This window comes from Moschus berezovskii, chromosome 10 (assembly GCF_049115385.1).
Source record: "Moschus berezovskii isolate FMDL1 chromosome 10, NW_MosBer_1.0, whole genome shotgun sequence".
In the NCBI taxonomy this organism is placed as follows: Eukaryota; Metazoa; Chordata; class Mammalia; order Artiodactyla; family Moschidae; genus Moschus; species Moschus berezovskii.
In genome coordinates, this window is record NC_142469.1 from 97,835,543 (window position 1) to 97,896,490 (window position 60,948).

The 60,948-nt window shown below is 39.7% G+C and overlaps 1 protein-coding gene across 3 annotated transcripts; it reads left to right on the forward strand.

Moving 5' to 3' along the window:
- The first annotated feature begins 2,883 nt into the window (after positions 1-2,883).
- OPRM1 (opioid receptor mu 1) lies at positions 2,884-46,818 on the forward strand. Of its 3 annotated transcripts, XM_055432846.2 has the most exons (4): positions 2,884-3,351; positions 41,195-41,547; positions 42,423-42,943; positions 46,774-46,818. In XM_055432846.2, the coding sequence occupies exons 1-4, from the start codon at positions 3,059-3,061 to the stop codon at positions 46,816-46,818; spliced, it is 1,212 nt and encodes a 403-aa protein (XP_055288821.2). In that variant the 5' UTR covers positions 2,884-3,058. The 3 variants fall into 3 exon arrangements, with proteins under 3 accessions (XP_055288821.2, XP_088696961.1, XP_088696962.1); XM_088840835.1 differs by lacking the exons at positions 2,884-3,351; positions 46,774-46,818 and adding an exon at positions 41,046-41,116 and having other exon boundaries at positions 41,192-41,547; positions 42,423-42,958; XM_088840836.1 differs by lacking the exons at positions 2,884-3,351; positions 46,774-46,818 and adding an exon at positions 41,082-41,104 and having other exon boundaries at positions 42,423-42,958.
- The last annotated feature ends 14,130 nt before the right edge of the window (positions 46,819-60,948 follow it).

Here is a 60,948-nt window from a genome sequence, read left to right on the forward strand (position 1 = left end):
AACACAGGGATCGAACTCAGTTCTCCCACATTGCAAATGGATTCTTTACCAGATGAGCCACAATAGAAGCCTAAGAATACTGGAGTAGGTAGCTTATTCCTTCTCCAGGGGATCTTCCAGACCCAGGGAAAAAAACAGAGTCTCCTGCATTGCAGGCGGATTCTTTACCAACAGAGCTGTCAGGGAAGCCAATGAATAACTAAAACTAATACATATTTGAAATTCAAAGAAGAAGGGAAACATTTAATATTTGCCTATGATCTAACCTAGCTATTACTGAATGTGTTGCTTCGAAGCAAATATTTTTATGAAAAAATGTATGATATTAATTTTATAGCAATGGTGAATCTTGACTGATATGATACATTTTTCTTTCTTTAAATAGAAAATGTAGGCTAAGAAGAAATATTAACAAAATGATAAATATTCCTCATATACAAAAAACATGTGTGTACATATATATATATATATGTATGTATGTATGTATGTATGTCTTTTGCACACAGACAAAGCAAAAGAGAGACATTCTACTATGCAGTGATTGAGTGTGTCTTGAGGAACCTATATATAGCTGGGAGAGTAAATAAGGTATACAAAATAGGAAGCATGCATAAAAAAGATGATAGAATCATCACTTTAAAGGATCTTGCTGGATTTGAATTATGAACTAGCTCTAATTAAATGTAATTTTAAAATAAAACAATTTACAGTGTTGTACTTTGATCCTTCTAGAACTTATACAACAGGAAAAACATGATTTACCAAGGATAAGAGGTAAGCTTCTGTGGTCAAAAATAATCATATCTATCTTTTTAAATTCTAACACCTGGTCCAAAGTAGATCATTAAATATTTGTTGAACTAACTTGGATCATGTTTAAGAAATTTTGCCTCTACTAGACATAGAAGGAGATGAGAGTAATGTAACTTCAAAAATAAAAAGCGAGTGGAGCTCCAAAACCTGTGACGGTAGAAAAAGGAAGTTTATAATATTGTTCAGTGTTTATTGGTGAGGCTATCCTTAGAACACTGTTTTAAGAGCAGATCTACAAACTATAACATGACTAGAAAAGAGGCCAATTTCCTGAATGAACTCAAAGCTACGTCTTTTAAGACCCAGTCTAAGGAAGCTAAAGTTTAATTTGCAGAAGAGACTACTCAGTTATTTTCAAATATACGAAGTATAATCACAATGACTTATTTATTAAATCACTCAATTGCATTTTGTATTCCATTTAATCCTGGTAAAAGTCATATGAGGTATTATCCATTTTTTTCCACTGATGAAAATGCTGTCACTCAGGTAAAGTAACGTATCCAAATTCCTACAGCTAAAAAGTTTAAGTTACAAATCTAAGGTTCACAAAATGATCTGGGTTTAAGGCAAGGGCTTATTATACTGTGCTTATTTGTCTTTCACATAAGTAAGTTTAGACTGGTTCTGTGTGTCCTCAAGAGACTGAATAATGGCAGACAGATTTCAGCTGAATATGGGTGAATTAATATCCTAGTTCATAGAAGAATATATGGTGAAACATTTTTACTATTCTGTAGGAGATCTCTATAACATTTTATTGCTGAAATTATATTCTTCAACATAAAAAAATAAAAATAATACTGAACATTGACAAAATCATCTATAATTAGTGGAGTTTACCAGTGTTATGTTTTCAAGACAAATGATAAAAATAATATTGGAATTAAATGTTCTTTCCAAGCTCCTTACCTCACCCTGATCCCTGTTCACCAAGGATATAGCTTTATACAACCAACTGGGGATCTTTAATGATAGTAGTTAAAAGATACATATGCAGACAAATATACCCATGAATAGAAATGATAATTACTTCAGAATGTGTGTTAACATTACCAAAACACAAAACAAACAAAGCAAAATTTATTAATAAAGCAGAAGCATTTGTGGATTTAAAAGTGAATTATCAAATTTTAAAGCATATCAATAATCCTCAACCTTGTATGAGCCATTCCAGTTCCAGATGTCTATGTAATTTTTCCTGGAATGTCTACACTAGAATACACTGAAATAATGCAAATATTTTATTTTCACAATCTTCTACTGAGAAGTACATGTAGGAAGGCTGGAGATAAAACCAATAATTAATAACTCCAAACCTATGAGATTTATATATGGAATGTCACCCTTGTCTTTCTTTGACTTTTCTGGATGCCACAACTCCCTGTGCCTCTTTGTCAGCAAGCTAGAAATTAGATGCAAATAAAGCTTCTGCTCCAGGAGAAATAAGGGAATATGAAGTAAAGGGAATAGAGATCCTCTCTAAAAGTTTGTTTCTCAGCTCTTTTTCAGAGAAGGAATCACTGTTGTTTCAGGCAGGGTTGAAGGGTTGGAAATTCTCCTTTAGTAATGAGACACATGGTGACTTTTTCTGCAGACAGAAAAAGTCTGAGGCAAGGAGGGCTACAGAAGAGGATTCTCTGTACCCTGCACCAAATTATTGCTTAGGCAGCAGGGATCGAAGAACGCTGGGGTCTGGGATGTCAGTGTGGCGTCAGACCAGTGTCTTTTCTGTCATGGTACACTGAGAAAACGGTGCTGGAAAATGTGAGGTCAGCCCCCTTCCTTGACGCTTTACATCCGCCAAAAATTCTCCGTTTGTCTCACTCTCAACCCCTTCCCTCCAACTCCCTTCCTGGCTCTGCCTGTCCTTAAAGGTGTTTGCACAGAGGAGTGCCGAGTGGGGAAACCGAGTCGTTGGATCGCTTTGCGCAAAATCCACTTCTCTCTCCTCCCTCCGCTCCAGCCTCCGGATCCCGCACGGCCCTCCCGTCCTTCCCCGCCGGCGGTGTGGGGCTGGAGCCCTGTCTGTATACTTCTAAGGTGGGAGGGGGCTACAAGCAGAGGATAATGTCAGATGCTTAGCTCTCTCCTGCCTGACGCTCCTCTCTGGCTCCGCCGGGGTTGGTCGCTGTAAGAAATAACAGGAGCTGTGGCAGCGGCGAGACGAAGCGGCTCGCGCGTGGAACCCGAAAAGTCAGGGTGCTCGCTTACTCCCAACGTGGTCCCAGCCGGCGACAGCACCATGGACAGCGGCGCCGTCCCCAGGAACGCCAGCAACTGCACTGACCCCTTCACACACCCTTCAAGTTGCTCCCCAGCACCTAGTCCCAGCTCCTGGGTCAACTTCTCCCACTTAGAAGGCAACCTGTCCGACCCATGCGGTCCGAACCGCACTGAGCTGGGCGGGAGCGACAGCCTGTGCCCTTCGGCCGGCAGCCCTTCCATGATCACGGCCATCATCATCATGGCCCTCTACTCCATCGTGTGCGTGGTGGGGCTCTTCGGAAACTTCCTGGTCATGTATGTGATTGTCAGGTAAGGAAGGCCACGGGGCTCCGGATTTAGAGGCAAAAAGGGTGTTGGGGGTGGGGGGGATGGGGAAAAAGGAGGTAAAACGGGAGAGTTTAGAGGCGAAAGTAGACAGAGTGGTTGCTGCTTGAGTACAAAAGCCTACTTTTCTATTCTTCCCTCCGTTAATAAAGAAAGAATCCAAAAATTCAGAAACAGGGAAGTTGCTTTGGTAAAAGCTATAAAGCTATGGCAAAAACAAACAAACAAAAACAAAAACAAACCCTCTGTCTTACAGCTTGCTTATACTGAGCCAAAAGGGCTCTGGGCTCTTAACCACAGTGCCCCATAGTCCCTTCCAAAGGAACTGTGGAAACAATAATTTATGGGAAATAGAAGAGAAAGTCTAGTTATTTTATCCTTAATTGGAGGGAGAAGGGGCAGATTTCCTTCTCTAGTCTTTTCAGAGATGAACCTTGGCAACTTTCCTGCTCCTGCTGATTCCAGTGTATTTGCTGCACCACTTCTGCACCCTCCTCTTCTTCACTCATAGAGGAAGTTTTTCTGGTGTCTTTCCACAGTAAATGCTGCTGTTTTGCTGTAACGTGACAGCTGTGTTACCTAGACCAGTTTGCAGTTGGCAGCTACAGATCTGCTAGAGGAGTCACAAACTAAATCAGGAATAGGTTAGGTGGTTCGGAACTGCAGGACTGTTTCTCAATACCCCCAAAAGTTGAAACAAGTTAGAAGTGACCAAAAGCAGCATAATTCTGGATGATAAACTATTACATAGGAAGTTGTAATGGTTGCTCTAGAGAAATTAAAAAGTGTCTCCATCCAATGAAATTATTTTCAGAAGAGTTTGTGGCCCAGTTTCTATTTGTCCAGATGTTCCAGGTTTATTTGGCAAAAAGTATACAAGTTCAATATTAGCTGAGATTGATGTAGAGTGTGTTAGTGTTGATGTGCCTATTCAAATCTTCCATGCTAATATGGAATGCTATATTTTAACTTTTGAGAAGTGTGTAATTATTTCAACACTTTAAAATGGCTCCTGATTTAGGATTTTCTTCCTACTAGGGGTTCTGTGGCACTTCCTTGTTTAGCTGCAATATTGGCTTCATCTATTCAGCAAGTTTTGCAGGTTTCACTGGAGCTCTTAAATCATTTAACAATCATTTTCTCCATTATGCTTTATCAAGGTGGTGCAAGTTATTTGTAATTGATTTTTTTCTGCTTTTTATGTCCGATTTCTTTACTTCATGATTGTTAAAGGGTAAAACTAATTTTCTTGTCTTCTGATGAAGGATCATATGAGTAGTCTCTCTGAGTAAAGAGCACCATCTATTGCAACAAAAGCAAACAACAGAAGGAAAGACGCAGGAAGAGAATCAACGGGAGGATTTAGGTTTAAAACATTTACTTTATGCAATTCAATACAAAGCTTCCTCTCAAATGTGAAAGCTGTCTTAGTTTGCATTTATGATAATAAAAATAGCAACTAAATTGCTGCCCATGAAGGGAAAATTTATCCTTTCTCCTAAGAAAATTCATTGACTCATAAGCTTATAGGGACAGAAGGGAACCTAGAGGTTTTCTAGGCTAGGTGAGTAAAATGTGGCACAGAAAATATAAATTATTTCTCCAAGGACAGATAAGTTCATTAGTTCAATACCATGGAATTACTCTTAGCCAATGTAATTTTCTGTTTATTAGAGTGGCTCATGATTTGAGTTAATTCAACTACAACATTGACAGAGTAGGTTAGATAATAATGTGGAAATAATAAATTAATCCAAATTTATGTCTGCAATCCTGGAGAATGAAGGATGAAAAGAAATTATAAAACTATCTTGAAATTCTGTCATGTAAAACATAATCATTTATGCTTTTATTGCTTCTCTTGGTATTTTCCTTCCTCATTTTTCTCCTCTCTGGTTTATGCTTTTCTATAAAGCAGAGAGCCAATAGAGCAACAACTGGCTGTGGAATAAACAGATTTGCTTTATTCTAGTGCTGAAGATATTACTAGTTGGGTGATTTTGTTTTAAAGGTACTACCTCTGAACTTCTGATGACTTGGAAAAGGATGGTGACCTTGTCTCTTAATGAGAATATGATATTATGCTTTATTTTTCTGTGCTTAAAGTTCCAACCAGAATACAGTACTGTTTGAAAAGTCACCTCAAACACCCACCTGTGCAAGTGAGGTGTTTAATTCCAAGGTCAGGTAATCCTCTGGGAATATGACTGTGAAACAGATAAATAGTTCAGTGAACAATGAAGTAATGAGAAAAGCCTCTGGGGAGTGAAGGAACTATATCTAGTTAGCTGAGAATATTTAACTAGACTATCTCCACGCTATGGTTGTTTCACTACAAAGTGATCAGTTCACAGATATTATTGCCTCTGTTAAAAAGATGAATATAATGCTGTATCTATTGAAGTACTGAGATAAAATGCTTACTTCCTGCTATTATTCAAGATTCAACAAATACTTTTGAACTCCAGTATTCTTACCTGGAGAATCCCATGGAGGGAGGAGCCTGGTAGGCTACAATCCATGGGGTCGCAAAGAGTTGGACACAACTGAGCTACTTCACATAACAAAACATTCACATAGGGTTTTCTAACCAGATCAACATAACATTTATTAGAATGTCTTAATACATTGGCTAAACCATGAGGCTCCAATGACAATGGCAGCAAAATAACAACAAAAATATCAGCAAAAATAACAACAAAGATACTATGGATGCCTTAATTATTTTCTATCCTGTGTCTTCACTTTATCATCATCATACTTGCACCAGCAACATTATTAAATAATATAACTTAACTATCATTCTTATAGTGTTGTTCTAAGAAACATGAGGGAGAAAAAGAGATACTGTCATATATCTAAAGTTTTAAAATCCAGATATTAGATGACAGAATGTTCTAACTGTTCATTATCTGAAAGGCTTTATGGTCTTAAAGAAAAAAATTACTTGTGGGATAACTATATTATAAAATTTACCACAAATATTCTGGGAAAGTTTGGTGATAAAATATTACAAAATATGGCAATCACTTTTTTCTTTTTTAAATAGAAAAGCATAGCTTTATTGTTTTGCCAGGCAAAGAGGGACAGAGTGGGCTTCTGCCTCAGAAACTATGTGGACCCACATAGGAGGATTTGATGAGAGTTTTATAGCAACAGTTCAAAGGTCGGATTGTTGATAAGATTAGGGTGTGTACAGGGCCTGTACTCCTTGAATGTGGTCTCGTGGTCTCCTGGTATTCATCTCTGGTTCCTTAAATCTGTGATCAGGAGATATTCTCTTGTGTGAAGAATGCTGACATTTTCCACTTGTTGGGGTTTTTTAATTTCTTTTTTTTAATTTAAGCTTTTTATTTTCTATTGGGTTATTGTTGATTTCCCCTTTCATACTTGTTAGCATTAGTCTTACATATTGTGGTGCTCCTATGTTGGGTGCATATATATTTATAATTGTTATATCTTCTTCTTGGATTGAGCCTTTGATCATTATGTAATGTCCTTCATTGTCTCTTTTCACAGCCTTTGTCTTAAAGTCTATTTTATCTGATATGAGTATTGCTACTCCTGCTTTCTTTGGATCTCTATTTGCGTGGAATATCTTTTTCCAGCCCTTCATTTTCAGTCTGTATGTGTCCCTCGTTTTGAGGTGGGTCTCTTGTAGACAACATATTTAGGGGTCTTGTTTTTGTATCCATTCAGCCAGCCTTTGTCTTTTGGTTGGGGCGTTCAACCCATTTACATTTAAGGTGATTATTGATAAGTATGATCCTGTTGCCATTTACTTTATTGTTTTGGGTTCGAGTTTATACACTCATTCTGTGTTTCCTGTCTAGAGAAGGTCTTTAGCATTTGTTGGAGAGCTGGTTTGGTGATGCTTAATTCTTTCAGCTTTTGCCTGTCTGCAAAGCTTTTGATTTCCCCTTCATATTTGAATGAGATCCTTGCTGGGTACAGTAATCTGGGCTGTAGGTTATTTTCTTTCATCACTTTAATTATGCCCTGCCATTCCCTCCTGGCCTGAGAGTTTCTATTGAAAGGTCAGCTGTTATCCTTATGGGGATCCCCTTGTGTGTTATTTGTTGCTTTTCTCTTGCTGCTTTTAATATTTGTTCTTTGTGTTTGATCTTTGTTAATTTGATTAATATGTGTCTTGGGGTATTTTGCCTTGGGTTTATCCTGTTTGGGACTCTCTTGGATTCTTGGACTTGGGTGATTATTTCCTTCCCCATTTTAGGGAAATTTTCAACTATTATCTCCTCAAGTATTTTCTCATGGTCTTTCTTCTTGTCTTCTTCTTCTGGGACTCCTGTGATTTGGATGTTGGGGCATTTAAAATTGTCCCAGAGGTTTCTGAGATTGTCCTCATTTCTTTTAATTTGTTTTTCTTTTTTCCTCTCTGCTTCATTTATTACTACCATTCTATCTTCTAACTCACTTATTCTATCTTCTGCCTCCGTTATTCTACTGTTGGTTTCCTCCAGAGTGTTTTTGATCTCATCTATTGCATTATTCATTTTCTATTCATTCATATTTTCTATTGGGATATAGCTGATTAATAATGTTGTGATAGGTGAACAGTGAAGGGATTCAGCCCATACAAATACATGTATCCTTTCTTCCCTAAATTCCTCTCAATTCCAGGCTGAATGTGGCCATCATTTAAAATGAAATCAGTTCAGTTCAGTCGCTCAGTCGTGTCCGACTCTTTGCGACCCCATGAATCGCAGCACGCCAGGCCTCCCTGTCCATCACCACTCCCGGAGTTCACTCAAATTCATGTCCATCGAGTTGGTGATGCCATCCAACCATCTCATTCTCTGTCGTCCCCTCTCCTCCTGCCCCCAATCCCTCCAGGCATCAGGGTCTTTGCCAATGAGTCAGCTCTTCGCATGAGGTGGCCAAAGTATTGGAGTTTCAGCTTTAGCATCAGTCCTTCCAATGAACACCCAAGACTGATCGCCTTTAGAATGGACTGGTTGGATCTCCTTGCAGTCCAAGGGACTCTCAAGAGTCTTCTCCAACACCACAACTCAAAAACATCAATTCTTCAATGCTCAGCTTTCTTCACAGTCCAACTCTCACATCCATATATGACCACTGAAAAAACCATAGCCTTGACTAGATAGACCTTTGTTGGCAAAGCAATATCTCTGCTTTTTAATATGCTGTCTAGGTTGGTCATAACTTTCCTTCCAAGGAGTAAGCCTCTTTTAATTTCACAGCTGCAGTCACCATCTGCAGTGATTTTGGAGCCCAAAAAATAAAATCTGACAATGTTTCCACTGTTTCTCCATCTATTTCCCATGAAGTGATGGGACCAGATGCCATGATCTGTTTCCTGAATGTTGATCTTCAAGCCAACTTTTTCACTCTCCTCTTTCACTTTCATCAAGAGGTTTTTTCGTTCCTCTTCACTTTCTGTCATAAGGGTGGTGTCATCTGCATATCTGAGGTTATTGATATTTCTCCCGGAAATCTTGATTACAGCTTGTGCTTCTTCCAGTCCAGAGTTTCTCATGAGGTACTCTGCATATAAGTTAAATAAGCAGGGTGACAATATACAGCCTTGACATACTCCTTTTCCTATCAGGAACCAGTCTCTTATTCCATGTCCAGTTCTAACTGTTGCTTCCTGACCTACATACAGGTTTCTCAAGAGGCAAGTCAGATGGTCTGGTATTCCCCTCTGTATCAGAATTTTCCACAGTTTGTTGTGATCCACACCGTCAAAGACTTCGGCATAGACAATGAAGCAGAAATAGATGTTTTTCTGGGATTCTCTTGCTTTTTCCATGATCTAGCGGATGTTGGTAGATTGACCTCTGGTTCCTCTCCCTTTCCTAAAGCCAGTTTGAACATCTGGAAGTTCAAGGTTCACATATTGCTGAAGCCTGGCTTGGAGAATTTTGAGCATAACTTTACTAGCATGTGAGATGAGTGCAATTGTGCGGTAGTTTGAGCATTCTTTGGCATTGCCTTTCTTTGGGATTGGAATGAAAACTGACCTTTTCCAGTAATGTGGCCACTGCAAATTTTCCAAATTTTCTGGCATATTGAGTGCAGCACTTTCACAGCATCATCCTTCAGGATTTGAGATAGCTCAACTGGAATTCATTCCATCACCTCCACTAGCTTTGTTCATAGTGATGCTCCCTAAGGCCCACTTGACTTCACATTCCAGGATGTCTGGCTCTAGGTCAGTGATCACACCATCTTGATTATCTGGGTCGTGAAGATCTTTTTTGTACAGTTCTTCTGTGTATTCTTGCCACCTCTTCTTAATATCTTCTGCTTCTGTTAGGTCCATCCCATTTCTGTCCTTTATTGAGCCCATCTTTGCATGAAATATTCCCTTGGTATCTTTGATTTTCTTGACGAGATCTCTAGTCTCTCCCATTCTATTGTTTTCCTCTATTTCTTTGCACGATCACTGAGGAAGGCTTTCTTATCTCTCCTTGCTATTCATTGAACTCTGCATTCAAATGGGTATATCTTTCTTTTTCTCCTTTGATTTTTGCTTCTCTTCTTTTCTCAGCTATTTGTAAGGCATCCCCAGACAGCCATTTTGCTTTTTTGCATTTCTTTTCCATGGGGATGGTCTTGATCCCTGTCTTCTGTACAATGTCACAAACCTCTTTCCTAGTTCATCAGGCACTCTATCTATCATATCTAGTCCCATAAATCTATTTCTCACTTCCACTGTATAATCATAAGGGATTTGATTTAGGTCATACTTGAATGGTCTAGTGGTTTTCCCTACTTTCTTCAATTTAAGTCTGAATTTGGCAATAAGGAGTTTGTGATCTGAGCCACAGTCAGCTAGCAGTCTTGTTTTTGCTGACTGTATAGAGCTTCTCCATCTTTGGTTGCAAAGAATATAATCAATCTGATTTCAGTGTTGACCATCTGGTGATGTCCATGTGTAGAGTCTTCTCTTGTATTATTGGAAGAGAGTGTTTGCTATGACCAGTGCATTCTCTTGGCAAAACTCTATTAGCCTTTGCCCTGCTTCATTCCGTGCTCCAAGGCCAAATTTGCCTGTTACTCCAGGTGTTTCTTGACTTCCTACTTTTGCATTCCAGTCCCCTATAATGAAAAGGACATCTTTTTTGGGTGTTAGTTCTAAAAGGTCTTGTAGATCTTCATAGAACTGTTGAACTTCAGCTTCTTCAGCATTACTGGTTGGGGCATAGGCTTGGATTATCATGATATTGAAAGGTTTGCCTTGGAAGCAAACAGAGATCATTCTGTCATTTTTGAGATTGCATCCAAGTACTGCATTTCGGACTCTTTTGTTGACCATGATGGCTACTCCATTTCTTCTAAGGGATTCCTGCCCACAGTAGTCGGAGAAGGCAATGGCAAGCCACTCCAGTACTATTGCCTAGAAAATCCCATGGATGGAGGAGCCTGGTTGGCTGTAGTCCGTGGGGTCTCTAAGGGTCGGACACGACTGAGCGACTTCACTTTCACTTTTCACTTTCACACATTGGAGAAGGAAATGGCAACCCACTCCAGTGTTCTTGCCTGGAGAATCCCAGGGACAGGGGAGCCTGGTGGGCTTCCGTCTATGGGGTCACACAGAGTCGGACACGACTGAAGTGACTTAGCAGCAGCAGCAGCAGCCCACAGTAGTAGATATAATGGTCATCTGAATTAAATTCATCCATTCCAGTCCATTATAGTTCACTGATTCCTAGAATGTTGACGTTCACTCTTGACATCTCCTGTTTGACCACCTCCAATTTGCCTTGATTCATGGACCTGACATTCCAGGTTCCTATGAGATATTTCTCTTTACAGCATCGGACCTTGCTTCTATCACCAGTCACATCCACAACTGGGTATTGTTTTTACTTTGGCTCCATCCCTTCATTCTTTCTGGATTTATTTCTCCACTGATCTCTAGTAGCATACTGGGCACCTACTGAACCGGGGAGTGCCTCTTTCAGTATCCTATCATTTTGCCTTTTCATACTGTTAATGAGGTTCTCAAGGCAAGAATACTGAAGTGGTTTGCCATTCCCTTCTCCAGTGGACCACATTAAAATGAGGTAGTAGTATATTTTTGTCAAGAATATTTTAAAGAAAAAAGTCAGTCAGAATAATGCACAGTTTTGTACAGATCACAAGGCACATTGGAAGATCTGGTCCACGTTGTGACCATTGCAAGCTTTGTGCTGGCTTTTCCTCCTTTTCTGTTTCATTTTTCTTCTTTCCCACCTTTGTTGTTCTTTGTTCAGTCACTAAGTCGTGTCTAATTCTTTGCAATCCCATGGACTTCATCATGCCAGGCTTTCCTGTCTTTCACTATCTCCTGGGGGTTATTCAAAGTCATGTCCATTGAATAGGTGATGCCATCCAACCTCTGTCACCCTCTTCCTCTTCTGCCCTCAATCCTTCCCAGCATCAGGGTCTATTCCAATGAGTTGGCTCTCCACATCAGGTGGCCAAAGTATTGGAGCTTCAGCATCAATCATTCCAATGAATATTCAGAGTTGATTTCCTTTAGGATTGACTGCTTTGATCTCCTTGTGGTCCAAGGGACTCTCAAGAGTCTTCTCCAGCACCACAGTTTGAAAGCATCAGCTCTTCAGTGCTCAGCCTTCCTCCCACCTAGGTTCCCTGAAATCCCTTTCCAAAATGGTTTACCTTCACCCAAGCTCTTGTTTCAGGCACTGCAAAGCTCATCATTTCTGTTATTTTATAACTGGCTACTATGTAAATTCAGATTAATAAATAGAGCTTTACAGGCTCATTGAGTGTAGGTTGTTGTTAACAATTAAAAATTCTTAAGAAAACTTCTGCATAGCCCCGGTCACAACTATCATGACTGTTTATCAACCAAGCTTTTCCTTTTGCCTTTTTTCTGCCTGGGGATTCAGGAAAGGTTTTAGCACATTTTTCTTAATGGATAGGGAGTAGGCAACAGCCATGGATAGTATGTGGTATACTTCTTGAGGTCAGGGCATTGGTAGCAGTAGGATCCCTGATATGTAAAGAAGGTGATGGCTCTCTGAAGAGACAAACTACCATCTCTTTCTGCACTGATCCCTTGTTGTGTAATAACTGTAAGACTACTCATAACAGGTAAGCTCAAGCAAATGTCAGGGTCCTTGAAAGTGAACTGAGACAACAGACAGAAGAAGCATCATATACAAGAAACATCATTTAATGAGCTTTTCACAGCAACTCCTTCCTTTACCCATCTATTCTTGCTTCAGGCCACCTTATTTCCTTCCCCACCAGTACCTCAGTCTAAGAGTCCTTGAACCAAGAAATAAATCCAGAGTGGAAGAGCAGCATAAAAGAAAAGTGCCAATAATGGTTCAACTTCAAACTCTTCGGTGCATAATAGTCCTATTCTGTAAAATGAGTACTTAGACTAACATCTAGTCTAGTTGGTAACTTGTAGTACTAACATTTTTTATGGTAACTTTAAGGACTGTTTCTCCATAGCTTTTCCACCTCTACTACCTAGAGATTAAAAAAAACTGGTAATCTACAACATAACAATTTCACATTCCATCTCACTTCCTTGGATTCTAAATGAGCTCAAATGGATTCTGTTAGAGAAAGAAAGTGCTGAGCTGCGAGCTGTTGTAGTGGTCAATTAAGACAATGAACAACACTGAAAGTCACCTTTCTTCACTACTGGGAGGGAATAAGCAAAAGGTTAAACAGGAAAGGTGCCATCCTCAGTATTCCATTTTCCCCACAGAAAGGCACCAGGTCGCGTGTATGAGCACAGATGTGGAGAAGGGGAAAAGCGGAGGTCATCATCTCACTGCACAAGGAGCCCCAAACCATAGGATACTTCCGTTTTATGGACCTAGGGGCCAGGCCTAACAAGAAAGGATGGGGTAAAAGTGGGAAAGCACAGAGTAAGAATTTCTTAAAAGACCCCTGATGTGAAGGTCTTCAGAGAGATGCCTGGGAAGAGTCTCACCAAAAGCACCAAGGGCTCCCCAACCTCAAGAATTATGCTGAATCTATCCATGGCTGTTGCCTACTCCCTATCCATTAAGCAAAGTGTCTTAAAGCCCTTTCTGGAGGTGTCCAAATGGAGGTTGTTGGGCTAAGGATGCATATACACCCAAGAGCATGGTCAGTAAAGGTGGGGGAGGGGCACAAGTCCTTGCCCACAACTCCCTGGAGACTGTATACTAAGTAGTGGTAGGAAGGATGTTTTCCCTCATGAAGCCTGCCAGGTAGAGCCTTTGTGAATGCCTGTTGTTGAGTCTCAAAGATCACACAGAAGATTCTGATCTGGACCCAGACTTCTCAGATTCAGCTTAAATTCTAATCTCTATCTCTTTTTCATTTTCTCTTTAATTCATTCAGAAGTTATTTTAATATTGCCTTCAGGAATTAATCACCTTCTGGATGTTGCATTGTAAAACTTATCAGAGATCCTACCAAGTCTAACCAAGTAAATCTTTGTAAGCCAATGGGGAGGGTAGGTAAGGCTTTTCATAGGATGAAACATGCAATGGAGTATATGAAATAAGAAAGAGATCATTCTATTCTGGACATCAGTTTCTGTCCAGGCAAGAATATTTCCAAGTGCAGTTTGCTTTTGCAATTAAATAATGTATTAATTTATCAGTTGGATGTAAGTAGGTGTCCTGAAGTGATTAAAATAGTAATCATTAAGATGTACTAACAAGTATTAGTATAATTTAATGTTGAATAAATTAAACCAAGCTGATCCACTGACTGTTTTCAAAATTGCTACATATTAATTTCTTTTATACCTTTTCTTTACTTTTTCTATTTTCCCTCATGACCTCAATACTTCTTTCTTCTATCAAAATTCTTCAAGTCCCATCTTAAATCCATTCCACTTTGAAGTCTCCTCAAAGTATTCTTACCACCAATTTCCCTGAAGTGTAATCCATAATAAATGCTACTATTGTGAAAAATCTGTGTATTTTCTCATAAGTTTATTAAAATAACTGTTGCTAATCCTTGAAAACTTGCTCTATAGTTGTAGATCTCTCTGTGTTAGCCAAAAAGTTCAACATTTCAGACTTTAATAACAAGACCATATATATTTAAAATACTCTGTAATCCAAAGTTTTCAGCAAGCAGATATACCTCAGATTATTCAAATGTAAAGCTTAATTCAGACAATTCCCTCAATTCATTGCCTTGTTCATGCATATTTAGCCTTTATGACTTGAGCTATGAAAACTTATCTGTACCAATGGATTGATATCAACAAATAATAAATTCAAAGAAACACATATATATCTACACACAAGCCTACAAACTTTGAATGGGAAATAGATTGTTAGTCTTATAATTTACCTACAGAAAGTAAAATTTTAAAGAGTGAAAAAATTAAAAGTTACTATAATCAATTCTCATTTTTCATGGTAGTTTTTTTTTTTTTCCTATGAATTCACTTTACCTACTGAATTAGAGAAGCCTGAAGCTTTGCTTCTACGGGAAACATAGGGGGAGGATCTTGTGAGTGAACAGTTACATTTTCATCAACTAATCAATACATAATGTTCTGTTATGTGTGTTCCTGTTAAATGGCATCTTATTTAATATGTATTGTTGACTCATGGGCTTTGAACTCATGACCAACACCTCTATAACATCTGCATGAAACTTATCTAAGATGTCTACTCTCTCTGTTAGGCACCTCACAGTCCTCTTGTGTTTAGGACACTACATAGCACTTCAACACTACATCTGGGGCCATTTTTTAAATTTTTTATTTTATATTCGAGTATAGTTGATTAACAATGATATGCTACGTTCATGTGTACAGCCAAGTGATTTAGTTATACATATACTTATACCTGGACTTCCCTGGTGCCTCAGATGGTAAAGAATCCACCTGCAACACAGGAGACCTGGATTCAATCCCTGGGTTGGGAGGATCCCCTGGAGGAAGGCATGGAAACCCACTCCAGTATTCTTGCCTGGAGAATCCCCATGGACAGAGGAGCCTGGCAGACTATAGTCCATAGGGATGCAAAGAGTTGGACACAACTGAGCAACCAAGTACAGCAAACACATACCTATATCTGGGGCTTCCCAGGTGGCTCTAGCAGTAAAGAACTAGCCTCCTGATGAAGGAGACATAGAGATGAGAGTTCGATCCTTAGGTTGGGAAGATCCCATGGAGTAAGGTATGATGATCCACTCCAGTATTCTTGCCTGGAGAATGCCATAGACAGAGGAGTCTGGTGGGCTATAGTCCATGGGGTCGCACAGAGCCAGACACAACTGAAGCAACTTACACAGCACACTTACCTATATCTATTCTTTTTTCAGTTTCTTTTCCATATAGGTAATCCGGAATATTGAGTTGAGTTCCCTATATTATACAGTAGGCCCTTGTTCCTTGTTTTCTATATAGTGTACTTGATATTTATATTCAACAAAGTTCGGAGAAATTTTTAAGCCACGAAATTCTTACCCCAGTTTTCAATAGAAAGCTAAACTGCCTATAATTTAATGGCTCCAGATGTGTGCACTAGCCTGGTGCCTCCACTCTGAGAAGGGTGAGAATGCACCAGTGAAGTAGGGAGACTCTGGAACTAAAATAATTTTATACCAAGCTGTTTTCATAAGCCAATGTGAAGTTTGGATTTAAATGATTCCAAGGTAAGAATTCACCTCATTTTACTACGTTTAGATGTACACACAACTGACACCCATCAGATGAAGAGGGATGACCTTGCAGTCTAGAGCAGGGGTTAAAAATGTTCACTGTAAAGGGCCAGAAAGTAAACATATTAGCCTTTGTTGCCACATGGTATCTGTCACAATTACTCCACTCTGCCACCGTAGCCCAAAAGTAGCCATAGACAAAATGACTGTGCTCCAATAAAACTGTATGTAGACACAGAAATGTGAATTTCCATGTAATTTTTACACGCCTCAAAATATTATTTTTCCCAACCACTTAAAAATATAAAACTATCTATAAACTTATTTTTGGTTTTTGTTATTCTAACTAAAACAGATGTAGAAGGAAGACATGGAAAAATGTGGCTTCTAAAATATTTTTCATTAATAACAAAAAAGAATTGATTTTCTAATAGCATATTTAATAATTTTACCTAATGTTTTATGAATATAATATTTTGAATTTTATGAAAATCCATACATTTGATTATCAGAAAATAATCGTACTATATGTTCTTTTGTTGACTCATTTTGCAAGAATGAAATGATTCTTCTTTTAGTACAAAATAATACAAACCTTTCTTTTGGTTTACTTGATTCTATAATGCAAATTATTCCATAATAAATGTTACCAAACTACTTCCTTATAGCATCCTCAGATTAGAAACAACCAAGCTAATTATTATACATATAAAAAATTAAAATACAAATTACAAATGCAAAACCATTCTGACAGAAAACCATTCTTAGCTGACAAATTTGTCCCACAGGCTGTCATTTGCCAAACTCTGGTACAGATGTACTGAGTAGAATTCACAGTTTTGCAGTGGTCATAAAAAAGAGCGTATCTTCTTCTTTGGCAATTTTGATTATACTTTGTTATTTACTAGATGGAAACAAAGCATTTTGTTAAAATATCTAGTACCAACTTGCAGTGTTTTTCAAGAAGAAGAAATATCAGTACAAAATGAGGTTTCATACACATCAGCTGAGCCACAAGGGAAGCCCAAGAACACTGGAGCAGGTAGTCTATCCCTTCTCCAGTGGATCTTCCCGACCCAGGAATCGAACCAGGGTCACCTGCATTGCAGGCGGATTCTTAACCAATTGAGCTATCAGGGAAGCCCCATACAAAACAGAAAAGCTCTCACAGCTTTTTTGGAAAGAGAATACCACTTTTTTATGACAGAGGATACTGTTTTTCTGAAACAGATGTTGAAGGTGGGTCAAAAATGTAATCACATAGGACCATCTCCATGTCACCTCAGTGGCCATCTTCAACTCCTACTCTTCATCTAACCCAGACAATCTACAATATTCACTACCACTCTTGGCCAGGGATTAGGGAGTAAGTACTCAGAAAATAGTGGTTCTGAAAAATTACCATCTATTAGATATGCTTTGTGGCTATCTTAAATCGGTGTGATTTTCTAGACCTTCTCACGGTATTTTCATCTTCGGTCATTTGAAGCTTTCAGGAAAAACTGGAACTGTCACCTGTAAATTAAAATTAGCTTCTTAGAAAATATGAAATCTGTCCTCAAAGACACCTGTACCTGCACGCACATCCACCCCCATGCACCCAGGTGGTGACTGGCAGCTTCATCTCCCTCCGCCTCTATTTAGGCATTTTGAAGCACAAAAGCTCATTACTTGGAATTTTTTTCCTGTTCTTTCTGACTTACATAACTTGATCATTTTTTAAAAATTTGTTTTTAGCGGTTTTCAAAAGTCGCTTTGAAAAGGTTTATTGACTGTGTTTTAAAACTTAGACTGTCCAGCCAGATCAACAGGACGAGGGGCAGCCTCGGTGTTCTGGGGTATTTGTAATCTTCTGGCTTCCTGCCCTTGGCTTTGCTCAGTCATTTCCTAAAATTCCCTGGAATATCTTCCTTGCCTGATTTCTCATCTTTAATTCAGTCCCCATTTGTATTCAAATGAATGCTTCTTCGATTACTTGTGCTCAGAGAAAACTTTCTGGAATGTACAGGAATTCTTTAGATCAGCCGGGTGGCCACTAGGTACAAGTCCACAAGGAAAGCCAAGTTCCAACTGGATGAGTAAGATAGTCTAGCTGAAGAATGCTACAGTTCCCAGAATTTCTTACGTGAGATTTTTGGAACTAAATTCTGGCGAGAAACCCAGGCAGGATAAAATGAATAATCAAATTTGAGTCTCCTTCGAGATAACTCGTGGAGCCTCCAAAGTATTGCAGAAATCCTTGCAACACACTTAGACACCAAGAAGATCTCTCAGATCTGTTCCAGTGGCTCTCAATATGGATCGCAAGTTAGAACCACCTATGAAGGGTTATTATTTTTAATGAGTTTATTTATTTATTTGTGGATTTATTTTGGCTGCACGGGGTCTTTGATGCCGCACGTGGGCTTTCTCTAGTTATGGAGAGCTGGGGTTACTCTTCCTTGCTGAGCACGGGCTTCTGACTGTGGTGATTTCTCTCGTCGCAGAGCACTGGTTTGAGGGTGCACAGTCTTCAGTAGTTGCGGCTCACAGGCTTAGTTGCCCTGTGGCAAGTGGGATCTCTGTTCCCTGACTGAAAATCGAACCATGTTCTCTGCTTTGGCAGGTGGATTCTCAACCACTGGACCAGCAGGGAAATCTAGAATCACCTGGGAAGCCTTTTAAAAAAGAAAGAAAACCCCATTTCCACCTAGGACTAATTAAATTAGACACTCTGGGCATAGCTCCTGGGCATAGATAGATCAAAACGTCTATCCTGGTGAGTCTAATGAGTCTAGCGTACAGTCAATATTGAGATGCAAAGATCTGGACCTCTATTTCATGGAGGAGAAAACAGTCCTGCTGGGCAAGGAGGTTTAAGAGATCTGTCTATATGTCTGATTTCTCTGAATGTTAAGAAGCTGTTTATGGAATAAATAGTTAATTAAACTACCTCCCTGAAAAGCAAAAGCCCAGGATGTCTTAAAAATCTCCCTGAAATTGACCAATCGGCTCCATTAATAGTAGGCGTTCTAGCGTGGACACAGGACAGGACAGGAGACTCATGTTTGAATCTCTGCCTCTCACTAGTTATCAGAGCCACAGAGCTTCCCTGAGTCTCACTAGTTAACTTCACCAAAGGAATGGTAATCACATTCAACCTCACTTGGAGTTTAGGTCCAAATTAGATATATGAAAATGTGCAGTAAATTCTAATAGTGCTATATAGGAGTAGTTATTTGCTTCCCTGGTGGCTCAGTTGGTAAAAGAATCTGCCTGCAATGTGGGAGACCTGGGTTTGATCCCTGGGTTGGGAAGATCCCCTGGAGGAGTGCATGGCAACCCACTCCAGTACTCTGGCCAGGAGAATATCATGGACTGTATAGTCCATGGGGTCGCAGAGAGTCAAACAGGACTGAGCGACTTTCTCTTTCACTTTCCCTCCCTCTGGGAATTTCTTCTCTTCCCTCCCTCTGGGTTCACTCATCGGCATGCAAGATCTCAACATTCACTCAGTATTCTTGCCTTCTCATAAATCAATCATATTATTACACTTTGAAATACAGCTTAGCCTTTTGGAATCACGATTTCTGCAGAGGTAAGGCAAGGCATTGCGTGGGGTCCCTGTTATTCTTTGATTCGTTCCAATGCCCTGGATTACTCCAATTTCATTTTGTTGGCACTAAGATGATGTGAACAGAATTCTAAGGACATTTAACCACAATTTACTCAGTTCCCTACTGGTTAGCCTCTCTATATTATATTAAAAGTTTGAGAGAGAAAAAAGACACAAACCAATTATTTTTTGGAAAAAAAATAGCTATTTTTAACTTAGATGTTTCACATTTAAACTGGTATTATAGTTAAAGTGTCTAAGGCAGAATCTAAGTCTAAACACAGACTTCACATGACGTAACTTCTTTTTACTCAGCAGAATAGTTTACTTGAATTAGAAAAAAATAACTTATAACAGTGGTGTCCTCTGAATACAAGCTTTGAAAATTTAGAAATTTAAAATAACATCTTTGTGAAAAGTCCTGGCTTCTGTTAAAGTCTGACTCACTAATCACAGTAAAATAGGTGAAAAAGATGGAACTCTTCATGGAGGATGCATTAATGATGGTACAGTGAGTCTGTGTGAATGTCTATCCTAACACCTTCATAATGGATTTTTCCAAGACTTGCAAGGCAATGCCTGTCAACTTTTAAAATCAGAGTAGTCAACGCTACAGATAAAGCAAGCACAAAGTAGAAAATAACATCTTTGAGATCTACAGTGTCTCTGAAAGTTGAGAGTATTCCAAGTACAGAAACTGTAGGGGAACAAGGAGATCAATGAAAGAAAAGGCCTTTGCTTCTGAGCAATTTTTCACTGAAACACTGGGTTCAGTGCCAGCGAAAGGTTGAGGATTTTGTGGGGGAGTATTAAATGTTAATTGAAAAATGCTGCTGGCAGTATAACCTGAATATCAGACCTGGATTGTGCCTGCCAAAAAGAACAAGGGAAATTATTGTCAACATTATAATTTCATACTTACTCAGTCCCCATCAGTTCTATAAAGGAAACCACATGGATTGAATGAAATTGAATATGAGCATGCTTCTGGTGATGTTGGTGATCAAGCCCACTAAGAGGTGCTATTAAAAACCGGCAATATTGAGATCCTTCAAACAGTCATTCCTTCTGATGACAAAAGAAAGCTTATTTAACTACACTGCAAAATAAACAAAACATATAAAGAATATGTTGTTTAGACAGGGAAAAACATTGTAAACAAAACTAATACTAAAGAAGATGAATTTGAAACTCATGTTTGTTGAACACTACTTCCAAAGCACCCTCTTAGAGGCTCCAAAATATACCACTGAGAAAAATAGACTGAGTTCTCATGCTCAGTCACTAAGTCATGTCTGACTCTTTATAACCCCATGGACTGTAGCCTACCAGGCTCCTCTGTCCATGGGATTTCTCAGGCAAAAATACTGGAATGGCTGCCTCATCCTGGGTATGGTCCCAACCCAGGGATCGAACCTATGTCTCCTGAATTAGCAGATGAATGCTTTACTACTGAGCCACCTGGGAAGCCCAGATCAGGTTCTACCTATCTCTAAAGGTACAATCTAGTAGAGAAGAAAATTAAACCATTTCACCAGCTGATAAATGTCAAAGGTAGGACTATGGTAACTAACTCAGGTTTCTTCAGTCGTACTGTCTGACAAACACTCTTCCCAAGGTTTACCGCAATGGGATACTTTTTGATTTAAGTCTTTAATTTTCCAAATTTCATTAAACATATTATTTATGTTTCATAGACAAGATAAAGAAAAGTGAGTGGAGTGGGCCTTGGTTAACTTTCATAGAACAATGAAAGAGAACCCCATTGACTAGGATTTATTTCTCAAAGCAGATATTACAAATATTCCACAAGTATGAAGGATAATTCAATGGTGAAGGAGTCTGGAATGAATGGGATTCACAGGAAGAAAATCTCAAGAACCATTGCTGTAAGACATTCCTCAGTGTATCCCTGCATTCAAACAATGTCTGTTTTACTTCTAAACACCCTGTCATTCAGAAACACAGGCAGCAGAGAGCTCAAGTTAGAAGTCAAGCTCAAATCTTCTGTTCTTTAAAATTGCTATCGTTTTGTGGAATTTAGGGTACAAGTATCAAAGGAGAAATTGATGTAATCTTTTGAAAAAGGATCATTACCCTGAAAGTAAATAGAAGTTTTCAGTCTTTGAATAAATGTGTCACATTTCCATGAAAGACAGTGGTACATGAGTCAATGCCACAAAGCATATATTAAGACCTATAAACCAAACCAATGATAATTTCCTCAAGAGTACTATTTTTTCAACACTTTAGAAACTCAAAAATAAGAGCATATGAATGAATGAATTAGCATGCCCTTTCACACACCTTTACTTTAATAGCTTTTTAAAACATACTTTACAAAAAGATATATGGCCTGTATCAGAAAATTTAGTCTCCTGGAACAATAATAGAATTAATGCTTTGATGTAGCTGAGATAGTCTGCCCACACAGTTGTTTGAAGCTGAATTGATATTTGAAAATAACATATTCTAGTCAACATTCTAGTCAAGATAGATGAAGATGTGAAGTTAAACATATCAACTCATTGCGGGGTGGGGTGTGTCAAGGAAAAGAGCTATGATTTTAGAAAAATCTAGGCTTTGATGCATCAGTTACCTTTAGCACACATGAGAAAACAGTCCAAAAAAGTAATACAAGAGGAGCAAAATTAACACTTTTATAAGTAACAACATTTAACTTAACTCTGTCTTTTCAGAGCACATAGTATCTGCTTCATTAAATTTGAAACCCATAAGAGGCATCGTCATCACTTTAGCTAAAATTTGCTGAAAGTTACATGGAACAGACTGGTTCCAAATAGGAAAGGGAGTGCGTCAAGGCTGTATATCGTCACCCTGCTTATTTAACTTGTATGCAGAGTACATCATGAGGAACGCTGGGCTGGAAGAAGCACAGGCTGGAATCAAGATTGCCGGGAGAAATGTCAATAACCTCAGATATGCAGATGACACCACCCTTATGGCAGAAAGTGAAGAGGAACTCAAAAGCCTCTTGAAGAGGAGAGTGAAAAGGTTGGCTTGAAGCTCAACATTCAGAAAACAAAGATCATGGCATCTGGTCCCATCACTTCATGGGAAATAGATGGAAAAACAGTGGAAACAGTGTCAAAATTTATTTTGGGGGGCTCCAAAATCACTGCGGATGCTGATTGTAGCCATGAAATTAAAAGACGCTTACTCCTTGGAAGGAAAGTTATGACCAGCCTAGATAGCATAATAAAAAGCAGAGACATTACTTTGCCAACAAAGGTCCTTCTAGTCAAGGCTATGGTTTTTCCCGTGGTCATGTATGGATGTGAGAGTTGGACTGTGAAGAAAGCTGATGGCCGAAGAATTGATGCTTTTGAACTGTGGTGCTGGAGAAGACTCTTGAGAGTCCCTTCGACTGCAAGGAGATCCAACCAGTCCATTCTAAAGGAGCTCAGTCCTGGGTGTTCATTGGAAGGACTGATGCTAACGCTGAAACTCCAATACTTTGGCCACCTCATGCGAAGAGTTGACTCATTGGAAAAGACCCTGATGCTGGGAGGGATTGGGGGCAGGAGGAGAAGGGGATGACAGAGGATGAGGTGGTTTAATGGCATCACCGACTCGATGGACATGAGTTTGAGTGAACTCCGGGAGTTGGTGATGGACAGGGAGGCCTGGGGTTGCAGAGTCGGACATGACTGAGCGACTGAACTGAACTGAACTGAACTGAACAGTATACATTAGCCTCCATATCAATAATCTTTAAACATACTATTGAAATATTTTTCATCTTTACATCAACCATTTAAGGAAGATACTGATATCTTTCAAGTTTTACAAATGAAGAGAGCAGATCTCAGAAAATTTAAGTAATAAGCCCAAATTTGCCAGTTAATAAATGATAATACTAAGATCTGAAACAAGACATACATGGCCCTGAAAAACTTAAGGTCTTTCAAAACTGTTATGTTTAATTTCATCGAGTTAGTTCTTGAGGTCTCACTAGGATGACTGACTAGCCTATTATCTTACCTTACCTATCATACTTCCCAGAATGTTCCTTAATTGATAACATCTTCATGACTTTTTCTTTATTGATAGGCTGTGACCCCACTGAAATTAGAATAAAGAAAATAGGAAAGTTGGCTTTTGAGAGGTCAAAATCTGGAGTTTTCCCTTCGTATTAAGCTGTGACATTTTGGAATGAACTTCTGTCTCTGGGATAACTGGATTCAGGTCTCTGATTGAGTCTGCCCTTCAACCTGAAAAATAATAAAATCAGTCAGTTCAGTTCAGTTCAGTCGCTCAGTTGTGTCCGACTCTCCGCGACCCCATGAATCACAGCACGCCAGGCCTCCCTATCCATCACCAACTCCCGGAGTTCACTCAAACTCATGTCCACAGAGTCAGTGATGCCATCCAGCCATCTCATTCTCGGTTGTCCCCTTCTCCTCCCGCCCCCAACCTTTCCCAGAATCAGAGTCTTTTCCAGTGATAAAATCCATTAATTATTTGTGGAACTTCTAACTACAAAAAAAATTGTGATATAAAGGTACTCTTTTTCTTGATCCCCAGAAGCATCATTTTATGCTGTGAGCAGCGTATGCTAACAATTCATATCAATAAACTGATCAGGAGACAGCCAGGATGCCAATCTCAGTACTGTAAGTGACAGATCAAACTAGGCTTTTTAGATCTATTATACAGCCAAACACCAGGCCATTCTCAAGTTTTCCTTTATTTCAGTGATCCATTTTTACATTTCTAAAAAAAAAAAAAAATACTGCAATTTACAAAATTGCAAAATTGTAAGCTCCTCAGAGTTGGACATGACTGAAGCAACTTAGCAGCAGCAGCAGCAGCAAGGATGAGACTATCTTTAAAAAAAAAAAAAAAATTCTCCTATCCCTGAATTTAACAGAGTAACAAAGGATAATAGGACATAATGGAGCTGAAATGTTTCAGTACATTGAATTATACTGATTATACTGTTATGTTAATGCCATGCTTATTTCAGCCCTCCGTGTTTCAGTGTCCCATTTCTGGTTTGCCAAAATAAGAACTTTTAGAACATTGTTTCTCCGAGTGTTAATAGCTGAAAGAAACTTGGAATTTTCCAAAGTGAAATTCTTATAACATGGGTAGTTTTTGTTTAGTTGGGGAGCAAATATATTTTCCATATTCAAGTTGAGATGAGAACCTGGGTCTGTGAAGTCCTTGCCTTTTCCTTCTCCAACTTCATTGTCCCCAGAAATCCAAATGGGAGAGGGGTTACTGAGAGATAAGAGAGACTGAGAAAAAATTGGATCTGGAAGAATTAATTCTGGAAGAATTTGAGAAGAATCAATTAGTAAGAAAAGATACATTTTGACTGAAAGATTCTGCTAAATCATCTGCCTAATTAAATTCAAAGAAAAGCATCTTAGTCCATTCCTCTGTCTCTCTACTGAGCAAAACACAAGACGGACAAGCTAGGGGCAAGTCGACTGGAATTACTGACAAGTGAAAGTAACCAGGCATGTCAGTATTAACTCCAGAGAGCCTAAATAAGGTAGATAGATGTCTTAAGTACTGACAAGACTCCCTTCTCACACATGGCTCTTGCCTTTAATTCTTTCTTTGTTTCTCACGTCCTTATGAAAAGATGTGGAAACCTCTTTTATTCCACTTCTACAACCAAGTCTTCCCAAAGACTCCACTCTACTTGATTTCACCATCCGTGCTTTAGAAGCAGATTGAAGAACATGGATTATCCAGGTAGAGGACTAAGGCATGGAACTTTGCTTCTTGTATCAATAGGATAGAACACTGACAAACTTTGTGAGGGGGATCCTCAATGGACAGATTTTTTTCCCCCTGAAAAGCCAATGGATGTATGACTCCCCAGGGGAAGAAAGGAGATGACAGTAGCTATGATATTAGAACAACAGTAATGAGGCTCTTCCCAGGACATGGAAAATCACAAGATAATGTGAGACTAAGAAATTCAGATCCATCTTAGTGTTGTGTCATGTGAGAGGTCATCCTAGATGACTAAAGGGACTTTTCTGGCCTCTGCTATGGACTTACCATTTCATAGATATTTAAAGGCACAAAGTTTAGGGCAAGAAACGGAAATCCCACTTCATAGAGTAGAAAATAAACTGGTAAAAAGGATAATTATCCACTATCATTAAAATGAAATATGCCAGCAAATTTGGAAAACTCAGCAATGGCCACAGGACTGGAATCCTGTCCTTCCAATCCCAAAGAAGGGCACTGCCATAGAATGTTCAAACTACTGCACATATGCCCTCATCTCACACACTAGCAAAGTAATGCTCAAAATTCTCCAAGCCAGGCTTCAACAGTACATGAACCAGGAACATCCAGAAGTTCCAGCTGGATTTGGAAAAGGTAGAAGAAGCAGTGATCAAATTGCCAACATTCATTGGGTGATAGAAAAAACAAGACATTTCAAGAAGGACATCTAGTTCTGCTTCATTGGCTATGCTAAAGCCTTTGACTGTGTTGATCATAACAAACTGTGGAAAATTCTTAAAGAGATGAGAATACCAGACCACCTTACCCACTTCCTGAGAAACCTATATGGAGGACAAGAAGCAACAGTTAGAACCGGACATGGAAAAATGTTCTGGTTCCAAATAGGGAAAGGTGTTGGTCAAGGCTGTATATTGTCACTCTGCTTATTTAACTTATATGCAGAGTACCTCATGTGGAGTGCCAGGCTGGATGAAACACAAGCTGGAATCAAGAATGCTGGGAGAAATATCAATAACCTCACATATGCAGATGATACCACCATTATGGCAGAAAGTGAAGAGGAACTAAAGAGCCTCTGGATAAAGGTGACGAGGAGAATGAAAAAACTGGCTTAAAAATCAGCATTCAAAAAACAAAGATCATGACATCTGGTCCCATTGCTTCATGGCAAATAGATGGGGAAACAATGAAAACAATGACAGACTATTTTCTTGAACTCCAAACTCACGGTAGATGGTGACTATAGTCATGAAATTAAAAGACACTTGCTCCTTGGAAGAAAAACTATGACAAACTTACTCAGCACATTAAAAAGCAGAGACATTACTTTGCCAACAAGGCCTGTCTATTCAAAGCTATGTCAAGTCCATACTATTTCCAGTAGTCATGTATGGATGTGAGCGTCAAACTTTAAAGAAGGCTGAGTGCCAAAGAATTGATGCTTTTGAACTGTGGTGTTGGAGAAGATTCTTGAGAGTCCTCTGGACTGCAAGGAGATCAAACCAGTCCATTCTAAAGGAGATCAGTCCTGAATATTCATTGGAAGGACTGATGCTGAAGCTGAAGCTGCAATACTTTGGCCACCTGATGTGAAGAGCCAACTCATTAGAAGAGATCCTAACGCTGGGAAATATTGAAGGCAGGAGGAGAAGGGGATGACGGAGGACTAGATGGTTGGATAGCATCACTATGGACACGAGTTTGCGCCAGCTCTGGGAGATGGTGATGGACAGGAAAGCCTGGCGTGCTGCAGTCCATGGGGTCGCAAAGAGTTGGACACAACTGAGTAGCTGAACAACTAAAACAATAATGCCTATGTGCTAAGTCTCTTCAGTCTTGCTAGAGTCTGGACCCTGTGGACTGTAGCCCACCAGGCTCCTCTGTCCATGGGATTCTCCAGGCAAGTATACTGGAGTGAGTTGCCATGCCCTTCTCCAGGGGATCTTCCCAACCCAGGGATTAGACCTGTGTCTCTTATATCTGCTGCATTGGCAAGGAGACTTTTTACCACTATAGCCATCTGGGAAGCCCAAAATGGTAGTAAAATTTCTAAATTAAATGCACTTAACATAGGTTTGTAACTGTTTCTGGGAAACAGACTAATTGGAAAATAACTAGATTTACATTTATTTCTGAAAAACAGGCAATAGACAGACTTATTTATAGTCAGTCTTCTATTAACCCCTTCCTGCCACAATCAGAGACAAAATCCTTGGCAGCCTGAGCCGGGGATGTAACTTGAGAAGCAACTTTAACACTTCCCTGGGCACTCGACATGTGATGAAACAAATGTTGAATAATTGTAACTTTCCTGAAGCCTGAATACAGGTGAGATACTTCTTTCAGCATTGCCACGTCACCAGCTGCCGTGCCATAATACTTCACATACTGTTTGGAAAACACTTCTCTCTGGGCTCTCACCATACGGAATGCCACTCCAACACATGTTTCAGTTGAGAACCACTGCCCAGCCCAGCATTTGGCAAAAATAAAAAGGTGTTAAGTAAATGCATGTCTGACTCAGTGTTGACACTTAGAGGATTTTATGATGAAAGAAGTTAATTTGAAAATATAAATGTAGTTATGAAAATTAAAAACATGCTATAATGCTTGATATTCTAGTTCATACATAAAGTCCAATATAAGTATTAAGCTAGAAGAAATGTGAAATATATAACTTTGATCATAGAGTGTTAAGCATGAAATGTTATCAAAGTTTGTCTCTACCTATTAAACTTATGGTGATTTGTATTTTACTTTTTATATTCCTCAGATTCTAAAAAAATGAATGTTCAATGGTATAAGGAAAAATACAAAAAATAAAAATAAAAGAGAGATTTTCAAAAGTAATAGATAATCCTGAAAAATGATAAAATATTACATTAAAGAGCTTTTTCACCAAAAGATAATTCAAGATCATGTTTAAGTTTCCCTATTTAAAATACTGTTACATACATTAAACCATGACTAAAAATGTTGTTAGTGCCAAGTAATTTTAGTCCAAGTTGAAAGATATTTCTATATTGATTTAATAGCTCTTGTTGCACCACAAGCCTAAAATTTCAAATTTTAAAAATTAATGGGACTTATTTGCTTTGCCAAATAACTAGTCTATTCATGAATCATATTTTCTCCTAACAAGTGCTGTTGAATTCTCCACAGGGGAAGGAAAAACACCAAAAATCTCTCTGCCTGAAAATACTTTTTAAAAGATCTCAGCACATTGTTTTTTGTTTTCTATAAAAATCCCAGGTCGACATGATAGTTAAATTATAAAGGATTATATACTTCTTGGGTGGAAAACAGTTATTATAAATACATGATTTTACATAAGCCAAGATCTCCAAGCACCAATTGCATTACCTTCACATTTCCTTCAATTGGTCCTAAAAGATTTCGGACAGCTACTGTTGCAGAAATTAATTGAATGCCAAAATATTTAGATATCAGCAGGTGCTATGACACATTAAAGGGGATAAACAGGGAATGCTCATCAACAGTTCTGACAAATGGAATTTTAAATTGAGTCTTCACGGATCTTAATTAAATCTCTGGTGCAAAACGCAGGAGCAACGAGAACATTCTTATTTCAACTTCCTACACAGTATCCTTATGTATCATTCTCTCCAACATGTTGTGTTAATATTAAATGCAGTGAATGGTTCTATCTACAGGACACATACACACACTCCTAGTAAAAAAATTCAAACTATCCAGGCATTTTACTTGCATAGCAACAAGCACCCAAATATTTCAAGTGTACAACATTAAGCTTTTTTTGTCCTTGGCAACTGTTCTAAAGCTCAATTCCATTTAAAAGAAGGATAAGGGCTTCCCTGGTTGTCCAATGGTTAGGACTCCACACTTCCAATGCAGGGGCCCTGGGTTTGATCCCTGGTCAGGGAACTAGGATTCCACATGCCACATGGTATGGCCAAAATTTTTTAAAAAGATACAATGTTAAAAATTAACAATTTTTAAAAAGAAATTTCACTTAAAAAAGATAACGATCATAGTTGTTTTAGATGCTAGTAAGATTTTTGTGAGCATCAGTTTACACAAAGGTATATATAAGTGTAAGCCTTAACTGTATTTTATAAAAGTTATTATTTCTCACATAAAAAACATATCACATGGTACATACTGTGCAGTGTAATGTAACAAAGAGCATAAACTATAACAGATATGGATTTAAATTCTGCCTCTGCCACAGCTATTCTTGAGAGTTATTTAAGCTTCATAAAAGTTGGCTTATTCATCAACAAAAGAAGTGATAATGTGCAACTTATAAGTCTGTTACAAAGATTAAGAAAGTTCAAGTTAACTGCTTACAGCAACGCCTAACCCAGAGTAACCATTCAGTAAATACTGGCTATAATTATAATACTAAAAAAATAACACATCACAATCATAATTTAGTTTATTTTAGTGGTAATATAATCACCTGTTTACAGTTGTGAGAACTGAAGCTCAGCCACGTCCCCCAGGTCACAAGACATGGTGCTCAGACCTGTTTGCTGTGCTTTGCTTAGTCACTCAGTCGTGTCTGACTCTGCAATCCCATGGACTGCAGCCCTCCAGGCTCCTCTATCCATGGGATTCTCCAGGCAAGAATACTGGAGTGGGTTGTCAAGCCCTCTTCCAGGAGATCTTCCCAACCCAGGGATAAAACCCAGGTCTCCTGCACTGCAGGCAGATTCTTTACCATCTGAGCCACAAGGGAAGCCCAAGAATACTGGAATGAGTAGCCTGTCCTTTCTCCAGTAGACCTTCCCGATCCAGGAGTTGAACCAGGGTCTCCTGCATTGCAGGTGGATTCTTTACCAGCTGAGCTATCAGGGAAGACCCTCAGACCTGTATATCCTATTTCCAAATCCAATATTCTTTCTACTATGCTATGATGAAGTGTCTTACTCCTAATGTTATTCAGTTCAGTTCAGTTCAGTCGCTCAGTTGTGTCTGACTCTCCGCGACCCCAATGTTATTAAGAAGTCAAATTTGGAGAAAGTGAACAAAATCAAGGTAGTTTTAGTTACTCACTCTTGTGTAGATGCACAGTACTTAAATAGGGTTGGTCTTGCTCTTAAGATTAAGTAAACAATTGGTATGACTGGAGAATTGCCACAAATGTATAGTCTTACCTTGAAAGGTAAGATTTTTGTTTCTTAAGCTCCTAACACTAAAGATTTTAATTAAAAGAACATCAAATAGTCATTTCACATTTTTTTTCCCTAAGTGGACCATTTTTAAAGTCTTCATTGAGTTTTTTATGTATTGCTTCTGTTTTATGTTTTGATTTTTTGGTCTCAAGGAAAGTGGGATCTTAGGTCCCCAGTCGGGGATCATGCATTGCAAGGCGAAGTCTTAACCACTTGTCCTCCAGGGAAGCCCAGATAATCATTGTAAAGTTCAAAATATTTCTGAAAGATATTGAAAATAAACTTAATACATATAAACCAGAAGACTACAATTGGGCACGTAGGTCTTTGCTTTGGGGACATCTAGACCTAAAGACACACATTGAACAGTCCTTGTAAGGATGGAATGCATCACAGATGGGAGGAGTTAACCTGGCGCACACTGAGGATGCAGCTAAGGAAGCAGTGCATGATCGTAGGCTCTGAGAGAGGCGAGGAGCCCTGAAAAAAGGAGAGAGCGTATCCAATGTGAGCTCTCAAAGCCCCCAGGTCCACCAAGAATGGATTCTGCCTGCCACAGATAGACACTGGGTAAATGTATTTGCCAAGACTGCAAGGGTGCAGACAGCTGTTGTAGCTACCACGCCCTTCAAGTAGCCCGTAGCCCATCCGTGGACATCACTGGAAGATTCCTAAGGCTTCCCCCAATTGCCAATTGCTGTTGGCCTGCTGCTGCTGATCCCCACTGATGCGAGCAGACTCTACTATCAACGACTACCAGCCAAAAGCCTCTGGGAATATACCTAGAGGCAAATGAAATTAAATGTTAATTTTGCTGCAGCAAAATCACAGGGATTTTAATTTTTGTTTGGTGATTTTAGAAGAGGAATCAATAAAGCAGAGCCCTGTCTAGATAGGATGCTGTCTCAGAACAAGAAGAGTTTGACACATGGGCATCAAAATTTTTTTAATATAAGAGGCAGAATTAACAGAGTAGAGCTAGAGTTATCACTGACTAATAAGCAATTGTCACTTAATGTTAACCAGGAAAGGGAGGTGTCTGCCTTTTTTATGGTTCTAGGTGATTTTGGTTGTATCTCTAACCAGGCATGATTATAGAATCCACCTGTTTTTGTCTTACAGCATCACAATCAATCATGAAGAGCTCTCCTCTGAGGTTGATATTCTATAGAAGTGTGTTCCACAAAGAAATATCACAACCCAGTTGTCAGTAACTAGACTTGCTTCCTGAAAGCTAGCAGGGGCTTCTTTTCTTTCTATCATTCAGCCTCACTACTTTCACATGTCATCTGCTCTTTTCCTTTGACAATAGGGGAGGGGAAAAAAGTGGTGATCAATGAGGGAATGATAAGATGACATGGGTTGGGGAGGTATAATTTATTTTTGATTTGTTCTTAAGGAGTGGGAAATACTTCAAAAACATGAGATGAACTGGAATTTTAAATTTAAAGAAATTATATAAATGTGGTCTTTGGGGTCAGGAGAATTGATCCCGTCGTTCAGACAGGCACATTGCAGCGTACAGATTGAGTCTGTTCACTATACTCCACAAACCTACAGAAAAACAACAAAACAGGTAATCCTAATACAATCCACACATATATTACATAGCACGAAGATTCCATGTGCAAGCTTTGCAAAAGGTTGAAATTTATTCTCAAGTTCATAAATAGCACAAGATTTGCCTTTATTAAATACTCAAAGTGAATACAAAATAATCTTTCATTTTTAAGATGACTGAGAATAGGCACAAGATTATACTTTTGGCCCCTGTACTCCACCTTTCAGAAATCTTTTATTTTAAAGAACACAAGTTAAAAATCAATAAATCAATGAAATAAATTTTTGAAAATTATAGATAAGTTCCCAGTAGGCAATATGAATGTTTAAACAGTCCTATTAAATGTCACTCCTACTTTCTCTGCTGTTTGAACCAACTGAGAGATAGCACAAAATGAATCAGCAAAGAAAAAAGTCAACTTTATTACTGAAAAATACTTAGCTGATGTGACATAGTTATGCAATAATAATGGCTTCTTAATTACAAACCCAGAGTGAAATGCAGTATCCCACAGGCCTGGCCCACTGGCAACCTCCCCATGTGGGGACCAGCCCCTTTACAATTTGGAACCTGGATCAATGGAATATAACCTGTTCCCTTTTAGAAGTTGAATTTCAGAAAGAGACAGGAAAAGTGGCAGAGCTGTACATAACCAGCATTTTATCCTAAACACATAAACTGGATACGTTACTCCTTTTGAAAAGAGTAAATGATGAAAGAGAGATCAGTAGTGTTAAGGGTTACTGATGACTTTACTCTCAAATTACAAATTCAGAGGCAAGTGACAAAAGCTGAAAATGACCACATGAACAACAGAAATGTGACAGGAGAAGAGGAATTGTCATTTTTCATCCCAAGGATAAAGTTATGTTCAGCTGTTTTTTTTATACAGGTCAACTGCATTTTTTAGATAACCAAATAAAATAAGCATTTTTTAGTATCTCCTATGTACTAGGCTTTATTTTTGGGGTGCTCCAAAATCACTGCGGATGCTGACTGCAGCCATGAAATTAAAAGACACTTACTCCTTGGAAGGAAAGTTATGACCAACCTTGATAGCATATTAAAAAGCAGAGACATTACTTTGCCAACAAAGGTCCGTCTAGTCAAGGCTATGGTTTTTCCCGTGGTCATGTATGGATGTGAGAGTTGCACTGTGAAGAAAGCTGATCGCCGAAGAATTGATGCTTTTGAACTGTGGTATTGGAGAAGACTCTTGAGAGTCTCTTGTAACGCAAGGAGATCCAACCAGTCCATTCTAAAGGAGATCGATCCTGGGTGTTCATTGGAGGGACTGATGCTAAAGCTGAAACTGCAATACTTTGGCCACCTCATGCGACGAGTTGACTCACTGGAAAAGACTCTGATGCTGGGAAGGGTTGGGGGCGGGAGGAGAAGGGGACGACTGAGAATGAGATGGCTGGATGGCATCACCGACTCTGTGGACATGAGTTTGAGTGAACTCTGGGAGTTGGTGATGGACAGGGAGGCCTGGCGGGCTGTGATTCATGTGGTCGCGGAGAGTTGGACAGGACTGAGCGACTGAACTGAACTGATGTACTAGGCTTGGAAGAACTGCAAGACTCAAATTCTACCTGAGGGATTCTCTGTGTGTTAGAGGGAGGCAGCATGGATGAGCGAACAGACCCAGGGAAACTCCAGTTCTGTCACTTACAGGCTTTATAACTTTGAGTAAAATATCGGATCTCTGAGGCTTAGTTTGCTCATCTGTAAAATGGGGATGATAAAGTGCCTCTCCCCTCAATGTTATAAATTTGCTTAGTGCAATGCCAGGCCAGTAGCCACTATAAATGAATGTTACTCTTCTCACGTATAAGAAGAAGTTTAGAAGGATGTTAGCCAAAATGCTATCTCTGGATTATGGCATTCCATTTTTTTCCTTTGTGCTTTCCTGTATTATTTATTTTTACAATAAGCAAGCACCGCATTTTTTTAACAAATCAAAAATACATTCTGAATAAAATCTATATTTTTAAATTATTAAAAGGAAATTTCAAAAATGTTTCAACAACCACATAATAAGGAAAGTCTTTATGAAAAATAGACGCAAAACACATACATAAACACACCATAAAGGAATTAAATTTGACAGTTTTAAGAAACTGAAAACCATGATGAATAAAATTAAACACTAGCAGCCTGAGAAGAAATATTTACAGTATCCATTTTAATCTCTAACAAGTCAATAAGAAAAACATGATCCAAAAATGGGCAAAAAGTAAAACCAAATTAATACAGAAGGCAATATAACTCATCAAGGAATACATTAAATTATTTTCAACCTATAATCATTAAAATTTTAATTAAAATGATAATGACACATTATATATAATTCATAGATTGGTAGATATTTTAAAGTTTTTGACAACAATTTTGCCTTATCATTTTCTATAGGAAAGTAGAAAAATAATTTAATTTTTCTCTAGCTTCTTTGATTAAAATTTATTTATTTTTATTAAGACTATAGAAAAATGCATTCCCATTCTACAAGTTTATATTGAAATTGTAATGTAAATTTTTAGTATTGTTGAATTTGGGGAAATTTCTATCAAATTTCTTTCTTATATGAGCTATAAGGTTTATAAGGAAATTAGTTATAAATGTGATTTAGTATATTAGAATATGTCAAATATACGAGTTCACACGTAGACATACTCGTAGCTGTGGTACTGCTACAAACCTGTTCTTTCAGAAGCAAGAATTCTGGTAAATTCTATTTCAAACAATTGACATCAATATTATAGTCTATGAATAAATGCATGTTATGCTGTATAATCAAATATAATAATAATAGAAAAGAGCCATTTTGTTGGATAATGATAAAAATCAAATCCCTCATTTACAAAAAAGTGTCCTCTGATTAGAAGACTTCCACAGACTAGCTTCTGGCTCTGACATTTTAAAAATTCATTTCTTTCTCATTCACACCCTGAAGTATTGTATCATTATATAACATCTTCACAGCCTCTCTCCTTCTCCCCCTTCCTCCCTCCTGCTCTTCTTTTCTGTCCCTTTATGAAACTTCTCTGCCTTCATCATTCTTCACATCTTTCATCAGACAGAAAGGCAATTTCATCCACTTGCATGATTGGAAATACCATCTAGAGCTTGACGACTTATAAATAAATTGCCAGCTGAACTACAGACATATATTCTGGTATAATAGTCATGTTTCTTTTGTAACACAGCATAATACACTCAAAATTGAACTCTTTATCTAAACCAAATCTCCTTTTCTTCTTCTCCTTCTCTGTTAAATAATGATATTACTATCTATCCATTCTTGCATGCTGGAATTGTGAGTTCTACTTCACCCTTCCTCCTTTACTCCCTAGTTCTAAAAATATAATTAGCTTTTTCCTTTCTAATTATCTCAACTCTCCATTCGTTACATCTTCTTCAATGATGTTATTGGTTATTTTGCTATTACTGATTGTGATGATGGCGATGGTCGTGGTGTTTGTGGTGCGTAAGAAAGAATAAGCACACTTTGAGAATCATTGCACTTGAGAATCCTAGAGCAGATTACAGATGGCCCCCCAAAAACCTGGAAACATGGTGATGGAACTTGAGAGAGAGGTTGTAAGTCAACTACATGGAATTGATAGGTTTAAATCATGGATTGTAAGACAGTAAAACAAAGGAAAAGGAGCAAACTTGGTTCTCCCTAAAAAATACGGTTCTGTTACCACTCTCAATATAATGAGAAAATATCTCAAAATTCCCAGTACACTCCCAGCATGGGCATCTTTGAAAAGAAGATTAAAAACTTTTACATGCCTACCTCACTTTAGCTACATAGTGGCTAAGCATATCAGCAATGCACATCCAGAAATACACATGGCACACAATGCAGTTACTGCACAGAAGGTAATTTCAGTTTTAAATGGAGCCTAGGGAAGGGCAGAGAAAAGGTCTCAAACAGTTCTACATCTCTCTGTGCTTAGTTTCTTCCACCACAAAAGAATGTGATCAAATGATGTGGTCCTCAAAGCCCCTCTCAGGTCTCGCTTCTCATCATTCCATGACTTTCTATGACCAAAGTTCGTCTCAATTTGACAACTGAATGACAAGGCAAAAAGGAATATTCCATGCTCACTTTTACTTCAAAAGCCACTGGTTTCCGTAAAAAAATTTTTTCATCTTACTATAAAAAAATAAAATAACCCAAGCCCTTTTTCCTGTATTCAGTTTCATTTACTGGTGCCCATCTTGTGCTGGATTCTATGCTGAACGGATAATCTATTATGGTTTTAAATTTTTCTGTTCATGCTGTCTTTCCTATTATACTTGCAATGAGTGGTTATATGCACAATATCACCAAAAATTTTATGTTTGTTGCACTCAGTGCAGTAGACAATAATTCTACTGATAGTCTATACTCTAAAAATGTATATTCTACAGCATATGCCTGAGCTTCTTCAAAAAGCAATTTTCTAATATTGACGTTGATAGAACTGTTTTATTATATTTTGAAGTTTTCCTTGTTGTTCCTCCAATATTAAAGAAATGCCTAGGGATATATCATAATTTGATATTAGTGGTAACACATTTGATTATTTTTTTATGTCCAAAACTTTCAGATTCTAAAATAAGAGAATTTCCTTGTCTCTCAGCACTCTCAAATTTGAAAGCTAAAGTGTTTCTAAATTTTAAAAACCAGTCCTTTAGAATAAAAATAAAACACTGTTATCTATGAAGCAAAAGCTGAGGTAGATGTTCTAATAGTGTTTTTCAAGTAATTCAGTCTGAAGAGATAAAAATCAATATTTCAGGAAATAAAAATCTAAAGTCACAGATAAGAACATTTCATTCAATGACAATGGTTTACATATGTCAGAGGATTTAGCATCGTAATATTTTCCTACAGTACATCAATGTTATCTCTCACAAAATATGGGAATCAAGGAAAAAACATGTTTTTTCATATAAACTTTTGATGAGATAAATGTGCAGAAGTAAAATTTTCAGAAATAAAAAACAAAAAAAGCATGAAATAAGCAGTTTCAAAAGGCATAATGCAAAAATTTATTAAAGAGTCTCTCGGCCATAATGGAAGTCCCTCCTTTCATTTTCTTTCCTCTGCACTGATGTGCCTCCCTGTTCTCTCCCAATCCTCCACCTCAGTTTCCAATTCCAACAAGAGGATTTGAAGAGCCTTTTAAAATGCATGCAATAAAATAAGAGAAATGAAAAAGAAAACAGGCAAATCGAAAGCCAAAAGAGAATGAAGTGATGAGATTAGCTGGAGACTCAGTACAATAGAAATATATTAGATTCTAGTGCCTTTCGAATTCTACTGTTAAAAGGAGCCACACATTTCACTCTGATTTTTTTCTAGCACCAAATGCAAAAATAAAAACATGATCAGTTATTCATTTCACATTTTCTATTTATAAAGTCCATCCATTGCCTGAAGAAAGCAGATTTTTGTCCCTGTTCCATCTGAAGGCTATTTTCCCTTGAATGGTGATTAATGTATCATGGAGTAAGAAGAAAGTAGGAATACAGAGAACAACAGCAAAAAAAGTAGGTGTAGATGACGAGAGCAGCGCGCAATCAAACAGACCCGCGGTTGTTACACTCTGGTGACACAGCAGGCAGAAGCGTGTGTCTTTGTTTAAGTCCCTGTAAACCTAGCGTGGTCTTCTCTTCTGAGGCAAATTAGCAAACAATAGTCATTTTTCTGCCTGCAGGGCACAGAGATCTAAGAATTCTCCTGTCTCATTTTGCTAATATAAACTCATTGGAAATATGATCACTGACCACATGAGACCACCTGAAATAAATGTAAATGAAATGTTTTAGAATATTTTGTAGCAAAGTGAGAAATCTCCTGTTTGCTCCACTGAGCTAGTGGAGAACTGAACAGAAAGTAATAAACTAACATATGGTCTCTTTCTGTCTTAATGCCTGATGAGAGTGTATCATAAGTTTTGGTTGTTTTCAACCTCTCTCTCTCTCTCACACACACACGCATGCACATTTGCCTGAGACAACAGAATGGTCTAGGTAATACAAGAGAGATTCGGGTGGGTACTCACATATCTACTTCTTCTAAACAATAACCTGAAATGTAGGACAAGTGACTTTAATTCATTTGATTTAACCAATTAATCATGAGTATCAAAAGATGACACTCTGAGGTTTTTTTCCTCCATTAAAACTGTGAATTTTTCTATGTGAGGGGAAGTGGATATGAAAGTCATGACAGATGTGAAAAAGTATCCAAGCACAATGCTGGACACAGAAAAGGGGCTCGCTGAATCCTCGCAGTTAAGTAGCTTTCCTCTTCACAGATAAACCGTAAAAGAAGAAAAAACATTCCTCAAAAGCATCAAAGGGCAGAAAATCAGCCCCCCAAAAGGTAAAAACATGCTGTACATCGCAGTCGGTTCTATTGTGAACTTCTAAAATAGGTAGAGAGCAGTGTGAAGCACATGATGGTACACGAAACTGGCAAGATGGATTCTGGAATGTGGGTGGGGTAGGTGTATGCTAAGTTGTGTCTGATTCTTTGCGACCCCTTGTGACCCCATGGACTATAACCCACCAGGCTGCTCTGTCCATGAGATTATACAGGCAAGTATACTGGAATGGGTTGCCATTTCCGCCTTCAGGGGATTTTCCAAACCCAGAGATGGAACCCGTCTCTGCTGTCTCCTGCACTGGCTGATGGATTCTTCACCACTGAGCCACCAGAGAAGTTCATCCTCTTTTCATGCATCCTTGGTCTTTTTTTGTTTCTGGACAAAGACAGAGTCATCACAACTCAAGAATTAACTCAAAAACACAATAGAATAGCAAAAGGTTTCCAAAACCCTCTAGGGCTCATTGCAAAAGTAATTAATTCAGGGTGACTTCATTTAGCACATGTGGGTCAAAATTCAGTGTGGTTTTGGTGAGTGGAAATCATTGGGGAAATAGCTTGAAAAATGGGACTGAAGATAAATAGGAATTATAGCCACAAACAAGGAAGGACATTCACAAACAAAAGATATGTATGAAGCCCAGGAACATAGGTGAGTTGCCCATGAAATGGGCTTCCTGACACCCTTTCCCTATTATATCACCTGAAAGCTTCATAAAAATCACTCTACTGGGTCAATCATTGAAGGTTCTGAGAATATATTTTTTAAACATTTGTATGGCAATTCATTTGGATTCATATTGCAAATAAGCTACTAGGTCACTTAGAACAAAATTTCAAAAATACATACTAGGAAAATTTCCATGGGATAACAAGGAAGGAGAAAAATAGCTTGGCCCACCACCTGGAGGAAAAGACCCAATTCAGTGACCATAGCAGGAACAATCAACGTCAGGAAGGCCCTATAGTCCAGAGGAGACACTCTGGGAATATGTCACCTATCCCTCCCAGTTTGTTCGGTCCACTTAGCCGCCAAATTCATCTATGACTCAGTAAGAAGTAAAAGGCCCGAAGGATGGGTGAAGGATTGTGTGTTGACATCCAGGAGTTCGACTCAGACCCACCCAGGTAAACTGAACGGCAAAGGTGACCCTTCCTTCGGCTCCGTTCTTTGGCACACTTGCTAACTCTGGTGGATACACTTCTATAGCTTGTAGTGTGAGTCTAATCATTCATGTCACTTTCCAGAGGCAATATTCATACCACCACATAGAACAGAACAAAACGAAAAGCTCGTGTTTGCTGGACAGCATGACCCCTTTTCTGATCAGACTATTGCTTTAGATTGAAGCCTTTGAAGCTATACTGGAGGCAATTGGAATTCTCAGACCTTTAGTCTTGTGTTATTCTTTCGTGTATTTTGGAAACTGCTGAACTCCTTTTTATATGTCGCTGTGATTCAAAGTGTGAGTAACTGAGATAAGAACACTGCCTATCTGTAGAGGGAGGATCTTTGAATAAATGGAGAAAATTAAACATCACTGTTCCCATAAGATGCCAAGCGAAATAACTTTTATAGATAAATATTCACTTTTTCTTGTATGATGTGAGACCCTAACCTAATTTTGTTTCACACATCTCATTCTAAAGGAGGAAAGGCTTTTTTAACTGAAATAACCATACATTAATAAGCACATAGGGCTAAGATGAGCCTGAAGAAAAGGTTAGAAGTATGATGAGTCATAAACTGACAGTAAAGAAACTGATTATTTAACATAAAACATTGTACTAAAGATAAGCTGTGCAACGTAAGTCTACTGCCTGAGACGGTGACTAACGCAGTCGAGTGTGCTACGGTACAGCTAGCAAGGTTTGGGGAGGTTGGTTTATTTCTGTTTTCTTTCTGCTTTGAGGGAGAAATTTCTGCTAATAAACAACATCAAAAGTTTAAAACTTCTTGAGCATCAAGGTCAATTACTCACAAGTCTTAAAAATCGTATATTTTATTTTATTTTTGATTTTTTACTTCAGAAGATTTGGGTTGGGAAGATCCCCTGGAAAAGGAAACAGCAATCCCCTCCATTAATCTTGCCTGGAGAATCCCATAGACAGAGGAGCCTGGCGGGCTACAGTCCATGGGGTCACAGAGTCAGACATGACTGAAGCAACTTAGCACACAAGCACGCTACAATCAAATTGGTTTACCTCTTCAGAGATCAAACCCATGTCTCCTGCATTGGCAGGCAGATTCTTTACTACTAAGCCACCTGGAAAGCCCAGAAATATATACACTCTTGCACAATTACATTGTTCCATAGTTTTAGTTGTATATCTGAAATTTTTCTCTTACTTATTTATAATTGTATTATTACCCACTATGTAGATACTTGACTGAGTTCTCCCTGAGTCTATTACACTTATCACAGTGCCTGGCACATTTTTTTTAAAAAGCAAATAAACAAATAAATCAGTATGGCAGCAATTCTTATAACCATTTTACAGATAGCAAAAAGGATAAGTAGAGAAATAGGCACATGATTATAAATGGCCAACCTAGTACTCTGAAAGAGTTCCTTTATATCTAATCTCAGATGCTTTCCACTAATCCTTGCGATTGTTTTTGCTTTGGTTTGGGGAGGGTTATTTGGTTTTTGCCTTTTAGTTTTCAATTTATTTTTACTAAAAACTTCATTGCATTTCACACTGATGGGGTTTTTTTCTGACTCTGCCACTGCTTTTCCCTCATCTGCTAGGTACACCAAAATGAAGACTGCCACCAACATCTATATTTTCAACCTTGCTCTGGCAGATGCCCTAGCAACCAGTACCCTGCCTTTCCAGAGTGTCAATTACCTGATGGGAACATGGCCATTTGGAACCATCCTGTGCAAGATTGTGATCTCCATAGACTACTACAATATGTTCACCAGCATATTCACCCTCTGCACCATGAGTGTGGATCGCTACATCGCAGTCTGCCATCCTGTCAAGGCCCTGGATTTCCGCACTCCCCGTAATGCCAAGATCATCAACATCTGCAACTGGATACTCTCTTCAGCCATTGGTCTACCTGTGATGTTCATGGCAACGACAAAGTACCGGCAAGGTGAGTGATGCTGTGGGCCTGGGGGATGGAGAGTATACGGATAGATATGTTGGTGACGTCATGAGCCAAGTAGAATTTACAGAGTGGCCCAGTGCTGTGCAAACTGTAGTTTTCATGATTCTTTCTCATAAAATACTTTTGAATATTTTGAAATAGGAATTTTCCCCTAAAATTTTAAGTACAGTGAGTGAACATTCTAGAGAGAATATAACCCAAAATCTATTCATTCCTGATTCCTGTACACTTGCTTCATCCAAATGATGGCAACATAAGAACACAGATCTTTAAAGAGTAATTAGAGCTTTGGCCCAAAGAACATTAAGTGGAAGCTTGTTTGAAAATGTCAAGTGACTACCTACGTGACAAGTGTATCTTTTTAGACCTCATTTCAGAATGATAAACCACCCATCAAAAAGAGGAGTTAAGGGAATTTTCTGGTGGTCCATTGCTTAGGACTTGTCACTTTTACTGTGGTGCCCTGGGTAGGTAAACTTAGAACCCACAAGCTCTTCAGGCAACCAAAAAAAGAGAAAAAAAAAGTGGAGTGAAGGCACCCAGTAGCTGGAAACTCCTATAGAGTCTGGACAGTGATTATATTTTTATGTCAACTTAGACTCCATAGAGAATCTAGCTCATGGCGAGAGATACATAACGTCATCAAAGTGGACAACCAAATGACATATTTGGAAAAATCAGCAGAGTGCTGAGTTTTTTCCCCATGAATTCTTTACATCTTCCTTCCCTGATTTGTGTAGCAAGAGCCATAAGTTAACTCAGGTCGCGGCTATAAGTTAGAAAGCAAAATGGCAATATTAATACCTGATGATGGCATTTAATGTTGCTGCTAATCCTTCCTTATAATTCTTTTTCTCTAGGTTCCATAGATTGTACACTAACATTCTCTCACCCAACGTGGTACTGGGAAAACCTGCTGAAAATCTGTGTTTTCATCTTTGCCTTCATCATGCCTATCCTCATCATTACAGTGTGTTATGGGCTGATGATCTTACGCCTCAAGAGTGTCCGCATGCTCTCTGGCTCCAAAGAAAAGGACAGGAACCTGCGAAGAATCACCAGGATGGTGCTGGTGGTTGTGGCTGTGTTCATTGTCTGCTGGACGCCCATTCACATCTACGTCATCATTAAAGCCTTGATCACAATCCCAGAAACCACTTTCCAGACCGTTTCCTGGCACTTCTGTATTGCTCTAGGTTATACCAACAGCTGCCTGAACCCCGTCCTTTATGCGTTTCTGGATGAAAACTTCAAACGATGCTTCAGAGAGTTCTGTATCCCAACTTCCTCCACCATTGAGCAGCAAAACTCCGCTCGAATTCGTCAGAACACCAGAGACCACCCCTCCACAGCCAATACGGTGGATAGGACTAACCATCAGGTATGCAGCTTGTAGGGCTGGGTGTGCCTACCAGGGATGACGTCAAAATTACAGAGCTGTTTAAAGTCCACCATTAGAATCCATTAGAAGTGGACCAGTAACTCAGGGGTTGAGGTCAGTCCAAGGAGGGAGGGAGGAGAGGAGGAAATTATGATCACTGTGGCCGAGGGACACTTCATTATATAAACCGAGCTCTATGTATTTTGCACATAATCATTTAGATATAAAGACATTCCAATTAGAAATCCATAAATCTGCTACAAGTCTGTGTTGCCACAGCCTTTTCGTCTATGCAAGATTAATGACTTCAGCACATTGAAGAAGAGATCCTAATCTAGAATTCCGATTTCCGCTAATGTTAGGTGTTTCGTGCATAGCATTCCAACATCACTGTCACTTCTTTTTTAGCTTAATATAATGGTTTTATTTCTTGTTGACTAGAGTACAGAGCCCAGCAGAGGACACACTGCCTTCCTTCAGCTCATGGATATTCCACCAGGAATAGATGGCCTTTATAATCGGTGGGCTTCCCACCGATGGCTCAGATAGTAAAAAGTCTGTCTGCAATGCAGGAGACCTGGGTTTGATCCCTGGGTTGGAAAGATCCCCTGGAGAAGGAAATGGCAACCACTCCAGTGTGCTTGCCTATAAAATCCATACAGGAGAGTCTAGCGGGCTACGGTCCATGGGGTCACAAAGAGTCAGACATGACTGAAGCAACTAACATAATGATGACGAAGATCAGCGTGGGGATGAGTAGAGAGAGAGACGGGGGAAGATGCACAGACTCTTAACTGCCTTAACCTTGACATAACACATGTGACTTTCAACTACAGTCCTTTGGCCCAGACTGGTCACAAAGCCCTAACTATGGTCAAGGAAGGCTGGGAAATTTAGCAGGGGATGTAGAATTAAGTGACCACTAGCTGGTGGCTCAGACGGTAAAGCGTCTCTCTACAATGTGGGAGACCCGGGTTCAAGCCCTGGGTCAGGAAGATCCCCTGGAGAAGGAAATGGCAATCCACTCCAGTACTATTGCCTGGAAAATCCCATGGACAGAAGAGCCTGGTAGGCTACAGTCTATGGGGTCGCAAAGAGTCGGATACGACTGAGCGACTTCACTTCACTAGCTCTGCCACAGTGCTTCCGTGGCATCTACCTCTATCCCCAAGTAAAGTCCCTGTCACTTCTCTAAAGCCAGTCCTGCTCTGGTTCTGTGGTTGCCAACAAAGCATCAGCATTTAGCCCACTGTGGCAATGGGGGATGATGTTCCCAGTGTCATAGAAAAGGAGAAAAGAAAGTCAAATGGACACCTTTACTTTGTTAAGTCATTGACTTGTAAATTTTCATAGCTGAACTCAAACCTATTACTTCTTAGAACTAAATTAGTTTTATAACAGTATTAGTTGTAAAAATTAGTTATAAACTAAATTAGCTTTATAACTGACTGTAGCCCATCAACTTCCTCTGTCTCTGGGATTTCCCAGGCAAGAATATTGGAGTGGGTTTTCCATTTCCTCCTCCAGGGGATCCCTCTGACCTAGGGATCAAACCTGTGTCTTCTGCATTGGCAGGTAGATTCTTTAATGCCAACCCACCTGGGAAGCCCAACCAACATGCCCCTTGAGTTTAATATCATAAAGAGTGACTATTTCCGGGAAGATGTATCCCTACACATAAAAGAGTACAGACAAGAGCCTGCATGGAAGAGGCCAGATTTACACACAGCAGTATAATCACACAAGAAATCAAATTAAAAGAAAAGAGAAAAACATCTGTCTCTAAGCTACTATATTGCTTGTTCAGCCTCTGGTTTCAAAAATTTGGCCTCTGACCTGTTAAGTAAATCAGTCACTTACTTATCAATGTAAATAAGTAAATTTCCAAATAATGCGGCCAGCATCCCCCAAATCGTGGCTTATGTAATTTTATAACACAGAGCTCAAATGCAAACTCCCTATGAAAGTAAATCCTCATGTCAGAAGCTTAGATAAAGTTTCTAGGATCAGGGAGCAGCCATGGGAACAGATGGCTCCATGACAATCACCCGGAAGCCAAATCAAGGGGCCAGAAGGAGAGCCTGACTCCCTTAAGATGCAGCTGCTTCGTCTCTGTTTTCTCTTCTCCCACTACCGCCACCGAACCCACCCCAACCCCGGCTCACCCTTCTAATTGACCTCAGGACTAATTCAATATGGCCTAGATGGATCTGCCATAGGGGCATTAATCCTCATACCCTCAATATTAAATCACACTCAAATGAACCCAGAAATTGGCAAGCCCTAGGGAGTATGAGGTAATGATGGCAGACCCACTTCCAACCAAAGGGAAATGATTAACTTATTATGTCTCATTTCTAATTCCATTTCCGAAAGGAAAGCCAGAAAGAAATGTTTTCCTACTCTGCTCCTTTCTTTTTTTTCCTTCATCATCAAGACCTCTAAGCCTGTTCCTTTTGCTAAGCATAGCTCCTTCTCAGTGGCTATGGAAATCTTGTGAATAACTTAAAGAGGGTAGGCATTTAAATAGATTTTTCTCTAAGGCGAGGATAATACATTAAAGAATGCAACTTCAAACTCTCAGCCCTAAACTATGTTTCAAATATTTAACATTGGAGAAATATATTTCCATTGGAACAAGATGATGGCCATTACAAAGGATTAGTTCTTTCTCCTTAAGCACCAGCTCATACCTTCCCTCTCCTTTGGAGTGTGGGTATTGGTCTTATACCCTGGACTACTGCCGGGGCTTCTTGTCACATCTGATCCTCTCAGCATCCTTTACTTGCCTTGCTCTCCTGTCAATACAACCCCCAGTCTGTCTGCTGGTGCATGTTTCCTGAGTTCACCATGAATGTCCTCCAGCTGTCCTGCCACTGCCCTTGAGTCCCCTCCAAATCCTGTCTTTCCACATCAGTGTGGTCCTTGCACAGCCAGAGAGAGGAGAAAGGAAGCTAATTAGGGGAGCTCTGTTCTGAGTAACTAAAAGGTTTGCCTTAAAAACACATCCAATTAGGGCTTATCTTCATTGCTGCCTCTATGAAGCAGCATCAGTGTCAGATAACAGCAGAAACACATTAGCCCTGGAACTGGCTGCTTTCCCAAAATGCCCAGCTGGGAGAGTTGGACAGAGAAGATCCACTGCTGGGGAAAGAGGAAAAGACATACTGACATATCTGAAAATTAAGATAAATCAAAGATCTCTTTCACTAATCTCCACTGGTGTGTCATCATTAGAATCAAGGCAGTTATACACATACATCTAGAACAATATACGAGCCTTTGATGATCACTTCAATAATATATCAAAATGGTAAAATTATTTGAGGAAAAAAGTGGAAACTTAATGGCTGTGTCTACGTGGGGTTCGTAGTACAGAATCGGCCTGCCAGTGAAGGAGACACAGGAGACAAGGGTTCGATCCCTTGGTCTGGAAGATTCCCTGGAGGAGGAAATGGCAATCCACTCCACTATTCTTGCCTGGAAAATCCCATGGACAGAGGAGCCTGTCAGGCTACAGTCCATGAGGCCACAAAGAATCAGCCACAACTGAGCAAATGAGCACACAGAATACATGGGCCACAGTTGATTAGTTTACAAATTCAGTATCTGACAGGCAGGTTTCATTCTTTCTTTTTTCTTTGAACTCATGAGCCATCATGTTATGAGACAGAGCTAATTGGATTCGTATTAAGTTTTTAACTGCTTCTTTTAAATTTATGTCATTGTAGATATTTATGTCTTGACTTTGTCTTTGCATTTTCTCCAAGAAATGTGTTATTCTATCTATGTCACATCTCAAGCACATTAGTCAACTTCATATTCTGCAGATCAGAGATCCAATATCAAACCTTCCCAGGGTGTCTGTATTCTGACAACTGTATACTGAGACTATATCCATACAACGCAAAGTCAAGTGGAGAGGTGGCAGTTATCAAGGTAATTCAATAAACCTTATAAGAAAGTTTTGTGCCCCAGAATAAACTTTGAGTCATATAGATAGGTAAGGGCTATTTGGTCAGTTCTGGCTGCATAACAAATCATTCCAAAATTTATTGGCTGAAGGAAGCCATTTACTTAGTTTACAATTCTATTGATCAGTGATTTGGGCTGGGCTAGAGTCCCTTGGCAGAGAAGGCAATGGCAAGCCACTCCAGTACTCTTACCTGGAAAATCCCATGGATGGAGGAGCCTGGTAGGCTGTAGTCCATGGGGTCGCTACGAGTCAGACATGACTGAGCGACTTCACTTTCACTTTTCACTTTCACACATTGGAGAAGGAAATGGCAACCCACTCCAGTGTTCTTGCCTGGAGAATCCCAGGGACGGGGGAGCCTGATGGGCTTCCATCTATGGGGTCACACAAAGTCAGACACGACTGAAGTGACTTAGCAGCAGCAGTAGCAGCAGAGTCCCTTGGACTGCAAGGAGATCCCACCAGTCCATTCTAAAGGAGGTCAATCCTGGGTGTTCATTGGAAGGACTGATGCTAAAGCTGAAACTCCAATACTTTGGCCACCTCATGCGACAAGTTGACTCACTGGAAAAGAGCTGGGAGGGATTGGGGGCAGGAGGAGACGGGGACAACAGAGAATGAGATGGCTGGATGGCATCACCGACTCTGTGGACATGAGTTTGAGTGAACTCCGGAAGTGGTGATGGACAGGGAGGCCTGGCGTGCTGTGATTCATGGGGTCGCAGAGAGTCGGACACGACTGAGCGACTGAACTGAAGATAGACAGTTCTCCCAAGTTTTAGTTGGGCTGTCAGCCAGCTGATCTCGTGGCCATAGTGAGAATGGCTGGCTCTTCATGGATCCGCATCTTCTGTCATTCATGTTAGCCCAGGCATATTCCCATGGTGATCACAGGTTCCAGATTCAAAGGACGGGAAAACAGACGCCACCTATTGATGTTTGGAGCTTCAGTCATATTGCAAAGGGATGTGGATATAGGGAGAGAAGTCATTGTGGCCACATCTTAATACCATCTACAGTTGCACATGCTGCCCAGGACAGGCAAGTCACAGCCTCCTGAGAGGACCAACCACATCTGCCTCTGTCTTCCTTGTACCTCTAGTATCTGAATACATGAATGACCTTGGAGGGCTCTTGGTATTTCAGGAGATACAGAAGGGGCCAGAATGATCCTTTCCTTGGAACTGATTGACAAGCTAAACGATCATGTGACACCCTGACTTATTTCATACTTACCCTTCAATAAGAGGAAAATATTCACAGGAGGGATTCTTCATTTTTTTCTCTCCAGCCTTTAGTTGTCTAATCCAGTTACACCTTTCAAAATTTTTCTTACATTTGTGCTTGTCTTCTAATTTTAAATAAATGCTGCTGCTGCTAAGTCGCTTCAGTCATGTCCAACTCTGTGCGACCCCATAGATGGCAGCCCACCAGGCTCCCCCCGTCCCTGGGATTCTCCAGGCAAAAACACTGGAGTAGGTTGCCATTTCCTTCTCCAATGCATGAAAGTGAAAAGTGAAAGTGAAGTCTCTCAGTCATGTCCGACTCTTAGCGACCCCATGGACTGCATGCAGCCTACCAGGCTTCTCCATCCATGGGATTTTCCAGGCAAGGGTACTGGAGTGGGGTGCCATTGCCTTCTCTGAAATAAATGCTGCTGCTGCTGCTGCTAAGTCACTTCAGTCGTGTCCGACTCTGTGTGACCCCATAGACGGAAGCCCACAAGGCTCTCCCGTCCCTGAGATTCTCCAGGCAAGAACACTGGAGTGGGTTGCCATTTCCTTCTCCAATGTGTGAAAGTGACAAGTGAAAGTGAAGTCGCTCAGTCGCATCCGACCCTTAGCGACCCCATGGACTTCAGCCTACCAGGCTCCTCCATCCATGGGATTTTCTAGGCAAGAGTACTGGAGTGGCTTGCCATTGCCTTCTCCGGAAATAAATGCTAGTGATGAGGAAATCAAGAACGAGATTCAGTGCCCTAAAAAGGTCATGTCCTGGCTCATTGTTGGGAGGGGGCGGAAAGCTCATATTTTTTGTGCATTCCAAGGTCCAGCCTACTGCTCCAGCATAATGTGTGATTTATGTTCAATTTGTTGTCTTTATGTCTTCTGGATCTTTGTTAGGTAGACTTAGGTAAAGATATTCGCCTTCCATTTGCTGTCAGTGCAGTTTAATTTCTTTGTACATGTACCACTATGTTCTCTTTATTGGGTTCTCAGTTCAGTTCAGTTCAGTCACTCAGTCGTGTCCGACTCTCCGCGACCCCATGAATCACAGCATGCCAGGCCTCCCTGTTCATCACCCTTGGCTTCAAAACACTTCCATCATTTGCACAAATCGGTACAGGACCAGCTCAGACCTGAGACGTCAGCCACTATTGACCTGCCTTCCTGTGTGGTTTCCACTCTAATCACATTCTGAAGTGCATTTTTGTTTTGACAAAAGGTTGATTTTTAGTGCATAACATTAATTGGAAAAGAGAATTTTATCTACTGGATTAATATTCAGAGTTTGTATTAACTATAACTATAATATTAATAATAATGGTATCTTACTCATATGATAGCATGCTGATTAAAAAGTACTTTTATCATATCAGCTTCTAATAATAACCCTAATGGGTAAACATGAAAAAAAATTAATGTTCAGGGAAGTTAATAATTATACAATATCAAATCATCAGTAAGAGGTAAAACTCAGACAGACATGTAGAATTCTAATATTTTCTTAACTTTTTATTTTGTACTGGAGTATTAACAATGTTGTAATAGTTTTAGGTGGATAACAAAGGGACTCAGCCATACATATACATTTATCCATTATCCCCCAAACTCCCCTCCCATCCAGCCTGCTACACAACACTGAGCAGAGTTCCCTGTGTTATATAGTAGGTCCTTTTGGTTATCTATTTTAAATATAGCTGTGTGTATATGTCTATCCCAAACTCCCTAACTATTCCTTCCCTTCAACCTTCCCCTCAGCAACCATAAGTTCATTCTCTGAAAGTCTTTTCCTGTTTTGTAAATAAGTTTGTTTGTATCATTTCTTTTTAGATAGAATTCTAATACAAATCCAAAGCTTTCCTCAGTTATCCCACAAAACACCATTGTGCGTTCAAATATTAGGGTGTGGCCTCAAGCAGAAGATTTCAAGCTTTACTATGAGCTCCAGAATAATTTGCAGGGAACTCTGAGAAAGACTGGTTCACTGAGTCAGGGTAGGGTCCAAAACTCTGAATGTTGAATGAAGCACTAAACTGAAAACTCCGAATTAAAATATGACTTCATCCAAACATTATCACAGTTACTGGTGTGTCTAATTTGAGTAACCCATTCAGTCAAGATGACTGGCCCAATGTTTTTCACCAAATGAATCTTGTGTTTAGCAAAATGATATAGATTTCCTTTGACAAAGCCCTATCAATCAGTGAGTCTTATAGGAGAAAGTAACACAGCAGTGATAAAGCTAATGTTATGTTGCTGCTGCTGCTACTAAGTCACTTCAGTCGTGTCCAACTCTGTGTGACCCCATAGACGGCAGCCCACCAGGCTCCCCCGTCCCTGGGATTCTCCAGGCAAGAACACTGGAGTGGGTTGCCATTTCCTTCTCCAGTGTTATGTTACCTCCTGCCAACTCCTCATGGATATGGCAAGCCCATTCCTAAACCCTTGGCTAACTATTTTTAAAGCAGTTTCTTGACATTTTAATCAAAGTAGCAGGTCAAGAAATGACCTACTTTGCATTTGTATTAACTATAAAACTATATTATCCCTAGCTCAACTAAAAGTGGAAGCCTAGTTTGTCAAATCAACTACATCATTCTCAAAAGTCGGCTCTCAATTTTTTTTACAAGACATCTGTGGAGAGCCAATTTAAGATGGAAAAGTATTTCAATTCCGTGACAAAAGACCCAAAATGAGAACAGCTCGCAAAATTACCGTGCCTGACTACATTAATACATATTTTATGAATGGGGTCAAAGTGGCTATACTTGCAATTCTTTGACTGAAAAGGAAAACAGTTCCAGTCATGAGTGTGTGAGAGAGAGGGCATACATATGCATGATACAGGTGTGCCTCTATGCATGTGTAGGACTAAAGTACCTCTAAGTTCAAAAGGAAGGCCACCTTTCATAAGTAGCAGAAGAAATAGTTATGCTTCTGTAAATTGACTACAGTCTGGGAAAGGAAAATATTGTTTACTTGGAAATACGTTTATTCCCACAAAATATTTGGCTATTAGTAATAACTGACCTGAATAGACATTTCTCCAAAGAAGATATATGGATGGCCAACAGGCACATGGAAAGATGCTCAACATCACTAATTATTAGAAAACTGCAAAGAATGTAGTTTTACTTTGCAGTTTTCTAATAAATCAGAATGATCATCAAAGTCTGCAAACAATAAAAGCTGGGGAAGGCATGGGGAAAAAGGAACCCTCCTCCTACACTGTTGGTGAGAATGTAAATTGGTACAGCCACGGTGGAGAACAGTACAAGTTTCCTTTAAAAAACTAAAAGTAAAGTTATCATACAATCCTGCAATCCCACTCCTGGGCACATATCCAGACAAACCTCTAATTCAAAATATACATGCACTCCAAAGTTTATTGCAGCACTATTTATAGAAACATAAAAGATGGAAGTAATCTAAATGTACCTTAAGATAGGAATGGATAAAGATGTGGTATATATATACAGTGGAATATCACTCAGCCACAAAAAAAAGAATTAAATTAACACCATTTGCAACAACATGGATGGACTTAGGATCATACTAAGTGAAATAAGTCGGTAAGAGAAAGACAAATAGCATATTTATCACTTACATAAAAATGATACAAATGAAAGTCACTCAGTCGTGTCCAGCTCTTTGTGACCCCATGGACTATACAGTCCATGGAATTCTTTAGGCCAGAAAACTGGGTGGGTAGATTTTCCCCTCTCTAGGGGATCTTCCCAACCCAGGGATCGAACTCAGGTTTCCTGCATTGCAGGCAGATTCTTTACCAGCTGAGCCACAAGGGAACGCATTTATAAAACTGCAACAGATTCACAGACAGAGAAAACAAATGTATGGTTATCAAAGGGGATAACAGGAGACAGGAGACAAATTAGGAGTTTGGGAGTAACATATACCCACTACTATATATAAAGTAGATAAATAACAAGATCTATTGTACAGCACAGGGAACCATATTCAATACCCTGTAATAAGCTATAATGGAAAAGAATCTGGAAAAGAAATATGTGTGTGTGCATATATAACTGAAACACTGCTGTACACTTGAAACTAACCCAAAATTGTAAATTAACTATAGTTCAGTTAAAAATGGCTAAAAGAGGAAAAGAAGAAAACAGAATTACAATATTTGCATTTGGATACATTTAGACTTATCTAAAATAAAACTGTTAGAAATAACATTTATTAATCAGTTTGTATCCAGTGTATCTTATTTAATCATATAAGGGATGGATTATCTCTACAGTTGAGGAAATCAATGTTTAAGGAATTAACATGCCCAGGGTCGTAGGTAAAACGTCGTGGCTGAGGAGTGAATCCAGTTGAATTTGATATTATAAACCTACCCTACTCTCCTCCCAGTCTGTTTTCCCCTCACACAGTGGTGTCTAGATTATAGCATTTATATACGGACAGTTTGAATGTCATAAGACCTTTATATAGGTTTGTTTAGATGTACTCATAGCGTATTTTTGTATCTGTGTGTAAAAGTAAGCAGTCAAACGATGTTTAATGACTAGCATAGAGAATTAGAAATTCAGGAATGGGGATCTCATTTGACTCATTTGAAAAGACCCTGATGCCAGGGAAGATTGAAGGCAGGAGGAGAAGGGAACAACAGAGGATGAGATGGTTGGATGTCATCACTGACTCAATGGACATGAGTTTGAGTAAACTCCGAAAGTTGGCGACGGACAGGGAGGCCTGGCGTGCTGCAGTGCATGGGTTTGCAGAGTCAGACACAACTGAACTGAACTGAATGGGAATCTCTAATTTTCTAAGCCTAGAGACGCAAGGACGCCCTTGCCACTGGCAGTCTTAAAAGTCCAAACATCACATTTTCATGCATAAAATGGGATGCTACAAAAATTCAAGTGTTAAGATTTTATATTTAGGGAATCAGAACAAATGATTCTTTCATAAGTTTTTTAGTTTTTACAAGTTCCACTGAGTTCTTACAGAACACTATGACGGTGAAATGTTAACATGTGGTCCATGAAAAAATAGGTTTTAGGTGAATATTCAGAACTGTTACCTATCTTATTTAGGTCATGGGGACCGATACTGTGGATTAGCATTGTAAAGGCTCTGAAAAGCCCTGTTGTGTATTTATGTGCCTGTATGTGTGTGTATTGCATTTAGGTCTGTATATGTACTCACGTCTTGTTTTTAAGCTAAACTGTTCAAACTTATCTGAACACAGTCTGGTTTTTTGTTTTCTTTTTTAAATTGAGCTTCTCTGGTAGCTCAGTTGGTAAAGAATCCTCCTGCAATGCAGGAGACCCTGGTTCAATTCCTGAGTCAGGAAGATCTGCTAGAGAAGGGATAGGCTACCCACTCCAGTATTCTGGCCTGGAGAATTTCATAGACTGTAGAGTCCAAGGGGTATTTAATTTCTGGGACTTCCCTATAGCTCAAATGGTAAAGAATCTGCATGCAGTGCAGGAGACCAGGGTCAGGAAGATACTCTGGAGAAGGAAATGGCAATCCACTCCAGTACTCTTGCCTGGAGAATCCCATGGACAGAGAAGCCTGGTGGGCTACAGTCCACGGGGTCACAAAGAGTTGAACATGACAGAGAGACTGACACAGACATAATTGCATTACAATGTTGTGTTAGTTTCTGCTGTACAACAAAATGAATTAGTTATACATACACACAGATCCCTTCCCTCTTGGACCTCCCTCCCACCCACTCCTCATCCCACCCATCAGGTTGTCACAGATCACTGAGCTGAGTGCCCTGTGCTACATAGCAGATTCCCAATCAGTTCAGTTCAGCTCAGTTGCTCAGTCGTATCTGACTCTTTGTGGCCCCATGGACTGCAGCACATCAGGCTTCCCTGTGCATCACCAACTCCCGGAGTTTACTCAAATTCATGTCCATCAAGTTGCTAATGCCATCCAACCATCTCATCCTCTGTCATCCCCCTCTTCTCCTGCCTTCAATATTTCCCAGCATCAGGGTCTTTTCAAATGAGTCAGTTCTTCGCATCAGGTGACAAAAGTATTGGAACTTCAGCTTCAGCATCAGTCCTTCTGATGAATATTCAGGACTGGTCTCCTTTAGAATGGACTGGTTGGATCTCCTTTCAGTCCAAGGGACTCAAGAGTCCTCTCCAACACCACAGTTCAAAAGCACCAATTCTTCAGTGCCCAGCTCTCTTTATCGTCCAATCCTCACATTCATACGTGACTACTGGAAAAACCATAACTTTGACTAGACAGACCTTTGCTGGCAAAGTAATGTCTCTGCTTTTTAATATGCTATCTAGGTTGGTCATAACTTTCCTTCCAAGGAGCAAGTGTCTTAATTTCTTGGCTGCAGTCACCATCTGTAGTAATTTTGGAGCCCAAAAGGTAAAGTTTGTCACTGTTTTCATTGTTTCCCCATCTATTTGCCATGAAGTGATGGGACCGGATGCCATGATCTTAGTTTTAAGCCAACATTTTCACTCTCCTCTTTCACTTTCATCAAGAGGCTCTTTAGTTCTTCTTCACTTTCTGCCATAAGGGTGGTGTCATCTGCATATCTGAGGTTATTGATATTTCTCCCAGCAGTCTTGATTCCAGCTTGTGTTTCATCCAGCCCAGCATTTCTCATGAAGTACTCTGCACATAAGTTAAATGAGCAGGGTGACAATATATAGCCTTGACGTACTTCTTTCCCGAATTGGAACCAATTTGTTGTTCCATGTCCAGTTCTATCTGTTGCCTCTTGACCTGCATATAGATTTCTTAAGAGGCAGGTCAGGTGGTCTGGTATTCCCATCTCTTTCAGAATTTTCCACAGTTTGTTGTGATCCACGCAGTCAAAGACTTTGGCATAGTCAATAAAGCAGAAGTAGATGTTTTTCTGGGAATTGATGCTTTTGAACTGTGGTGTTGGAGAAGACTCTTGAGAGGCCCTTGGACTGCAAGGAGATCCAACCAGTCCATTCTAAAGGAGATCAGTCATGGGTGTTCTTTGGAAGGACTGATTCTAAAGCTGAAACTCCAATACTTTGGCCAACTCATGTGAAGAGTTAACTCACTGGAAAAGACTCTGATGCTGGGAAAGGTTGGGGGCGGGAGGAGAAGCGGACGACAGAGAGTGAGATGGCTGGATGGCATCACCAACTCGATGGACATGAGTTTGAGTGAACTCCGGGAGTTGGTGATGGACAGGGAGGCCTGGTGTGCTGTGATTCATGGGGTCGCAAAGAGTCGGACCCAACTGAGCGACTGAACTGAACTGAACTGAACTGAGTGGATGTTGACAGTTTGACCTCTGGTTCCTCTGCCTTTTCTAAACCCAGCCTGAGCATCTGACAGTTCATGGCTCATGTACTGTTGAAGCCTGGCTCGGAGAATTTTGATCGTAACTTTGCTTGCCCGTAGCTCTCTCTTTTATACACAGCAGTGTCTGTATCTCAGTCCTAAGCTCCCAATTCGCCCCACCCTCCCCTTTCTTCCCTGTGTCCACATGTCTGTTTTCTATGTCTGCATTTCTATTGCTGCCCAGCAAATAGGTTCATCTGTACCATGATTCTAGATTCCACATATATTCATTAATATATGATACTTGTTTTTCTCTTTAACAAATCACAGAATGGTTTGCCTAAACACTTCATAAAGCCCACCATAGATCATTAGTTCCAGTTAAGCACAAATCTGTTTCAAATTCAACGTTTTACTAGAATGAATGACAAGGTCTCATAATTCTAGGCATTAACCAGGATTCTAAAATTGATTATCGATCTCTTATTCTCTCTCATTCAAAACATATGGTCTAAATACAAACAAGATAATGAAACTTTATACCTCTGAAAATAGAACAGATTGTATTTTGTTTGGGTTTTCACTTTTGTTTTGTTTCATTTTTAAGTTTGTCGCTTTCTGGTTATCATCTTAAAGCGGGAAGAAATCTACATAGTTTTGGGATATGTTTTCAGTGCTTTAAACTATACATTGCTAGTAAAAAGCCTTATAACTGATACATTCTTTTGTTTTAAATGAAACGTCTTTGAGGAAAATATGTTTCTTTTTTATTGGAGTATAATTGCTTTATAATGTTGCATTAGTTTCTACTGACCAGTGAACAGAATCAGCTATACCTATGCATATATACCCTCCTTGGACCTCCCTCCCACCCCCATTCCACCCCACCCATCTAGGTCTTCAAAGAAAACTGAGCAGAGCTCCCCATGCTATGCAGCAATGTCCCACTAGAAAATAGGTTTCTTTTAAGAGTGATCTATATTTAACTGTGAAAACCATACCAAAGGTTAAATAATTGCAGTTTTTCTTGTGAAAAAATACAAGATCAGAAACCAAAAAACTTGGGTTCCGGTGCCAGCTGTGTGGGTTTGGCATCTAGGGGACCTCTTCTCAAACAGGACTTTCCTACCTTCTTTTGCTAGCCAATGAATCAGGCTCATTTCTGGTATTAATTACCCCCGTTCAGGCTCTTGGGACTAGCTACTCCTAGTGAACAACAAAAGAGGTAACCACCAAAGCTTCCTTTTGTAAAAGAATTTATTATATTGAACAAAAATTCATATTAAAAGCAGAAAGAAGCATAGGGCATATTTGAGTCTGGATTAGTGGCTCAGTAGTAAAGAATCAGCTTTCCGATGCAAGAGACACGGGTTCGATCCTGGGTCAGGAAGATCCCCAGGAGAAGGAAATGGCAATACATTCCACTATTCTTGCCTAGGAAAGCCCATGGACAGAAGAACCTGTCGGGTTACAGTCCAAGGAGTCGCGAAGAGTCGGACATGATATAGAAGTTAAAGAGCAACCTTTGAAATATCAGATTATTCCACCTCTCCTTGAATTCCCCCTTACTAAAGCATGCTCCCTTGTTACATTCTACATTCCAAAGTGTCTGATTCTAGCAATGAAGCATGGAAGAGAGGGTGAGTTCTCTACTGCTTATATAAATGGAAATCTTTGCCGATGAGTCATCCACTCCCAAAGTTTTCTTGTGGGTAGTGGCTCTGTTTTTATGGGTTCTGTAATGAATGGGATTTTGAAGTCTATGACTGACTGAAACTTTGATCAGCTTCTGAAATACCCCAAGCCTGGTACTGGCTTCGACTGCAGCTTTGGGTGGCATCAAGGATGGGAAGGAGAAAATAAAAGTGGAAGAGAGCACCACAAAGAGTAAAGATAAGAATATTAAAGGGGTTCCTCCACCAATACTCTCGGGCCTGTCACTGCACCACTCAAGACCTCTATTTCCTCCCAGAGATTAATAAAATGGGAAAAGGTAGGCTCTTAAATCCCTTCCAGGGATAGGAAGCACGTACCAATCTTTGTATCACTAGAGATTAAAAGTGCCTCAAATAAGCTTCAGTTTGAACCTAAAAGCTTTTGGAAATTTTATTTTTCAAAGTAGGCTAGAAAATAGCTCAAAGGGATTTGCTGGTTGACTGTTTGGAGAACATAACAGTTTAAGAAGTTCTTTTAAAAAATGGAAAGCTGATGGTAGATTAAAATATTGTATCTATGTCAAATGTTAAATTTACTGAATTTATAACAGCAACTGTGATTACAGTCAGGAAAGAAGCCTGGTCTTAGAAAATGTCGGGGAGTTGCAAGTTTTCAAGAGAGATATCTTAGCAACTAAGCAGGTCAGCAAGTTATGACTCTATGGCTGCATCTATCTGTATGTGTTTGTACATGTTCAAGATTTTCACATTTAAGAGCTGCCTTTAATAACATTAGGCATCGTAGAGTAACTCAAGACCAGCCAAAGCCACATAAGTTCCTCTGATCTCACAGCACCTTGCAGGAGGTCAGTTTAGCTATCAGAGCTGCTCCCTGACCAGTGGACCATGTGACTGCTTTGCCAGGCTGCAGCCTGGAATTTGGAAACAAAGAGAGCATTAATCATTTTCCCCTCCCAGTAGATCCAAAGCCTGAGCTATTCCTTCCCCAGCTGAAGTGGATAATGATGGTCCCAGGAAGGTTCCAAGGGACACTCCTCGGAGGCTGCCTCCTCTTACAGAAATCTGTAGTTCAGAGAAGCCCCAGGGTGTCACCTGCTGCTCAGGTCTTCAGCCAAATTTGACAGGTTATCTGATTAACTTGCAGACAAAAAAATGCATGCACAGATAAGGCACATATTGTCTCCAACAGCTGGACAGTGCAATTAAGTGCTGGGCTACATTTATGATAATAGAGAGTCATAGTGCAAAGAATATTTTCTTTACTGCCTCCAGAATCCACTTTTGAGTCATAGTCCAGTCAAGATTTTGACAGCCTAGTGCTTCATTCACCCTCTAAGAGCATAACCTTTCTCACTCCTTTGTCATCCACAAGTTGCTCAGTCTGTTGATCAAAATGCTCCTGAGATTGCTTCCTTTCCCTCTCATTAAGGGTCTATATGTTGGTGCTCAATATAGGGACTTAGTGTCCTCTAGATGTTTCTACTTGTGACTTAAGACTGGATGTAGCTGTACTTTCCTCCCTAGTGGGGCTCAGAGTGTTCTCCTAGTCCCCTAGTCCACAGGAGACCAAGCGTCAACCATGGCACCACTTGGGCAACTGGTTAGAGTTCACCCCTCACTGCTCAGCCTCCATCCATCCACTCAACTCCTGTTTATCAACAGATGGGACAGAGTGGCTCTGGTGGTTCAGTGGTACAGAATCTGCCTGCCCTTACAGGAGACTCGAGTTCAATCTCTGCATCGGGAAAACCCCCTGCAGAAAGGAATAGCAACCCACTCCAGTATTCTTGCCTGGGAAATCCCAAAGATAGAGGAGCCTGGAGGGCTACAGTCCATGGGGTCATAAAAGAGTTAGACACAACTCAGTGACTAAACAGCAACAGCAACAAAGGACAGGGTAGAGTGTTCACACCCTCTCTCTTCACCACGTGGGCCAGAACATTTTCCACCAGCTCCCGAGGAGTTTCTTCGCACCCTCAGATCTCTTCCATGAGCCGTTGTCTTTTCTCTTGCAAAAACTCATCATCCATCTTGACATACTGCCTGTTGTACCAGGTGGGGAAGAGCCTCAGCCTCTTAGAAGAGGACAGGAAGTAACAAGACCCCAAAGGGGGACATGACAGAGCAAGCAAGCAAGATACTTTTATCTGCCAAAAGTAGATAAAAATACTAAGGTAGTCATGGCACAATGAACAGTAGAAACTTTAGCTGTTGCGAAGGGTGATGCGATGGGACCAGATGGTGGCTGTACACACAATGATTGTGTCACAGTTGAGGAGCCAGAGCTAACGTCTCAGTCCCTTTAGTAACAAGCAATAAACCAGCCTCCTAGGAGCAAGCAGTCACATAGTGATCAATGCTGATCCTACTTAATCACCTATGCTACCACTGCAGAATGGTTCTGGGTCAGAGATCGGTCAAGCCCTACCATCAGCAAGCATAAACAGGAGCATCCAGGGGTCATGGCAGACTCTGCCTCTTCCACAGCGATCCCATAGTGAGCTCTCTGCTCCTTACTCCTAGGAGATGTATCATGAAATAGTTAGGGATCAAATTTTAGCATCAAACGGTTCAATAAGACAAAGTGTGTGTGTCTGTGTATGTGTGTGTGTGTATGTCTGCGTGTCTGTTGAAGGAGGGAAAAAACGAAGAGGAAGCAAGTGGTAAAGCAAATGGGGTACAATGTTAACAGGAGGTGAATCTGGGTGAAAGGTGCACAAGTGTTCTTTGTATTAATACCAGTCTAATTCTTGTACTTTTCCTGAAGTGTGGAAGTTACCAAAATAAAGTTAAAGGAAAAAAAAATCTCATCTCTTTCCACTTACTATACAAACAACTTTTTTTCTCAATGAAAGTAACCATTATGACAGCAACAACTATTTGTTCATCATAAAACGCTTCATGTCTGTGATCCTCCTCCCTTACCAGAAAATATCAAGCCACATTTTTGTGTGTGAACAAATGTCCAGTTAGTGCTCAGCAGATATTCTAGGTTTATGGTGGGGGTAGCGGGGTGGAGGGGAAATCTCTGAACTGAAAATTAGTGGCTTCAGGAAAAAGAAATCCACTGATTTAGTGAGTTCAGTGAAAGATAAAAGTTCTTCATCTAGAAAGAAAGAATGGAAAAGGTACTACAAAGAGAGATGTTGCTTTTCTTTTGAAATTTTGATCAAATCATGAATAATTTGAAGATAAGGAGGGAAGAGGATCAAGGACAGAGGGAAACAGAGTTTGGGTTAAACGTTTTTTTTTTCATGAAGCCATCATATCATATCTCTTTTATGACTAGTGTATAATTCTTATTCATCATTCTATACAGGTGCAATAGCATATTCATAAAGACCCGAGAGATTAAATAATGTCTTGATATTTAGGAAAAACTCTGAGAGTTGCAGATGAAAGTATACGTGAAGATTCTCAATGTATTTTCTGACACAGAAGATGTCCAATAACTGTGTACTGCAACCCAACCTGAAATATTCACTGTCTTTGCACGTTCTCTTGTTTCAGCTAGAAAATCTGGAAGCAGAAACTGCTCCATTACCCTAACTGGGTCTCATACCATTCAGACCCTCACTGAGCTGAGATGCCACCATCTATGTGGAAGCAGGTCACTGTGAGAACGCGTGGAAAGCTCTGGTTTCCTGGGAAAGTGCCTGTTCCTGCCCAAAGTCGTCAAAACTCTTTCCTCTCTGGCCCCTCCACTCTGCACATGAGAGGGACATCCAAACCAAATCAAGCATCAGGGAGGAAAGAACTAAACCACCCTGAGTTTGTGTGTACATAATCGTGAGGAAGACGCCCCACAGGGCCGAAACCTGCTGTGGTATGTGATTAAGGTCATCGTGG

Coding starts and splice junctions, on each gene's coding strand:
- OPRM1 (XM_055432846.2), top strand. CDS start 3,059: ATGGACAGCGGCGCCGTCCCCAGGAACGCCAGCAACTGCACTGACCCC. Junction 3,352..41,194: donor GTCATGTATGTGATTGTCAG/GTAAGGAAGGCC, acceptor CTCATCTGCTAG/GTACACCAAAATGAAGACTG. Junction 42,944..46,773: donor TGGATAGGACTAACCATCAG/GTATGCAGCTTG, acceptor CATATTCTGCAG/ATCAGAGATCCAATATCAAA.